The sequence below is a fragment of the Oryx dammah genome, unplaced genomic scaffold (genome assembly GCF_014754425.2).
Source record: "Oryx dammah isolate SB20612 unplaced genomic scaffold, SCBI_Odam_1.1 HiC_scaffold_27, whole genome shotgun sequence".
Taxonomy (NCBI): domain Eukaryota; kingdom Metazoa; phylum Chordata; class Mammalia; order Artiodactyla; family Bovidae; genus Oryx; species Oryx dammah.
The window spans coordinates 63120745-63191571 of record NW_024070211.1 but is presented as its reverse complement, the minus strand read 5'-3'; the positions used below and the strand labels follow the sequence as shown (position 1 = coordinate 63191571).

Below are 70827 nucleotides of genomic sequence, written 5' to 3'. Positions count from 1 at the left end.
AACAGGTCCTGGGACCTGGTGGTTGCTGGATAATGGCTTGCTCTTTTCACTCTGCTGTTGACACCAGAAGGAAACCCATGTTTTCTTCTAGGCACTCTGCTGGGTGCTGGGCAGATTATGTTCTGTCCAGTCCTCTCAAATGCCCTGTGAGTTGCACGATAATTCTTCCCCATTCACAGAACAGAAAATTCGAAGTTTTCAGAATTTAAGGGCTTCCCAAGGTCACTCAGCCAGAAAATGAGATCTAACCCTCAAGCCTGAGATCTTCTTTCTGCTGTGATTATTCTCAGGGAGGAAGGGGCATCTCATTGTAGGTCTTAGGGCTATAGTGTGTTATCTTTGCTATAATCAATCCAAAGGAATTAATCACTAACAGTAAAATCTCAGGTGCTGGTGGACAGATTGGCCTTTGACCTGGGGGTTCTTTTTCCACTGCTTGTGACCATGTCGTTCACTCTGGGTGGAAGCTGCTGCCAGTGCCCAGAATGCATCCATTTATTGAGCTTAGTTCTTTCTTGCTTAATTCTTTCTTTCTCTCTGTGTCCCAAGTGTGATCACTCGAGGTCACTCCTGCCAGCCTTAGTCCAAATCTGTTGAGGAACTTTGTGAGCAGTGAACTGCCCCTGAGTCCTGTTGCAGCTGCTCTCCAAGCCTTCATTACTGCAGCCAGCATTGCTGCATCAATGATGTGCTCCAGGACCCATGGAGAAGTGTATCTGGCACTGTGGGAGCCCATTCTTTTGTCTTCCCCTTCCAGGAGCTGCACTCCTGACATGTGGACTTAACCTGTCCTGCCCAAGCAGAGAGGCTTTTAGTGGTTGCTTCCCTCAGTAGGGAATTTCTCAGCACCCGTTCATTTGATGACACTCACCTACTGCCTTCAGTGTGCTAGCCTTGCACCGGCCATGAGGGATGCAGCCTAAGGAGATGCAGTCTTGGTACCCACAGATGGCTCCTGGCCTGGGAGGGGGAGGGAGGGCAGTTACAGGGTGATATGCTTGGGTGGGATGTTGGGGGAAGTGGGGAACCCAGAGCACCAGGAAGCCAGGAGTGGCAAGCATTTATCAGCAGGAAGGCACAGAGGCTTGTCTCTGCCCGCATGACTCCTGGCCCCAGCCTGCTGGGGTGTTGGGGGAGCTCCACAGCCTTTCTGGAGCTGCCCTTATCCTGATGAGGGGGCTTGACTCCCAGGCCCTTTTCAAAGCACATACTAATGCATTCGGAAGCTTGGTAAAAATTGGCAGCACACCCACCGCCAAGAAGACAAGATGTCTTATCTAAACTATTTGGGATTATCCATTTAGTTTTGACAGGCAGCCAGGAAAGGAAATTCCACACACCCCTTTGGCTGGCCTAGGCCAGAGTCGAAGAATTCTCACTGGAGAGGAGATCCCCTCTATACAGCTCACCCTCCACCCTGGCCTTTTCTCCTTGCTTAAACCCAGACTCCAGGGAAGCCTAACAAAGCCCCTCTCCCAACCCTGAGACCGAGTGTCTTACTCCCAGCCATAGCTCCCCTTCCAGCCCCCTGCATTTGCCCTGTGATGGGACCATCCCCGTAAAGCCATGACTTTCTGGGAGGTTCTACTCAGCTGTGCTCAGCCAAGGGTGACTTGTCTTACAAACAGGATCCACATCCCCAGAGCTGTCCCACACCTCAGCACCTTGTGCTGTGCTTAGCTGCTCAGTCGTGTCCAACTCTTTGTGACCCCATAGACTACAGCCCACCAGGCTAGTCCGTCCATAGGGATTCTCCAGGCAAGAATACTGGATTGGGTTGCCATGCCCTCCTCCAGAGGATCTTTCCAACCCAAGGATCAAACCCAGGTCTCCCACATTGCAGGCAGATTGTTTACTGACTGAGCTATCAAGGAAGCCCAAGAATACTAGAGTAGGTGGCCTATCCCTTCTCCAGGGGATCTTCCCGACCCAGGAATTGAACCCAGGTCTCCAGCGTTGTGGGCAGATTCTTTACCAGCTGAGCCACAAGGGAAGCCTAAGAATACTAGAGTGGGTAGCCTATCCCTTCTCCAGGGGATCTTCCCGACCCCGGAGTTGAACCAGGGTCTCCTGCTTTGCAGGCAGATTCTTGATCAGCTGAGCTACCATGGAAGCCCCCAGGTACCTTGTAGCAGGGAGCTAATCCAGTTGCCTCCCAAAGCACGTGGATGGAATCCATCACCTCCCTGTCCCCCACCCAGCTTAGCCTGCACAAATCAACAAGTGATCAGTTTGCTAGGGAAAAAAGCCTCCTTGATACTCCCCTCTTGTTTTTTCTGCTTTGGGGGTTTGGATGTTTGAAAGCTCTGATAACCTTCTCATCCTTCTGCTCTGACGAAAAGAAAATGTGATAAAGGGTGAGTGATTGAATTAAGCCTGGTTGTTTGTGTGGCTAGGTCTTAACCAAATCCATCTGTATGGCCTCCTTTGTAGGCGCAATTTTATAACCTAATTTCCCTACCCAAACATCGGTGTTTACTTAGCAAGAAATCTGCTCTTTGTCAGCGGAACACAGTGATTTCTTTATTATGGGTCTGCCCTGCGTAGGGAGTGACAGCTGAGAGCTGGTGCTCAGCTAGGTCTGGTGGAGCATGTGGGTCTCTACAGGGTGAGCAGAATGTCTGAAGGATTACGTGTATACACAGATGTCTGTCTGTCACAGAGCAGGGTTAGGGTTAGGCTTAGGCTTAGCTGAGGCTGGCTAGGAGGGGACCTGGCAGCAGACAGATGGAGTGGCCAAGATGAGCCCACCTAGTGACCCTGAAGACGACCACTGGACCTTTCAGCAGCCTCAGATTCTCCACGAAAGCCCTGTGGTCTCTCCACTCCCCAACCCAGAACTTCCATCCACTCAGCCAGCTTCTACCCAGCCACCTTTTTAAAAATTTGGTCTTATTACTTTGAAGACGTACAGGAAAATAGCAGAAGCATGGTTATGATGTAAAGAGTGACAATACCCATTGTTTCCCTGCCCTGCGCAAGGATGGGGAATGTGCTGGCACCCTTGGGACGCTGCATGCCCCTCCAGGGTCCTCCTTGGATCTCCGTGTCTCTTGGAGTTATCACCTTCCTGCATCTGTAACAGTTCTACATGGTGTCTGCTGTTGTTGAGTCGCGTCTGACTCTGCAACCCCATGGACTGCAGCATGCCAGGCTCCTCTGTCATTCCATATCTCCCGACGTTTGCTCAGATTCATGTCCATTGAGACCTGGTGTCTGACTCTCCTAATAATACACTGTTTGGTTTTGCTCTGTGTGCTTTATATAAATAGAATTGTTGCAGATGGATTCTTGGGAAACCTGATTTCACAGGTCACAGAATGTTCCAGAGAGTCATCCCACTGATGAGTGTGCTCTTAATTTGTGAATTCTCACTGCTCTGAAGCCATCTGGCCTGACAGGCACCTGAGCTGCATCTGTGCTTTTGCTATCTTGAACATCATTGCCGTGAATGCTCTAGCACTGATCTCTGGGGCTCAAGTACTGCCCGTTCTTTAGAATAAATATGTGTCTGAGAATGAAATTGCCAAGTCACAGGGTATTCACGTGTTAACCCTCCTAGATGTTGCCAGACTTTTTGCCGAGCCACTCCCACCAGTGAGGTTCAAGGACTCAGCCTGTTCCACATCCTTGTTCCCAGGGTGATGTCATCCACATTTTAATTTTTGCCAAAATGGCATCTCCTATGATTTGATTTTTCCATTCCTTTGTTGCTAATGAAGTTGAATACATCCTTTCATATGTTTATTTGCCAATAACGTTTCCTTCTCACGAAATGCCTGTTCAGTTCTTTTGCCCATTATTCTATGGAGTTGTCTTTTTCCTACTCATCTCACTAAGCCTTTTATATATTAAGGCTACTCATTTTGTGGTTGGTTACCTGTGCTGCAAATATCTTCTCCCAGTCTGTGCCTGGTGTCTCTGCTCCTGTAATGAAGCATCTGGGTGAAGGGACGTTCCTGTTATAACCTGGTGGAGCTTACTGACCCTTCCTTCATGAGTTTCCCCTCATGGCTCTCTCACAACCCAGCTGTCTGGTCTGAGCTTCAGCCCCTGGACTCTGCTAGCTGTTTCCCGATTTGACCCACCTTTTTTTCAAATATTCTATCACAGAACACCAGGCCTGCACCACTCACTGAGTCCTTTCCATTCCCCTGTGAGAGTTGAGGCCCAACTCAGATGCCACCTCCTACAGGAAGCCTTCTCAGATTACCCCAGAAGAGTGAATGAAACCTTTCCTTCCCACCCCTCTTTTGGCTCTAGCACCTTATGTACTGTTTGCAGGCTGCAGTGTGCACACTCCCTCCCTAATCCCAGAGGTCCCAGCATGGTGATTTTTTTTTTTTTTATTGAAGAATAGTTGATTTACAATATTGTGTTAGTTTCAAGTATAGAGCAAAGTTGTTCAGTTATATATATATATACTTTTTCAGATTATTTTACATTATATAGGTTATTACAACAGATTGAATATAGTTCCCTGTGCTATACAATAGGACTTTATTGTTTATCTGTTTTATATATAGTAGTGTGTTAATCCCAAACTCCTAATTTATCGCTCCCAGCCCTTCCCCTTTGATAACCATAAGTTTGTTTTCTAAGTCTGTGTGCCTGTTCCTATTGTATGATTTTTTAGAGTTCACATATAAGTGATGTCATATGGTATTTGTCATTGTCTGGCTTACTTCACTTAGTACAGTAGTGTTCATGTGGCTGCAGATGGCATTATTTCATCCCTTTTAATGGCTGAGTAATATTCCTCTGTGTGTGTGTGTGTGTGTGTGTGTGTGTGTACCACATCTTCTTTATCCATTCCTCTGTTGATGAACACTTAGGTTGCTTCCATGTCTTGGTTGTTGTACATAGTCCAGCATGGTGATTTTCTCAAGGCACCAAAGTGAACTTTAGGTTGGGTTGGGGGAAGGAGCTAGGGGATTGTCTTTTCCTAACAGCTTGTCATTACTGGGACCGTATGACACTCAGGCACTTGGCTTAGACCTGTGTGTAGGGGAGGGGGTTCAGAGTGGACCTAGGGAATGTCAGGGTTGACCAGACACTCCTGGTTCAGCACATATCGCTCAGGTTGACAGCCACTTGCCCTACTTCCTGGGTGAGAAGTCCTGGCTGAGTCTTCTTCCAACCCTTCCCCTTCAGTAACCATAAGTTTGTTTTCTGTCTGTGTCTATTCTGTATATAGATTCATTTGTATTTTATTTTAGAGCTGTCAGAGACCCACCCAGTGTTGTCAGAGACCCATACTCTTCAGCTGGCAGAGGCAATGTTGCGTGAGCACAGGAACAAATCAGCGACTGGCTGGCTGCTTCGGCCGAGCTCCTTTTTGCAGGTGTCCTTTTGCTGTTTTGTAGAGCCTCCCCCCTGGTGGCTCAAACACATGGGCTTGATCCCTGGGTCAGGAAGATCTCCTGGAGAAGGGAATGGCAACCCACTCCAGTATTCTTGCTTGGAAAATCTCATGGATAGAGGACCCTGGCAGGCTACAGTCCATGGGGTCACAAAGAGTTGGAAATGACTTAGCAGCTAAAACAAGAGCCTCCCCCATGTGGACAGAGTGCAGTTCAGATGCACCAGGAGGTGCCAGTTGGTCTCTGATTTAAGGAGAGGTAACTCTCCAGTGACTTTCAAGGGAACTCACTGTACCTGTCTTTATAATTGCAAACCCCCGTAGTTTATTTTGAAAAGGACTTGATTTCTGGAACTTTTGAAATCAATGTGTGAAAAAGGTGGTAAGCAAACTTGCCAAGGTACAGTTTCCATACAACAGAAATGAAAGAAAACCAGACAAGCAAGAAACAACACAAACAAAACCAATAAACAAAAGCCTTGGAGAGGAGATTGAACTCCACGCAGCAGGGCGTGATGGAACTCCATTTCTTTTTTTTTTTTTTTTTAATTCTTTTTATTTATTTATGGTTGCATCAGGTCTTCTTTGCGGCACGCAGGCTTCTCTCTAGTTGTGGCACGTGGGCTCCAGAGTGCAAGCACCTGAGATCCTGCACTGGAAGGCAGATTCTCAGCCACTGGACCACCAGGGAAGTCCCCCTGGAGCGCTCTTTCTATCTGTTCGTAGGCCAAAGGCTTGCCAGGCAGGGATGCCCGTGAGAGCAGACCTGTGCCCTCCCTGGCCCCGGGTGCTAAGAGCCCCAGTTTAGGGAAGAGCAGAGCTCAGGAGAGCAGGCCAGCTTTAGGAAATTCATTTGCCTTCTGGCACATCAGTGGGCCTGAGGTCACTTGCCTGGTGTTTCTGAGTAAGCGGGTCCTTGGCCTGGGTGGCTCGGCCACAGCAGAGGGTCCTGGCCTCCCCACTCTGAGCCCACTGATCTGCCCATGGCCCTGGGATCCTGGTGGGTGGCAGCAGCTCATCCCAAAGGCAGGACCTGTGCGTACAAGCAAGCAGTCCCCAGGGCAGGCAGGGTTGGCATGTCAGGGCTGTGTGCAGGGTGCGTTCAGCTAAGGGGAGCCAGTGACCGTGTAATCCAGGCGGCTGGCAGGAAGGCATGCTCCAGAGCCCTGTGATACAGCGGGGATGGAACACAACCATCAGACACCCTCCCCACACCCCAACCCTGGTGTAAAGGGGAGCTCCTTTTCCTGGCCTGCCTGCCACTGATGGAGTACCCACTGGGGCGAGGCTACTCCAGGAAATAGCACAGTGACTCTGCTTTCTTAAGAGCTGACAGTCTCAGAAGAAATGTGACAGTAATAATGACAGCAACTCCTGCCCCATCCCCTGGGCCTTCTCCGCACCAGCACAGTATGCTTGACACACCTTCCTAGCTCCTAGCAAGTTACCACCAACTCGTGGCTTACAACAGTAGGGATTTCTGCCCTTATGCTTCTGGAAGCTCAAGGGGAGTCCCTTCCCAGCCTCTTCTAGCCTCTGGCATGGCCAATACCCCTTGGCTTGTGGCCACTTCACTCCAGCCTCTGCCCTAGAGTTACATTGCCTCCTACTCCTCTGGGTCAGGTTTCCGCCTGCCTGGCCTCTCTTAACACTTGTGCTGGTATTTAGCATTCACCCAGATAATCCATAGGGCTTCCCTGATGGCTCGGTGGATAAAGAATCTGCCTACAATGCAGGAGACCCGGGTTCAATCCCTGGGTCAGGAAGATCCCCTTGAGGAGGAAAATGGCAACCCACTCCACTATTCTTGCTTGGAAAATCTCATGGACAGAGTAGCCTGGTGGGCTACAGTCCAAGGGGTCACAAAGGGTTGGACATGACTGAGTGACTAAGCACAGATAACCCATAATCTCATCTCAACATCCTTCAGATGTTTTTGTTTTTGTTTTCCCCCAAATACAGTAATTTCACAGGCTCTAAGATTAGAACATGGAGACATCTTTGAGAGACATCAGCTTCTCACACTTGCCTCCTCTCCACTCACTCGTATTTGTAAGAGTGCTTCTGTGATTGCTCTTTCTGGACGAAAAAGCAGATTTAGAGAGGGGCATGACTGGTTCCAGGGCCCATGGTCAAAAGTGAGGCAAGGAACCCCTGTCTTCTGCTACAATGCCTTGCTCTACGCTGGACACACTCACTATTTCCTCCATCCACCCATGTCATTCATTGTTCATTCTCTACTCCTTCATCCATTATCCGTCATCCATCCATCCATTCATTCTTTCAAAAAGCTGAGCACATGTGTGCCCCCGACTGCACAGGGCCTGCTGCTGGGGGAGTAAATGAGTGGAAGTGGGGCTGCCTGTCCATTGAGGAGACAGGTCCCATGTGAACCCATCACCGCAGGTGCCTGATGACCAGCCACAGTGGACGTGCTCAGGGTCCGGGGAAGGAACTGTCCTCCACATCCAGGGCAGGGTAGGGATGAAGAGGAAGAAGGTGTGAATGGAAAAGCAGGTGTCTGGGGCCAGCTCCCTGAGGAGGAGCAAGGCAGGGCCCAGGCCCAGAGAGGAAACCATGAGGGAACACGCAGGATTCAGGAGGGGGACACAGGCACTAGCCCATGAGGCACGTGGTGTCCTGGTGCCATGAAGGCCATCAGCCACCCCGAGAAGCAGGCTGGAGGGGAGGTGTGAAGGCCTGTAGCCCCAGGTGGCCAGACCTGTCCTTTCTCCCCCTCAGTGAGGCTCTTGGACCAGGCTAGGATAGAGTGATGCCCAGCACTGGGCCCCTGTGTTCTGCCAACTGTCACTTTGGGTGTCAGTCATGCTGTCTGTGAAATAAGACACGGAAGGTATTCCCTTCCTATTTCTGGCCCTCCTGACCTGCATGGGAAAAGGTCTGTGAATATAACTGGCAGCAGGAATGTCTCTGGGTGGCCAAGGGTCCTTCCTTCCGGCTGCTGACCCCCGCCTGTGCAAACCTGCTCTGACGGCTGGTTCTGAGTCTGGGTGAGTCAGCACCCTCAGCTCCGCATTGTTCTTCTCTCCAAACAGGCACCTTGGGTGGGGTCCAGGCCCCCAATCCCCAAATGAAGGAGCACGTTGGTTCCTGCCCAACGCCTTGGCTCAGACTGTACTAGGGGTCAGATATACCGCCCCCCACTCCTCCCATCAGCACAGACTCATTCAGCTCCACAGCCCGGCGGAAGCCAACACCCTCTAGGAACGCACCTTCTTGTGCCAGCGCCCAGGGATGGCGCCCGTCCCCAAGGGTCTAGGCGTGCTTGCTCAAGTCCAGCCAGCTTGAGCTGCGATGCACACGGACGTGCAGGGCTCCCATCACCATGCCTTCCCTTTCATCTCCCTCCAACACTGGTGCTCAGCACTTGGGGAGGGAGGGACCCAGGGCTGGATGCTGGGAGAGGCGGGCGGGGTCCTCTCCTTCACCCTCTGAGTGCCTTCCATTTGCTCATTTGTTAAATGTAAGAAAAGAGACAGTGGGCACGGGCCAACCACCTGCTTGTTGCCCAGGAATACAGCACGCAGTTGCCGTACTGAGCTCTTTCTGTCTCCCAGCTGCCCAGCCTGCTGGTGAGGGTGAGGATTGCAGACCAAGGTCCACAAGAAGTAGCAGAGCCGTAATTCAGACCCAGAGAGTCCAGACTCTGTCTACCTGTGTGACAGCTCTCCTCCGCCAGTGCCCCCATCCCCAGGGTCCAGTCAAAGCCATGTCTGTAAAGGGACATCCAACAGGACTTCTCAGGGCAGAGACAGCTGTGGGGGGTCTTACCTGCCCATGCGCTCTTGACAGCATCAGAGGACCGAGCCTGCCTTCCCAGAGTCAGAAAACGCTCGGCCACTTACAGCTCTGCAACCTCGGGCCAGGCTCCTAACTGCCCCCAACACCTACCTTGAAGAGTTTCTGAACCTGCTGCACACTGTTGGCCTCTAGCTCACGTTGACCGCGTGGTGAGCGGCACCTTTCCTGGCAGTGCCCACTTGGACTGGAGTGGCAGTGGGCCAGGTGGTCTCCACTTGCTGTTTCCCTGCTCCACTTTCACCGTTTCCTCCTTTCTTCCCGTGGCTGGTAGCCTGGCCCTGAAACCTTGTCCAGGGGCTTTGCAGGCCCCTCCCAAGGGGGAGGGAAGAAAAGAGGAAAGCGCTGATGTTGGGAGGAACCACAGGACTCCTGTCCTACAGCAGAATCAGCCCAGAGAGGCTGGGCCCCGCTGCTCATCACACACACACAGACACGCAACACACACACACACAGAGACACACAGACACAGAGAGACACACGCACACATACACTGACATGCACACATAGACACACACACAAACATTCACAGACACACATGTACACACAGACACACTCATGAGGAGGCAGGAGGTAGTTGGCCATTCCTCTTACCCAGACTCCTGCTTGTACTTTGTGCCCAGACACGGAAGGGCCAACACAGCTGCCCTCGCTGCCCAGCAGCTGTGGGCAGAATGCCTGCAGGCCAAAGAGTGTCAGGCCCGAAGAACCACAGCTCGAGTCTGCCTTGCAGGAAGCCAGGCCCCAGATCTCCCAGGCAGGGGGAGTCAGGGGAGGCTGCATTAGTCAAGGCTCGCCTTGACAAGCCTTGGCAGTTGCCTAAGACAGAAAAAGTCAGCTGGAACTGGTTGAAACAAACAAATGTATTGGCTCAGAGAACTGGAAAGGACGAGGGTACTAGCTTCTGGTGGACTTCCTCTGGTGGCTCAGTGGTAAAGAATCCTCTTGCCAATGCAGGGGACACAACTTTGATCCCTGGGTTGGGAAGATCCCCTGGAGAAGGAAATTGCAAGCTATTCCAGTATTCCTGCCTGGGAAATCCCATGAACAGAGGAGCCTGGCAGGCTACAATCCATGAGGTTCCCAAGAGAATCAGACACAATTTAGCGACTAAACACCAACAGCTAGCTTCCAGTAAAGCCAGATCCCTATCCAGGGGCTCACGTCAAGAAACTTGTTCCATGACTCTCAGCTCTGATGCTTGTGTTTCCTCAGGTCTGTTCCTGGCCTTGCCCCTCAAAGCCCTCAGCGGCTCCACACTTGTGTTCTACCTGTGGACAGAGCACACTTCTTTCCCAGAGATTTCAGTGGTGCCTGGGGAGATGGGATACTCTGATCATCTGAGCTGGGGTCTCGTGCCCCCAGCCACAGCAGAAGACAAGAAGCAGATCCAATGTAGATCCAGCCCAGAGTTCTCTGTGGACTCTGCCGCTCCCCCCAGGATATAACCTTTGCAAAAAGTTCTTACATTCCAGCCCTTCTTTGCACTTGCTTCCTTTATTTTTAATACACTTCCCCCATAAACTCCTCCTGGGTTCCTCCTCTAGAACCCAAACCAAATGTCATCTTCTCTGAGAAGCCTTCAGGCAGAGTTAGGGAATTTATTCCTCTGCTGGAATCTTTATCAAACTAGCTTGTGTTTCTGCCTCTTCCACTTGGGCTGTGAGCTCTCTGTGGGTCCCTGGTCACATAGCTAGTGCTCGGGGCAATTTTGTTGGGAGGATGCACAAGTATGGGAAGAAACAATTGATAAGATCAGGTTCTGATGAGCTCAGAGCTGGACTGAAGTAGAGAAGGTGATACATAAGGGTGGAGTCAGCTGAGCAGCCCACAGGGAGACTAACGTGGTCAGTTCAGTTGACAAAGGCCTGCAAGCATGTGAGTATGCACACATGTGTACCTACAACCTAGGAGAATGTAACGTCTTTTGAAAGTAGCTTACACACCTTGTCCCTCCTTCCACCCTCAAGGCCACTTCCGAGTCTCTGCCCAGTTGCCAGAATTCAAGGCCTGGATGGGTCATGGCTAAGACCAGGGTTGGGCTCCCACAGCCCATAGGCATGGAAGTGGAGGGAGAAAGGGAGGCTGTGGCTGGGGGATGGCCTGAAGAAGCAGCTCCAGTGTTAACCAGCAGCTGCCTTTCCTGGCACACCCAAAGGCCCTGTTCTTGGTTCCCCAGGCTGGCAGCACCACCTGCGTGGGGACTCTTAGTGGTGCTTAGGGTGGGACAAGCATCCAAGAAAGAGAAACTCTGGTCCCTGAAGGACCCGCCTTGAAAGTTGGGTGTGTTAATGTGATTTAAGGTCACTGGGAAGCCCCCTGCTCCCCCTGGTGCATTCCTAATGCTTTAAATTCTACCATTTGAAATTCATTCCTTTGGCTGTGTTTGGTCTGTTAGAATGACAATCTCTTGGAATTTTTGTGACCCTGGAAACTATCAGTCACTCACAACCCAGTGTGAGACAGAGGTTCCAGCTCCCTCCTAAGAGCTGGGTTGGATTGTGCGTAGTGATGGGATGGGAGTTGGGGGGAAGAGAGTGGAAGAGCTGGAACAAGGCAGGGGGAAGAGAAATCAAGTTCTTCTGTTCCCGGGTGCTGTCCCTTCCCTGGTCCTGCACCCACCAGAGTGCTGCTCACAAAGAACTGCAGTCATCAAGAGCACCTTCCTCTCTGCTAGGGGACCCTCTTGGATTAATCATGGTTCCAATACTTGCTCTCTTAGTGACCTTGGGTGAGGTACCTAGCCTTTCTGAGAGTGTTCTCATCTGTAAAATAGACATAAGGTGCCAACTTTGTGGATTTTTTATTGAGATTATTAAAGGAAAAACATGCATGTGACCCCCTGGCAGCTGACACCCAGTCTTCAGGGCACAGCTAAGCTGGGCTGTGCAAAGGGGATATCCAGGGAGGCTTCCCAGAAGTGTCTAGACTGTTACCTGTAGCTATGTTGTTAATGGGCCTGTTGTCTTGGGTCCTGGGAGCCTAGGTCAGCAGATGCTCCACACCCAAAGTTGGCTGGTGGCTCAGAAGGGAAGGGAAGGGACGTAATGCTTGTTTAGCTGCTCCCATGTCCCCAGTGCAAATCTTTGTGTACCACCTGGTGAGGCACCAGGGACGGGCAGCATCCTAGCCTCAGACACCCAGATGAGTGGAAGGATCGGGGTTGGCCCCGGCCTGGGTCCCCCTGGACAGCCCCCAGAACCCAGTCCTGCTCTGCATTGCCCAGACTCACGTTGGTTCTGTCTCTCCTGGGAGGCTCCGCTGGCCCAGACCCCTCTCCCAGGCCTGGCACTGGAAGCCCTCCTGTCACTGGAAGAGCAGGGGATGTTCTGTGCACCCCATCGTCAGCTCTGCGGTAAGCTGACCCGTCTCACGGCCGGCCCCTGTTGAATCTGCTTTGGGACAGGGTGGTGGTCTCTCTGAGCTTCCTGCCTTGTCACACCAAGGAGACAGGGAGACCTTGGCCCCGTTCCCCGCTGGGGCAGGAAGGACCTGAGCTGAGGGCAGCATGGTTGTGGGAGTGAGGACTTGGAGCTGGAATTGAATCCTGCCCGGGTCTCTGGCAACATGGCATGGGGGTGACTTCCGTCCCTGGGCCTGGACCCCTTGTGGGTAAAGTGCAGTTGTTGGTGCCAGAGTTTTCATGTCTCCTCCCAGAGGCCATCAGCTCCTGCTTCCTTCACAGGCTGCTGTTTTGAAGTCAGCAAGGCATCCCTGAGGGGAGGGGATGGCCTGGAAGAAACTTGAGCTCCCTATTTCCTTGGTGAAGAATGTGATGGGAAGGGGATGATGGAGGTCGCTGCGCTCCAAAGGATGGTGACAGAGGTGTGGAGACAAGAGTGCCAGCTCCTCGGTGTACAGACTTGGGCCCCACCTGCCGCCTCTGGGCCCAACCACTGAGACTGGACAGGATTCCAGTCCCGCCGAGGCAGCTCCCCAGTGGGGTGCACGTTGCCATGACAAGACCCTTTCCAGCCTCCTGCTTGGCCAGTGGGATGTTTGTCACCATGGACAGACGGGCTGCCGTGTGCCCTCCATGTGCTCCTTTAAACCCCCTGTAATCACCCCCTTGTGTGGGGTCCATGCGCCGCACAGGGTGACCTGATACAGGGAGGCCTGACCAGGCCACTTAGGGCCACCAGATTCATCAATTACAGACTGCCTTAAGCTCGATGCCAGCCAGCATCCCTGCCAGCCCTAGAACCTGCCCTACCTTGAATTGTCTGGGGGAGGACCGCAGCTCTGAGGACTCACTCACTGAAGGGGCATCACTTACTCACTCCTCTTGCAATGACACTTGGCCTCTGTGGCCGGAGCAGAGCCACCTCTGATCCCCGGACTCAGTGCAGTTTCCTCACAGGTGGTCTGGGCTCTTAGCAGTGTTAGTCGCTCAGCTGTGTCTGACTCTGTGACCCCACGGACTGTAGCTTGCCAGGCTCCTCTGTCCATGGGATTCTCCAGGCAAGAATGCTGGAATGGACTGCCATTCCCTTCTCCAGAGGATCTTCCTGAGCCAGGGATCAAACCCGGGTCTCCTGCATTGCAGGCAGGTTCTTTATCATTTGAGCTGCAAGGAAGCTCCCTGGGCTCTTAGGGCAGGTTGTGCATGAGAATGGCTGGAGGCTATGGCTGACAGCAGAGGCTCCCCTCTGCCAAGCCCAGTACCTGGCTCAGGTGTGTCACCATCGCTGGCTTTGAAAATAACGCTGAATGACTGTGGAATGTCAGCTGCCTGCCAGGCACTTGATGTAGCAGTGCCTGGGACACGCCTTGCTCCTGGATAGAGCCTGGTCACCTGGCAAGCACACCTGCCCACCTAAGAGGAGAATCATGCCTCCTTGGGGGGAACAGAGAGCTTGTGCCAGGGGGAGGGGCTTCAGAGAGGGCACTGCTGATTGGGTCCTTGGACCCGGGCCTGCAGGGAGGAGAAGAAATTGCCCTGGCAAGGTATTGGGTGCAGGTTGGCCAAGAATTGACGTGGGCAAAAGCGCTGCAACAAGGAGGCGGCTTGGCAGGTTCATTGTATCTGTATGTCCCTTGCAAGTCACATCTGCCAAAGTTCCAAAATATGCACTCCCCTCCTGGTCCAGTGGTTAAGAATCTGCCTTCCAATGCGGGGGATGAGGGTTCGCTCCTTGGTCAGGGAACGAAGATCCCACACGACAGGGGGCAGCTGAGCCCCTACACTACAACCAGAGAACCCCGCGTGCCACACAAAGAGCCAGTACACAACCTCGAAAGTGACACAGCAGAGCGTGCACCAGGCGGGTGAAAAATCTCCAAAAGTGACACAGCGGAGTACGCACACCAGGCGGGTGAAGAACCTCGAAAGTGACACAGCAGAGCGCCCACCAGGCGGGTACAGAACCTCAAAAGTGACACAGCAGAGCGCACACCAGGCGGGTGAAGAACCTCAAAAGTGACACAGTAGAGTGGGCACCAGGTGGGTGAAAAACCTCGACAGTGACTCAAAGCGCTCACCAGGCGGGTGAAGAACCCCAACAGTGACACAGCAGAGCGCACACCAGGCGGGTGAAAAACCTCGAAAGTGACACAGCAGAGCGCGCACCAGGCGGGTGAAGAACCCCAACAGTGACACAGCAGAGCGCACACCAAGTGGGTGAAGAACCTCGAAAGTGACACAGCAGAGCGCGCACCCCTAGGCAGGTGGAGTGGCCTCGGAGTGGGGAGTTTGTGTAACGCAGATGTTAAGACATCCGGACGTCACCTGTTTGGGTTCTGGTGTGTGCTCTGTCATAAGCACAGTTTTCATGCTCTGTTGCACACAATCAGTAATTAGCTCTAGTCTGCTGCAGCCACAAACAAATCATGCCTTCTCTGAAGTAACTGGTTCTCACAGTGCCTTTTCACACATCCGACATAACGGTTTTGAGGGCTTCCCTGGCATGTCTGGATTTTGCCCTCAAATGTGGTACTGATGCTGTAATAACAGCTCTCATTTGTTGACTGATAGCTGTGTCTCAGGCACTGTTTGAAGGACTTTCATCCTCAACAGCAACCCTATAAAATGGGTACTGTTGTTAACCCTATTTTGCAGATGAGAAAACTGAGCCTTGGTGAGGTTGAATTACTGAGCACAGTGTGACTGAGCTGGTGAAGGCTGAGATTCTGCTTTTTTTAAAAAAAATTTGTATTGAGATGTAGTTCATCTACAATGTTGTGTTAGTTTCAGGTGTATAGCAAAGTGACTCAGTTTTATATATATATAAGATTCTTTACCATTGTAAATTATTACAAGATACTGAGTATAGTTTCCTGTGCTATACAGTAGTTCTTTGTTGATTACCTATTTTATATGTAATTGTGTGTATATTTTAACCCCAAATTCCTAATTTATCCCTCCCCCCCAACCTTTCTCCTTTGGTCATCATAAGTTTGTTTTCTCTGTAGGTCTGTTTCTATCTTGTAAGTTTGTTCATATCATTTTTTTATATTCCACATATAAGTGATATCATATGATATTTATCTTTCTCTGTCTGACTTACTTCACTTAATATGATGCTCTCTAGGTCCATTCATGTCTCTGCAAGTGACACAACTTCATTCCTTTTTATGGCTGAATAATATTTCATTGTATATATGTACCACGTATTCTTTATCCATTCATCTGTTGATGGACATAGATTACTTCCGAGTCTTGGCTATTGTGAATAGTTCTGGTATGAACATAGAGGTGCATACGTATTTTTGAATTAGAGTTTTATCCAAGCCCAGGAGTGGGATTGCCGGATCATATGGTACTTTTATTTTTATTTTTTTAAGGAACCTCCATACTGTTCTTTAGAGTGGCTGAGGGTCTAATGCAGATTGATCTGAACCTCCTGCAATGCTGACCAGATTGATCTGAACACGTTCTTTGCACTGTGTGAAGTCACAGAGAGGTCCCTATTTTCTGAAAAATCAAAAACAAAATCTTGGTAAATTTGGTTTCCAGTGACTTGGTTGTGGTTTCCCAGCACCTCCCTGCTGTCTGATTTTTCTTTAACATGAGCAAGTTTTGGAGCAGATGACCTCAGAACACCCCTGCAGCTAACATGCTCACAGCTGCCTGGAGGCCCCTGGGGGCCAGGCCTGTCCTTTTGTCAAGTGGAGCAGGCACCTTCTGCAAGGCTGACCATGGAAATGGGCCACAGCCACGCCAGGCGCATCCCTGATTGTCAGTTGGTGTCAGAGAAGAGAGACTCAGGGAACGTCAGAAAGAGCTTCATGTACAGAGAGCTAGAATGCTATTCCAAAATGATGGCTCAGCCTTTCAAAACTCTTCCTGAATACTGGTCTTTTCCTTTCTAGCTGATTCTGTGGCTGAGCGCTTCACTTCAGGGATTGTCCCATGGAAGTCCCAAATTCTCCATCTTTCAGGGCGTCTCCTGCTTCCTCTCTTTCTCAACTCTGTTAGGAAGACAAGCCCTTTGCATCTTCCGCGTGCACGTGTGCATGCCAAGTCGCTTCAGTCGCGTCTGACGCTTTGCGACCCCGTGGACTGTAGCCCACCAGGCTCCTCTGTCCATGGGGATTCTCTAGGCAAGAATACCGGAGTGTGTTGCCATTTTCTTCTCTAGGGGATCTTTCTGACCCAGGATCAAACCCTGGTCTCCTGCATTGCAGGTGGATTCTTTAACCGACTGAGCTATGAGAGGAGCCCAAAGAATGTTGGAGTGGGTTGCTGTGCCCTCCTCCAGGGGATCTTCCCGACCCAGGGATCAAAGCCGGGGCTCCTGCATTGCAGGCAGATTCTTTACCACTGAGCCACCGGGGAAGCCCAGGTCTCTCTCCTGAATTGGCAGACTGGTTCTTTACCACTATTGCCACCTGGGAAGCCCATTTTCATGGTCTGTTTTCCACACCGGTTGGTAGGAGGCGTGCATCTGTCCATTAACGGAGACTTACTTGTTAACGCCTCCAGCCCTGTGCAGGCCGTGGGGAAGCAGTGGTGGCAGCTCGCAGGTGTGTGGCCTGCCGAGCTTGTGGCCCAGCAGATCCAGTCCCACGTATGCAGAATTTCATCACTGACATGAGACGCGTGGGTGGTCAGCCGCACCAGCCTCAAGAGCTTTCCACCTGCACTGACTGGCTCATGTGTTAATATGAGAGTTGAGACTCTATGTGAAGGGTGACCGAGGGATGTTGGTGCATAAAATAAATGTGTGGTTGCTCATTTGGTTCTGCTGCTTGACGGGGTTCCCCGTGCATCCTCCTGGGTGGGCCACGCTTTCTTATAACGCTGTCGTTTCTCTCTGCAGGCCTCCCGCCCTGAGCGGCAGCCCTGTCATCTCTGATATCTCATTGATTCGGCTTTCCCCACACCCCGCCGGCCCCGGGGAGTCCCCCTTCAACGCCCCCCACCCGTACGTGAGCCCCCACATGGACCATTACCTGCGGGCCGTGCATAGCAGCCCAACGCATCCCGCCATCTCTGCAGCCAGGGGCCTCAGCCCTGCGGATGGTGAGTAGGAAGCCCTGAGGTACAGGGTCAGAGGGGGTGATGCTAACTCTGTTGCTGTGCGTTTCTCTCCCTTGCCTATGGGTTGGCAAACAGGCTGGCCTTCTCCCTGGCACCCCTCAACAACAGGTCTTTCGATAAATGAGTGATCAGAGCCAAAAGAACCAGGGGCGCGTTGGGTTTTGCACTCATTTTGAAGAACTATTCATAAACACCCTTAGCATGCAAAATGATGTAGTAAGAATGATAAGTTCTGTTTATTGATGGAGGTCCTATCTTGGGTGAGAATTGTTTGGTTGTGAGACACCAAAGCCTGCAGAAGCTGGTATTAAACACAGTGGATCTTGTATCAGGGTGTCTTGGGGCCCCCAGAGCAGAAGGAAGGCAGAGCCAGGCTGGTGGTCTGTCTGCATCTCTTGTGGGTCAACACATGGCCTCCAAATGGACTCCAGCCTGCAACGGTGACCACCAGTGGCTTCATGTCCCTCTTGAGAGGATGTTGAGTGGCCCAGCTCAGAGTCAGATGACAAATCTGTTCAATTTATTTGAGACAGGAAAGTGCAGAGTCACAAAGAGAAACCAGACCAGGTAAATGGCTGCAGCCACAGGACTTGAAGATGGACGATCAGGATGTAGTCATTTGGAAATGGCCCTTTAGGATTGGACCCAGGGCTGGACTCTGTGTGGGTCCTCTGAGTTGCCTTGACCAAGCCTGGCTGCCCTGAAAGGTTGTACTGCCTCCATGTGGGGCTGCCGTCTCCCAGAAAGTAGACCCAAGCTCCTGCACGTCTCTCCTGGGCATGCAGACCAGGTTCTGAATGCTGCCCCACCTTGAAGTTTACATGTGGTACAGTGGGCAGGAGGTGTGTTGCCTCATGTGGAAAAGGATCCTCTGCAGACGTGGTTAGGTTGGGGATTTTGAGTCAAGAAAGATTGTCATGATGATCCACGTGGGCCTTAAATCCAATGATAAATGTCCTTACAAGGGAGACATGGGAGACGACGCAAAGATGGAGCCATGTGGCCACAAGCCAAGGAAGCTGGCAGCTTCCAGATGCTGGAAGAAGCAAGGGACAGATTTCCCCCTAAAGCCTCCAAGGTGCTGACACCTTGATTTGGGACTTCCGGCCTCGAGAGCTGTGAGAGAATCAAATCTGTTTTCATAGCAGTTAGCGTCAAGCCTGAACTAACCTGTTACCGCAGCCCGGGGAAACTAACACCCATAGTCACAGGGTGGTCCTCCCGAGGCCGGGGTCGGAGAGGGCCAGAGGGATGTCTGGAGGAGGGACGAGGAACAGAGTGCCCTCCTGGAGAGCCTGTGAGTCGGGGACCCCATGGCTGCCGACAGCAGTGTGGCCACGAAGAGCTAAGTGGTAAGACAGGACTGCCCTGGAGGCAGACTTTCTGTTGGCAGAGCCCTGGTTTTATGCCTGCGTTCCATATACCAGCCTTGTGGCACCGACCACACCCCCCTGGCCCAGCCCCAGACCCTTGAGACAGCAGAGAATGTACCAAGGAGACGTGGCTAATGAGCATGGCCCTGACCCCTACAGAGGGTGGGTCAGAGACCCTGAGGCCTCTCTGGTCCCCAGACCAAGCTCCCCAGTGAGCAGAAGTAGGCTGACAGGTTCATTCAGCAGCTGTGCCAGCTGGAAATTTCATCAGTGGTCTGAGGCCGAATCTGCCAGAATGTGTGTTGCAGAGGACAATGGGCATTCCAGGGAAGGCTTCAGGGAGGAGGTGGACAAGCAAGGGGGAAGGGAGGGCATTTGAGGCACAGACAGGGCAGGCAGAGGCCATGGGGCTGCAGGCTGGGGCTCTCCCTGGAGGACGCAGCAGGAGAAGGAGGGGAGGAAGAGCGGGAAGGATGACTTGTTTCCGTGGACTGCCTGTTTCTCTCTCCCCAGCACACGTGCATCTCCTCTAAGATCTGCCAAAGCTAATAGCAGAGAGGCTGTGAAGACAGCTCTTAGAAACTTGGGCTCTGGCTTCAACATCTTTAACTCTTAAAGTGCCAGAGTCTTCAGCTGCTAAGGGGCTTGCTGGGTGATTCTTGTGAACCTAGAGAGTGGATGCGATCCCGAAGCCCTGGGACTACACCCAGCCAGGAACGCCCAGCCCAACATTGGCTGATGCTGTCATTTTTACTAGTCATTCGACTCGTGAATATGATTGCCCCCATTTTACAGATGGAAAACTGAGCCAGCTCAGAGAGGTGGTGCCTTCTTAATTTTTCACACATGGTAAGAGCCGACTCCCAATTGGGATAGTGGAGTGGCCAAAAAATTTGTTAAGATTTTCCTCTGATGGGAAAACCCAAATGAACTTTTCAGCCAACCCAAAATTTGCTTTCCAAGCCTCCCTTTAATTAGCACCACACCCCTAAGTGCCAGGCACCTTCAGGATATGCTGAAGTTCATCCTCCCACCTCCTTCCTAAGCCTCAGGCAGAGCTGAGTGCAGGGTTGAAGGCGGACAGTCCACCCTGGTTCTACAGCTGCGGGACAGGCCGGGGGAGCTTTATCTGGCCAGGCTGGGCAAGCACTCACCCACAGTCCCGCCTTGAGTGTTAAGGTGAGTGTGGCCTGGCGCCCAGCTGTCTGGCCACCCCAGCACTTCCCATTGCATCGTCTTTCTCCTTTGGAAACTCTGGTGGGTCACGGACCCTGTCAGCCTGAAGCTTGGGGCTTCTGTGGGGCCTGGACTGGGAGGAGGAAGCAGTTGTTTATGGCTTTGAGGAAAGAGGAATGTGAGGCTGGAAGCTGTAGCCCCATCAGCAGAAACCGTCCCACCCCAGCCAGCCCCACCCAGCCGTCTGCTCAGGGCTGACCTGGGACAGCGGAGTAGGGGGACCCAGGACCCTTGGGGGTGGAGGATGGCTAGAGGGCACTAAGGGGCCTCCTCGGGCCAGGTGTGTGTTCCTCTTCTTTTTGGCCAGATTCTAACACTTTCTCTCCCTCCCACCCGCAGTGGCTCACGAGCACCTTAAGGAGCGGGGGCTCTTTGGCCTTCCCGCTGCAGGCACCAACGCCTCAGACTATTACCACCAGATGACTCTCATGGCGGGCCACCCCGCACCGTATGGGGACTTGCTGATGCAGACGGGGGGTGCGGCCAGTGCACCCCATCTCCATGACTACCTCAATCCAGTGGATGGTGAGTGCTAGGCTGGGGTTGGGGTGGGAAGCAGGGCAAGGCTGACGGTTCCCTCTGGGGATGAGGCGGGTGCTGGTGGCTCCTTTTTCCTGGAGGAGCCAGATGGAAGGGTCCGGGGTTTACCCCAAGCCCTGCCATGATTGTTTTCCATGGGGGACCAAGTGTAAACACCATGCAGAAATACATAGTGGGTCATCAAGGGCCAAGAAGTGTTGTAGGAATTGCAGACAGTCCAAAGAACAAAAAGGACTCATGTCTGCCTTCATGGAACTTATAGCATAGTGGGGAGAGACAGATAGCTCAGAAATGGGGGAAGGGGAATTCCTTAGCAGTCTTATGGGACTCTGCAAAGAGTGTGGCAAAGAGTCTGACATGCTGTGTGGCTAAAGAAAAGGAAAAAGGAAGTTGGGTAAGGAGCTTCGAGTGGATGGGGGTGCCATCTTGAATGAGGAAATCCTCACTGAGAAGATATTGGAGCAAAGAATTGAAAGAGGTGAGCTGTGCAGAAATAAGCCGAAGAGTGATACAGACAGGAGAGACAGCACATGCAAAGGGCCTGAAGCAGCATTGTGCCTGCTGGGATCAAGAAAAGCCCAGGAGGCCAGTGGACCTGTTACCCTGTGAGTGCAGGGCCCGTAGGGTATGGCCAGAGTTCTGGGGCTGGCTGTGCTGGCCGCTCACGGCTTTCACAGCAGAGTGATATGGGGCCCGTGGAGAAAGTTGCACAGAAGAGTAATGAGACCTGACTTATTCTTAAAAGGAATCCCATTCTGGCTGCTGGTCAAGAACAGATTTAGGGGCAAGGTGGAAGCAGAGGTTCCAGCTGGCAGATATTGGGAGAAGTGGTCGTTTCAGGTAGATTTTGAAGGAAGAACCACAAGATTTGTTCCTGGATGGGATGCAGAGTAAGGGAGGAAGAAAGGTGTTGAGAACATCAAGGTCTCCAGCCTGAGCAGTTGGAGGATAGAGTGGTCAGTGACTGAGCCAGGAGGCCACAGACACGTTTGTGTGGACAGATTGGGTGACCTGGGAAAATGAAGTGGGTTGGTCCTCCTTAGATGCTAAGACTCCCTCCTACCCTCTGCACTCTCACAGCTGTTTTCCCAGGGGCACCTGCACCCCGACCTTGAGCCCCTGGGGTCAAATGGAGCCCCCTGTGTGGGAGAGGGTGGAGGAGGGGTAGAACGCTAAGGACATCTCACCCCCTCCCCAGCCAGCGCTGCTCCACCTGCTGGTCTTGGAGCTTCCCCCAGAGACACCCAGGGATACAGGCCAGGCAGTGGGGCTGGAAACCACAGCAAGGCTCCTGCAGATTTGTCCTCCTCAAGCCTTTCTTCACTTCCTGATTTCAGGGAGCAGACAGGCCTGCAGGAAGACCTGCTGGGTTGCAGGCAGCCCCATAGGACCAGACAGGGCTCAGAGGGTGCTCTGCATTCCTCAGCCCCCCACCCCATCCTCTAGTCCTCTGCCCTGGGCTTCCTGTCCACCCCTGGCCAATGCAACTCCACCTTATTGGCTGGAGCAAAACCAAGCCTCTTACTTCCTAAGGCTTGGATGAGATCTCATCTCCTCCAGGAAGTCCTTCTTGATGTCCCTTCCCTCCCCTCCCTTTCTTGTTACTGACCAGGGTTCCTGGTCTCTTTAGTCAATAGAAATTGATCAGAGGCCAGACAAGAAATTCAAACAAAGCTTTACTGGGACCCCTGCTGCAGTAGGGAGTAGCGAGAACAAGTAACAGTTTCCTTTGCTCACCTACTCCCCAAGGGAGTTCCTCATGTAGGGGTGAGGGTAAAGGTGGGCCCAGGGGTCAGTCTGGAGGGGTGGCTTAGGTGGTTTGCCCACCCTTTAAGTGTTGCAGTGTGCAGGGGGCATGTACAGTACCTTGCTTTTGCTCCTAACACCTGGTTTTTGCTCCTGACCCTTAAGAAATGGCAATTGGGTGTTTGCTGTTTTTGTATCTTGTTGTCCACAATTCACTCCTACTACACGTGTGTGCAGTTTTGTTTTGTTTTGTTTTAATCCCTTATAGTGTCTTTGTATTTTGTTGCTCAAGGAGACATTTGTCCAGGTGCAAGAACTGCAGCAAAGGGTCCTAGGTCCCAGCCTGTCTCGTCCTCTCTATGACATCTCACACTTACGGGAGCCACCTCGTGTGGTCCCTGAGCCCCCAGTTCCCTGCCACTCCCCCAACAGGAGTGCTGCCAGGGAGGAGCATGGCAGTCCTCCCAACGCCAGCTCTGTGGGCATTGTTCCATGTCACCCTCGGCCTGCCCTGAAGGGAACTCACAGCACGACCGAGCAACGCAACCAGCACCTGATCCTGTGCCTTCCCCAGGATGGTGTTTCGTCCAGGATGTGAGCTTGTCCTGGATGAAACAACAGGTGAAGTGACACCTGTCAGCCCCCTGAGCACACGTTCCTCTGTGATTTTCTCTCTCCTCCCCTTAACAGCCCTACAGGTGTCTCTACAGGGAGCGGGCCGGCTCCTGGGTACTTGTTACTCATCACAATTAGACCCCAGATGACAGCAACAATACAGGGCATAAATGTTGCTGCTGTTGTCCAAACATAAGGTTCCCCAAGCGATGTCTGCCTTCCAAGGGCTCAGGGTAGGTGATGCACAGACTTGGAGAAGCCATGGCCAAGGGGTGTGGTCAGGCAGGTGTCCCCAGAGGGCAGGAGAGGCCGAGTCAGCATATGTGAGTGTGTGCTGCATGCACGCGTGCAAGCATCTAAGTGAGGTCTGCCTGTGTTCCATGACTTCACACACACTCCCTGTGTGAAGGGGCTGGAATTCCCATCCCTGCTGTAAGAAGAGCTCACTGGCCCAGGCTGCACACTGGGGATCCAGGCCCCCCTCCACTTGTCAATCCACCAGACCACCCCATGCAGCCCACCCTAGACTTGCCAAGTCTGTTGTGTCAGCTCCCCAGCCACCCGGTCCTGTACCAGCTCCCAGCACAGCCTCTCAACTCAGGCTCCCTCCACCTGATCCCCACCTCTCTGGATCATGTATCCCCTCCCTACTCCCATCACCCTCAGGGTCAAGCCCAGACTTTACAATGTGACCTGAGCAGCCTTCCCTCCAGCCTCTCTGCTCCCACCTACACACTTCGCTGCACTCCCCATGCTCTTGTGCCTTTGTGCCTGCCCCCGCAGGCTGGCCTGGCTCCATCCTGCAGGGGTCCCAGGGCTCAGGCCAGCTGGCACTTCTCCTGAGACACCACCCACACCATCTCCCCTTGGGTTCTGCACCTCCCTCTGCCCACCTGCAGGACCACCACCCCCAACCCAGGTGCACCAGCTGTACCTGGCTGGTACTTCTGTCTTTACACACCCTGCAGGTCCGGAGCATGGCTGCCAAGGAACAGGGATCTTGTGTTTGTGGGATGAGGGAGGGAGGGAGTATCAGCCACAAAAGAACCTGGGGTAGAAAGATGCCACTTAGTCGGGAAGAAGCCGTGCTGAGACCAGCAGCTGTCAGCCTGCAGGAGCCTGGACAGGAACACAGCCACTTTGTTCTGATGTGCTCAGTGTTTGACAGCGAGTGGGGCTGAGCATCTGAGGCAAGGGGTCAGGTGAGCTCAGCGGTGGGTGTGGGAGCTGCCCCAAAGAACTCGGCACACCCACTGCTGTCCTGCCTCTGCCTCTGTCTTAAGGGTGTGATGGGCTTCAGGGCGCAGAGAAGTGCATCACCACCTCCAGCCTCGGCCTGAACAGACACTGACTCATGGCAGGTGATTTTCCTGAGTCCTGATAGATTTCAGCAACAGACTGTTTCTTTGCCCTGTTTCCCATCAGTTAGGATCCAAGGAAATCAGCGTGAAGTGTACCATGATTTCCTGTATTTGTTGTTACCTACATCGTTTTTTTCAAACCAGTTTCAACCAGAACTTTGCTTCCGCTTTTCCAAGTTCTAGGCGTTTCTGTGCAGCTCCCATGTGTACGAGGATGTGTTGCTCACGTGGCCCGAGAGATTCAGGTGGTCACGGTCCAGGCCTGTGCCTGGTGGAGCCCAGACCTGTCTCGGGAGTCCCTGGCCCCCACTCCTGTTAACCGTGGGAGCCAGGAAAGCCCATCAGCTCCAGTGTTTCTGGCTGGTCCCAGCTGCACAGATCTGGGGAGAGATGCTCCCAGGACGCTCTGTCCACCCAGTGGAGGTGTGTGGTTCTTCCAATCAAGTTTCTTTGTGCTCAGACTCTCACAGAGGAAGGTGTGCCGGCCGGGGGCCAGGGCAGTGGGGCTCAGGGGACCACCTGTGAAGGGCCCCTGGGGCTCTGAGGGCCTTTGTTCACATGAGGAAGCTGCCCATACACAGGACAGTGACATGTGAGCTCCCTGTGGGTGCGGGGGCCCCTGAGAGCTTGTGGGGAGTCGGGGAGACTGTGTGTATGTGTGTTTTTCTCTCTCTTTCACACACCCACACTCATATCGCACTCATGCCTATCTGCCACTACACACACCATACCCCCACCACACACACACATACCACAAACACACATGTAAGCACACACCATACCCCTCCATACACACACACCATACCCCTCCATACACACACCCTGCACCCACACATGCTACATCCCCACTATACACACACACACACACACACACACATACACCACATATACATGCCATACCCCCACCACACACACACTCACTCACTCTCCTCATTCATTCTGAGGATACTTACTGAGCACCTACTGTATGCCAGGCATGGTGCTAGGTGCTGGGGATGCAGTATGCCAAGCCCTGCACTTGTGGTACTTACCGTCCAGTGGGGCTGTTCTGAGGAAGGTCCTTGTCGGGACAAAGAATTCCTGTCCCCAGGCCGCCCCACTTCCCCAATCTCCTTCCTCAGCTCCTTCCCTTCATGTTCCCAGAGGAGGCAAAACTATGGAGGAGAGAATTTCCAGAGGCATCAAGTGTCAAGCTAAGGCGTGGAGATCTGGTCCACCCACCTGACTGTGAGGAGGCCTGCGGAGAGGGTGTCAGGAAGGCCACCCAGGGCCACATCAGCAGAGAGTGTCCCCAGTCCACCCAGTGGCAAACCAACCACAATCTTACTTTAGCCAAGTACCATTTGCACAGTTATTTATTTAATATTATATTTTTAACAGACTTACCTTAACATAGATGTTTATTTTTTTATGAAATGAGAAACCCATTGATATCTATGGAAGAGGTCCCCATCTGTGTATCTGTCAAGCCTAAAGTGGTCTCCTAGGCTAGGGGAGATGCCACAGTCTTAGCAGTGAGGCTGGAGGTGGTGGGTACTTATTAAATGGAAAAGCCAAGCCCTCTCTCTGCCCTCCAGAGCACGGGGCCAGGCTGTGAGCAGGGCAACGGGCCTTGCCTGAGGAAGCCCCCCGCCTCTGCTGGAGCCTCCAGGTGCTCGATGAAGGACCGTTGCCCCATTCTTTAAGGAGGCTGATTTATAGCCGGAAGCTGTGGAATGATGTGCCTTTGGAAGGTAACAGATAACCAGTCAGGGAATCCAAGGTTATCATTCTGCCTAGTGGTTCTCTAGAGAGCGGGGAAGTCACTGGTTGTCACCAGGGCCTTCAGATGGAATTTTCTCATGTGATGCTGTTGAGTATCGGTGATTTAACGGCAGACTGGCAGCAGCCGCAATCCCAGCCCCTCCCACCCTCACCACATTGAGAAGATTGAAATGTTTCCGATTGAAATGTTGTCTGTTTACAGACCATATTTCCTCGGAGCTGTATATTTTATCGTCATATTGACACTAATTTGAATCGGATGTCACCTCCGTTCTGACGCCCGTTCTTTATGCTGCCTGCAGGTCCAGGGAGGTTTCAGAAACCAATTACATTGATCACACCACAGAGAGGCAGAGGAGGTGACGCAGGGACTGATAGAGACCTCGTTTGGGTGGGGAGTCTGCGCCCAGCCCGCCAACAGGAGGGAGACCAGGGGCAGGGTGCTGAGTGCAGGCTCAGGCTGGATGGTGTGTCATCTGGTAGAGCTGCAGAAACAGTCTCATGGCACAAGTGTTAGGAAGTCCCTGTCCAGGTGAGGAGCCTCAGGCCCAGAGCCCTACATTTCTTTTATCTCTATCACAGATCCAGGAAATACCCTCAATCTCACACCTCTGGGCTCCAAAACCTTGGTGCTTTTTACTCCCCCACAAGAGGGTTTGTGGACAGCTAAGTGTGGGGCAAGTTAAGGTCCTCAAGCTAGATTTCCTTAGAGCATCTCCTCAGTGAATCCAGAAGTGATCTGAGCGAGGGGCTGGGCTGTGCAGGAATGCTCCCTGAGCAGGGGTGAGAGTTCAGGAGCCCTGACACGAGGCTGCATGTGTGAGCTCAATCGCTCAGTCCTGTCCAGCTGTCTTTGCAACCCCATGGACTGTAGCCCGCCAGGCCCCTCTGTCCATGGGATTTCCCATTTCTGACACCCAGCTCAGAGCCTGTAGACAGGGACAGAAACTGGGTCTTCCTAGGTCCAGGGTCTGATTTTACATCTCCTGCTGATCCCAGCTGCCCCAGGAAAAGCCACACTCCCCCTCCCATCCCTGTAAGCACTCTAGGGTTGCCTGGGCTCACCCTGCTTAGGTGGTATCTGTCAAATCCTGCCTGGCGCTGCAGGCACCACTGTCCTCTCACTGGGATTCTGAGATCCAGGAGACGAGGCCAAGCATCCTTGCTTGCAGCCCCCACAGTGTCCAGGCCTGTGCTGGGCAAGCTGCTGTGCAAGGGTCTAATGGGTGCTTGAACTAACATGCAGATGAACAAAAGGAAGGACTAATGGATTAAACGTGGTCCAGATGCAGGTGATGGCAGGACTAGGTGGCATCTGGCGTGCGCCCAGGTGAGAGCAGGCAGGTGGCTGGTCACGCAGTGGCTGTTGGCTATCAGAACAGGGGCATCCACAGATGAATGGATGTGACGACTCCACCAATCCCAGTCATAAATCACAGGAGAAGCCACGGGAAATGAGTGCCAGGCTTTTCTTTCTATTTAGTAATTTATCAAGGGAAGAGGCACATTAATAAACATATTTCCCTTGAGGGGTGGGAATAACAGAGATGAATATCACTGTCAGATTTGGCCTGTTTCCTCTTGTTAGGGGCGCTCATGAGGGTGGGAATCCAAATATTAGTAGCAAAATCTTTTTTTAACATATTACAAAGATGTGTGTATTTCTTAATTTGTATGATATTACATCTCATCCCGCCCAAGTATTTTCCCATTTGCCACTCAGTTCATAATAGAAGTCTTTTGAAAGATTCACTTTTACATCGTGCTTAGAGTTGCCTTTAAAGTGATCATGAACAAGGAATGAACCCAGTAAATAAGAATTAAGAAGCTTAGAGGATGCCCAGATGGATGGATGAGTGTTTAGGGACAGATGTCCTCCTGTGTGGCCCAGTCATTTCTCTCTAGATCTGCTGTCTTTTTTTTTTATTATTATTATTTTAAGGCTGCCCAGGGATGCAGGATCTTAGTTCCCCAGCCAGAGATCAAACCCGTGCAGGGGAAGCACGGAGTCCTAACCACTGGCCCAACAGGGAATTCCCTAGATTTGCTGTACTTTATTCCATTATTAGCTCTAAGCTCACCTTGCTCACCAAAAGAGTCCTCCTTGCCCCTAAAGAAGCCATATTGCTGCTGCTGCTGCTAAGTCATTTCAGTCATGTCCAACTCTGTGCGACCCCATAGATGGCAGCCCACTAGGCTCCTCCATCCATGGGATTTTCCAGGCAAGAGTACTGGAATGGCGTGCCATTGCTGTCTCCAAAAGAAGCCATATTAATTCAGCTTTATTTTGGAAGCTCTACTGGGTTTGAGGCACTGTCCATGGTGCTGTCCCTGAGTTGTCAGGGCAAAACTGCTGCACTGCACCCATTGTACAGATGAGCATAGGGAGGCTCGAGAGGCTAAGTCACACACCCAGGACAGCCACTACACGTCAGTCTGTCTGTGTGCACCCATTGCTGTGGGTGTGTGTGTCTCCACCTAGGGCCCCCAAGCCCATGAAAGCTGTCCCTGGTTATCTGTCCTCACCACCTGGGCAGAAGCAGTGCGGTGATGGTTCTGGTGTCCTGCTTTTCAATCATTCTCTACTTCCCCTGGTTGTGAGACCTTGGGCAGACTTATTGTCTTACCCTTTGTAAAATGTGGCTCATAATAGTCCCTTTCCTATGGGACAGTTGTGAAGATTAAACTGCTTTATACTTTAAAATGCTTAGAAGTCACAGACACCCTTGGGCACTCAGTAAATACTGACTTTGAACCATTCTCCCTTGACACACCAGGCCTCTGTCCCACGCCCAGTGTTTAGCATCTCCACTGAGCTAACCACAGAGCCAGCTGATCCCAGTGTTGGGATTCAGTGGTGAGCAGGGAGCCCTTGTCCCTGATTTATGGAGGCAGGAGGAACAGGAGCAACCAGACATACACAAGAGGGTTCAAACTCCCTCAGAAGGGACTGGGGTGCCCTGAGATCATCCGGGGCAGGGGGGAGGGCAGCCCAACTCCAGGAGGTCAGCGACATTTTCCTGGGGAAAGTGATGACCCAGCTGAGGACAGAGTACTGCAGACAGAGGAAATAGTACATGCAAAGGCCTGTGCCAGGGACAGGAGGAGGCTGGCGAGGGAGGCAGGCGGGGGCACCACAGGGCCATTGTGTAAGCCACACTGAGGACTTGTGCCTTTTTCATAACAGCAGTGGGAGCTCTGGAAAGGTTTGGGGTGGGCAGATACAAAGATGTGATCTGGTTTGGCCGTAGTGAGGAATGTGGATTGGATGGCAGTTAGATAAGGGCCCCGGGATGCCCTAGGCAATTGGTGGGCTGGACTGGTGGAAGTCGAGAGAAAGGGGGCATGTGGAGGGTTTCAGCGGAGACTCAGCTGTGAGGGAGATGAGGAAGGGTCAGGCCGACTCCCACTCCCCAGCTCTACTGCTGTATGGGTGGTGGATGCCCACAAGGCCCAACTCTGCAGGAGTGGAGCTATGTGGGCTGAACTAGGGCTACTGCCCTGCAGATGCGGGAGGCCAGGTGGGCAACTGCTGTCAAAAAGTTCACTGTCAGAGCTGCTTCAAGTGGGGAATGGAAAGCAGTTTGTGGTGAGATCTTGCTGGCCCCGCCCCTCCCCACCTCTCTGAAGGTGGACACTGAAGACCCAGAAAAGCCACGCATCAGGGCTCCTCTGGACCTGGGTCCAAATCCTGCCCTTGAGCAAGTCTCTAACCTCCCCAAACCTCAGTTTCTTATTTGCACAGCTGGGTTTGCGTCTCGGGGGACCGTTCAGTTCATGTCTGACTCTTTGCGGCCCCATGGACTGCAGCATGCCAGGCTTCCCTGTCCATTACCAACTTCCGGGGAACACTCTTGGGGGACAGTGGTGGCTGTTAATTGCAACAGTGGGTCTGAGTGTCCTAATTGGTGGCCGTCGCTGGGTTATACATCACATCAAAATCCAGAAGCAGGCATTTATCCAAACACCACACCAAAGGGATACACACCATCTCTAGTTGCTGACGGGCCAGGATGTGTCTGTTCTTGGTCCAGAATGATTGTTCAGATGGGTGGGTGCAGCACAGCACAGCCTCCATCAGGCTGACCTTCTGTTCCTCGGATCCTTCCCACCACAAGAGAAAGGTGGTGACATGGTCTGAGTGTGTCACCTGCTGGCCTGGGTGCCAGCCATGCTCCGGGGCCCCTCTGTGAGGCAGTGTCCCCCACAGCATCTGTGGAGCACCTTCTATGTACCCACCATAGCCCTGCTTCCTAAAAGATATACAGGCCCCAGTTCTCAGAACCCAACAGAATACACAGACAAAAACAAAGATGTGCTACAAGTGCTTCATTCTTCTGGTTGAAAACAAAGTCTACAATTACATGCATGCTGCAACTGTGGAGTATTTTTGAGTACCCAGGCCATCTCAGCATCTGTCATCCCATTGCAGCCTGGTGACCCCAGTGTTGAAAGGGTTCCCATTTTATACTAAGGACATGGAGGAACATTCCAGTCTTGTACAGCTTAACAGTTTGCCCCAGGCCATGCAGCTGACTTGTACAGACATACATACAGGGTACCAGCCCTCACCCCACCCCAGGCCATTGGTCTTGGACCCAGCATCCTCATCCATAAGGGAGACAGTTAGGAGAGAAAATACCAGAATCCCCTTGCAGCCGGAGGATTCCAGGGCCTCCTCTATCCTCTCCACAGCCTCAGAGAGGTGTTTCTCCTCAGGCCCAGCAGTAAAGGGATTTCCCAGATTTGCCAGCCAAGGATAAGGGTTGGGGGAGAGCCAGGCATGGTCACGCCCCAGGGCAGAAGACAGTGGAGCAGCAGCTCAGCTGAGGCTTCTTCACTTGGTGGCTGTGGGCTTTCTAGGGGGCCACCTGGTCCTGGGGGTGGGAGTTCAGAGGGTCACAGGGTTCACTCCTGCCCCCAGCGCTCCTACAGTGCTGGTGGTGTGGCACCCTGATACGCTGACCCTGCAGCCAGGACAGCCTACGTCTTCCTGGAGCAGGGACCTACAGGGTCTGAGCAGGCAGAAGGGAGGAAGGCATCGCGAGCCCAGGCATGGGAGTGGGTTGGGCCAGGCCACGTGCGTCAGAGGCTGGGTTACAGTAGCCTCTGCTCTTGTTCACAGGCAACCCCTGCAGCCCAAATGAGCCTGAATCCCACAGGAGGGAAGAGGGTAGGCAGGGGTACAGCATGCCCCTGTGCCAGGCATGACTCACACATCACCTGATTCACGCTACAGCACAGCCATGGAGTCTGCCCTTTACAGTGAGGGAATGGGCCCAGGGAGGGCCTGGAGAAGTTGGAAACCTTGGCGGGTGGGTCGTTGTCCAGAGATGGTGTCAAAACATTTCGAGGCCTCTGTGTGTCCAGAGTGGAGAACAGGACCCTGAACGGCAGAGGAGAGGCTGTAAGCAGGAGCCTGTGGGAACAGGGAGCCCTGCTGGGGGCAGGTCTTCTCCCTCCCCACAGTTGTGTGTGTATGTACCGGGGAGGGGAGAGAGTACTCATGGGCAGTCAGTTAGCGTGTAAGTGTGTGTGTGCCTGCGTATCATACAGCTGATCATGCTGGATGAAGGAAGCTGGAGGAGAAAGATAATTCTATTTATGTAATAGACAAATACGCAAAACAGGCAACTCTAAGCCGTCTGTGAGAAGCCAGGGAGGTGGGCTGCCCCTGGGGAGGGTCGGGAAGGGGCAGAGTGGCTGCTGGGCCCTGCTTCTTGGCCTGATGCTGGCTTCTTAGGTGGGTTCCCTTTATGAGAGGCCACCAGGCAGCTCACCTACGGTTTGTACCTTGGCTGTCGTGCCTTTAAGCATTGCTGCATGCAGTCCCGGCCTCTGTGTGTCTAACAGGAGAGGCACGAACACAGCTCCTCGGCATACCAGGTGTGGACAGATCCATCCTGCTGAAGGGCAAACTGAGACTGAGAGAGGCCCATGCCCCAGAGCTCCCAGCTGGACAGGGGCAGAGCTGCAGTCCTGTCAGACCGGTCCCCTTCCCCCGAGTCCCATCCCCCGTCCCATCCCCTCTGCGAGCGCCATCATGCTGATGTGGCTTGGCTTGGATGTTCCACAGTGTCGCGTTTCTCCAGCCCCCGGGTGACACCCCGCCTGAGCCGCAAGCGAGCGCTGTCCATCTCCCCGCTCTCAGACGCCAGCCTCGACCTCCAGCGCATGATCCGGACCTCGCCCAACTCGCTGGTGGCCTACATCAACAACTCCCGCAGCAGCTCGGCCGCCAGCGGCTCCTATGGACACCTGTCGGCCGGTGCCCTCAGGTGAGCCGGGCCAAGAGCTGGGGCAGGAATGGAAGCCTGGCGGGGGCCCAGAGGGGAGGGTCTGCACAGGCCATTCCAGGAGAAAGACAAGACTTGTATTATTTTTTAATTTGTTAAAGTATAGTTGATTTGCAATGTTGTGTTAGTTTCTGCTGTACAGCAAAATGACTCAGTTAAACAGATATTCTTTTTCATATTCTTTTCCATGATGTTTTATTCCAGATATTGAATATAGTTCCCTGTGCTATCCAGTAGCACCTTATTATTTATAGGACTTGCTGTATTTGTAAGTCAGCCGACTTGGCTACTATTCCATGAATTCAAAACCAGCAGGGATGATGTTGAAATGTGCCAACATTTGGGTACATCTTCGTGAGCCTGTTTTTCACCCACCAAACAATTTCTGATGTGATTAGTTACCCTTACCGAGCCTGTTATGAAAGATTCCACCATAAAGTCAAAGGCTGACTTTCCTAATATTTCAGTGGGTATCCCTGACCAGCACTGGGGCTACTGGAAGTACGATACTGACTTGGCCTTCACATGTCTGGGCTGGCAGAGGCCTCCCTCCTGGGTCACAGCATGGCACACCCAAACCTCCTCAACAGTGCCTACCCTGTTCCCTCTGTGCAGCCCTTGGCTGTTGAGAGAACTCAGACTCCAGCCAACCTGACTGAAACCCACGTCCTTCCCATGGCCCTCCAGAAAGAGGGCAAGGGGTGCAGATAGGAATGTCAGGAGAGCTCAGCCCAAGGACCAGGACGAGGAAGGATAATGATTGCATCTGTTATCTTTTGGTGCATGGCAGAGCAAACAGAAACCAAAAAACAGTGTGGTAGTGGCTTCAAACAACAGTAGGCATTTACCATCTTGCACCGTTTCTAAAGGTTAGGAGTATGAGACTGGCTTAGCCTCAGGTCTCAGGAGGTTGCAGTCAAGTTGTCGGCCAGTGAGACTCACCTGCATCTGGGCATCTGTTTCCAGGATGGCTCACCCTCGGGGCTGTTTGCTCAAGCTTCAGTTCCTCTTCACAGGAGCCCTCCCCCCCCACCCATGCTGCTTGAGCATACTCACAGCATGGCAGCCAGCTCCCCTTCCTCCAGTCCCCGGGGGAAGTGATCCCACAGAGAGCAAGGAGGAAGCCACAGCATCTTCTATGACTTAGCCTCAGAGGGTACCATTTCTCCCTTGATAGATCTTGTTCTGTAAAGAGTGGTGGGTTCATAGGCAGGTGGCCTGGTAGAGCTCAGAAGTGCAGTAGGAGTTCAAGAAAAGAAGAGAATGTGAACAGAGGGCTCAGGGTACACCTCCTGGACGAGGGGGCATTAGAACACACTTCAGAGGTCAAAACGGGTTCAAATAGTCCAGGAGCATCAGTGATGCAGGGATGCATCGCAGGGATGCATCTCAGGCATCAGAGCAGCGAAGGGCCAGGATGTGGGGAGTGATTTGCCAGGGCAGAAGGCTGCATCCTGGGGTAGGGCCTAGTGTCTAGCACTGAAGAGGATGACTGAGACAGCAGGCAGTGGGGAGCTACAGCTGGTGCTTGAGTGAGGTAAAGTCACAGTGATGGGGAAAGGTCAACAACGTGACCATCCTGATCTCTGGGCAGGGTCCTGTCTGCCCAGGACGTGTGAGCCTCACAGAACTATGCCCCCCACCCCAGCCCAACCCCACTCCTTCACCTTGTCTGCCCTTCTCTGCAGCCCAGCCTTCACCTTCCCCCACCCCATCAACCCCGTGGCCTACCAGCAGATTCTGAGCCAGCAGAGGGGCCTGGGCTCAGCCTTCGGACACACGCCACCCCTGATCCAGCCCTCGCCCACCTTCCTGGCCCAGCAGCCAGTGGCCTTCACCTCCATCAATGCCACACCCACCCAGCTCAGTAGCAGCAGCAACTGTCTGAGTGACGCCAATCAGGTAGGTGGGTGCAGGGAGCAGGGGACCCACCAGCTACTGCTATGAACCCAGAGAAGGCTGATCATGGCCATCTCATGCCAAGAACTTGTGGAAGGACTCTGGTCATAGGTCTGGCTGGCAGGATACCTCTGGGCAGAGACCACGTGATCAAATCGGCCTTGGGCTGGATGTCCAGTCAGGAGGGCATCCACTTGACTTCACACTGCTCTGGGGCTTCACACTGCCCTCATTCCCTGTGGGCAAGTGCCCAGCCTCCGTTTTTTGGCCACCTGTCTAATAAAATTAATGAGCCTGGAGAAACTCTAGGATTCAGAGTCAGGCATCATACAGGGACTTTATACATAGAACGTAACATGGATGAAACAGATGGAGGCATGGCTAATACCATGTAGCTTAGTTTTAGAGCATGACAGCCATCTTATTTGACTTTCCCAATGGTCCTTGGACAGGCCTGGGCCCACTCACACAGTACCTGGCACACACTTGGTGCCATGAGCATTTGATGAATGAATGAGGTCCTTTTTTGCAGATGAGGAAATGTAACTAGAGTCACTGAGACAGTATGAGACAGTGAGGAGGGCACAGGCCTCGGAATCAGACAGTGTTTTGAACCCTGATTTGCCCGAAAGCTCTTTCAGCCTGAGCTGACACCCCTGCAGAATAGGGCCTGCCATCTATATTAAGTCACTGTACCTGGGTCCACCTGGATCCTGGTTAGCACCCATGATGACAGTTCTTGAGGTGAAGCACAGGCCACTCAGTTTAGGAGCAGCTCTTTTCAAGAAAGTTCTCCCCAGGGCTCCAGCCAGCCACCCAGCACCTCCCCCAGATGGTGGCTGTCAGCTTTTTCACATCCCCTGACACTTGAACTGTGGTGCTGGAGAAGACTCTTGAAAGTCCCTTGGGGAGCCAGGAGATCAAACCAGTAAATCCTAAAGGAAATCAACCCTGAATATTTATTGGAAGGACTGATGCTGAAGCTGAAGCTCCAATACTTTGGCCACCTGATGCAAAGAGCTGACTCACTGGAAGACCCTAATGGCGGGAAAGATTGAAGGCAGGAGGATAAGGGAACGACAGAGGATGAGAGAACTGGATGGCATCACCGACTCAATGGACATGAGTTTGAGCAAACTCCAGGAGATGGTATAAGACAGGGTGGCCTGGCGTGCTGCAGTCCATGGGGTCACAAAGAGTCAGACACAACTGAGCAATTGAACAACTGATACTGTAGCTCTAACCTGCTTGTCCCAAGGAACCACGCTCTTCTATCCTATTCCCTGAGTGGCCAGGCCCTATCGTTCTCAAACCCAGAGTTGCCCCTCACTCGGACGGCTGAGAAGTTGAGGCCACTGAGTCGGGTGGGAGTCCCCAGCATTTTGCAAAGAGAGGGTCTCCTGCTCTATCTGTGTGGGGTGGGGGCTACATAATGGGGAGGAGGGTGCTGATGGGCCAAGCTCTGGGCTCTCCTGGCCATGCCTGGGCCTGAGGACTGAGCTGGGGTGGGGGTGGGAATGTTTCTGAAACTGCAGTCACAAGTGTTGACATAGATGGTCTATGTGCAGAAAGTCCCAGAGGCAAAGCCTCAGGAAAACTTGGGAGGTCCTGCCTGCATGTGATGGGTCCCTCTATGCTCCCTTCTTTCAGAACAAGCAGAGCAGCGAATCGGCTGTGAGCAGCACCGTCAACCCCATCATCATTCACAAGCGCAGCAAGGTCAAAACTGAGGCCGACGGCCTGCGGCCAGCCTCCCCACTGACCCTAACACAGGTAACCTGCCAGCTGTCCTTGGGCCAGGGCCTGGCCTTGTCCCCTAGGGGCCATGACTCACTGTTGGGAATGGGTGATGGACAGCTTGCATGAATGAATGAATGACCCAGAGAGGGCACATTGTGAGTTCAAGGAGGGCTCGAGCTGTGTCCCTGCTCCCTGCACCCCATGTGCTCATCAAGCACCCACTGAACAAAAGAAGGAAGGGAGGCAAGGATGCTGGGTCTGCAGCACAAGCCCCAGGTAAACTGAGTCGCTTACAGCCCCTGAACGGCTCAGGCCTGTCCTCCCTCCCTCTCCCTGGAAATCTGTCCCCCACCTTATCCCCTGGACAGTAGGAGTCACATCCTCCCAGAGGCTCCCCCACCCCCACCCCGCCAGCTTCTGGGTCACTTTGTCTCCTGCGCTGCATGGTCAGCTTTAGAAAGGTGGCGCTTTAGAAACAGTGCCTGGTTTGGCTCTGCGCCACTGGGTTTGCACAGGGCCTGGTGTGCAGTAGCTGGGAGATAAGGTTTTCTAAGGACTCAGTGCTGAGTTGAGGGAGTGAGTGTTCCATTGTGCAAGAGGGGAGAGGGGACTGGTTCTGGTGGGAAGGAGAGGAACAGAGCCACCTGAGGCCCATAATGGGCCTCTGAGGTTCCTGAAGATCCTGCCACTTGTTCCAGCATCAGGCTGGCAGGCATGCAGCCCCAGCTCCTAGAAGGGTCAGTGTGCATACTGAGCTCCAGGGCCGCCTCCCACCCATTACTGCAGAATCAGCAGCTTTGACACTGAGCGTCCTGGGGGCCTCTGGTCCCCATCTCCCCTACATCTGCCGGACCATCCTTTATCAAACCTGTAAGCCATCAGGCATGCTCCGGGCACTTAATTTTTATGAAATATTGGGTTCTGTTATTGTCAGGCAAACACAGGAGTCGGTGACAAATTTTTCTCCCTTCACTGACGCCAAAGCATCTCCACGTAATGCATGGTCTCCACGCAGCTGGCCGTCATTGGGGGCCGTTGAAATTGATGAGGACAGCACGCATCCAAGGGAGATAAATGCACTGGAACTGCAGGGACAGGACTGCAGGGCATTGGGAGGGGCAGTGCAGGCAAGGGCGCTCAGCCCCGGGGAGCCTGCTGCCTTTCCTCACTCAATCCGGTGTCGGGGGGTGGGGTAGGGGCTGGCACACAGAGCCCTCCCTCCTGCCCAGCTTGGCTCCCACCTCATGTCCGGAAAAGACAGGCTTTTATCACCAGGAGGCTGTCACCATGTCACTCAGGGTCCTGATTCAGTGACCTGACTCCTTTGCTCCCTGACTCACTTGCAAGGTGGATGGGCTCTTTCTCTTGGCAGAACAGAACAAGTCCCTCCTGGGCTTCAGCCCTCAGACTCCTGGGCTAGGATGCCACCCCGCTGAATCTGGAGACCTGCCCCCCTTCTTCTCTGTCCTCCTCCGCTCAGGTCCACCTGGCAGCTTTTTCAACCTTTTCTGAAATAAGCAGATAAGGCAGCTTGAGGAGTAATAAGGTTATCTCCAGTTTTTCTGAAAGTGCAGAGGCATTCAGAGGTCCCGCCCATTGTTAGACATTCGGGACAGAATGTTCCTGCCCCTCCTTTTAAGGTGGGCTGAGAGCTGCTGCCTGGGGACTTACTGAACAACATGTCATCATTTTCCAAAATGCAAACATTGATTGTAAGGTGCTCTGGGAAATGACACCTAGAACCTGCCTCTTGGAGGAGCCCTTGCAGCATTTTGGAAAGCCAGTCTTGGGTGCAAGTCTGCAACAGCCATGGGAGGGTCACAGGGCTGGTTTCTGCCCCAAGAAATGCACTCAGCTTCTGGAGGGAGGCTGAGGTGGGGGCTGCAGCCTCCGATTCATTCAGTCTCTAGAGCCTGCGGGGGCTGGGGTGCCTGGCTGTGGGGAGAAGGTGTCTGGCCCCCCACTCAGCTATGAATGCCTTCCCTGGAGGCTCTTTTGAAAGACAAAACATTCCTGCCATTTTGGAAATAGTTTGCAAGTGAAACAGGTCCCCTAACATCTGCCCCTTTGCCTGGCTTTGCCCTGAGCCTGCCCTGTAGGCCAAGGGGTCCTGGGGAGGCCTCGGCCCGCTCTGGGGGTCCTCGACAGGCCTGCCTCCTAACCTGGCCATCTGTGCCTCTCCCCAGGCCCTCTCCTGGAACCACTCAGATTGTCCTGGGCTCCCTGCTTTGAGGCTGCCCCCCTCCACGAGCTCTGTTAGCATCAGCTGGGATGGGGGCGGCCCTGTGGGGTTTACTCTCAGTCTGTTGCTGCTTCTGGAGGAAAAGGCTTTGTCCTCTTTGGAAGGAGCTTTGATGCCTGTAATCAGTGGAAGATGTACCTTAGGGCCCTTTCCTTCCCCCTGAAATGGGCACATGTGGGCTCCAGCGTGGCCAAAAACATGAACCCAGACCTAGGTAACCACAAATGTGTTCTGGAGGGAACGGGCAGCCTCCACTTGAATGTTAGGGTGCCTGGCTGTGGTAGCAGCATACAAATACCCACATTTTAGGCCTGTTGCAGGGCAGTCATTGCTGGGAGAGTACTCTGGGTGCCATGTATGACCCTGGGAGGAGGGGACAGTACAAGGCTAAGGCCAGGCCAATGTGTGTGGAGTTTCCTTTTGCCTCCAAACAAGAGCCGACCCTGTTCATATACACGCTGTGAATACAAATTTCCCATCCCAGCCTGTGGGGCCCGCCCCAGCTCTCCCCGGAGGAGACCACATCCGATAAGCAAAAGTCACTGCCCTCCTGTCTCCTGTTCTCGTAGCCATGTCCACCGGACCCAGAATGTGATGGGACACCTGGGTGATGACACACCAGCATATGTGCGTGCTTGCGGGTGCACGCATGCGATGTGTATGTGAGCACCGGTGTGCCTCCACCTAGACCAGCCCATGGGTCCTTGGCACAGCCTTCACGGGGCTGACAGTGACCTTTCCCCGGGACCAGGTGGCTACAAGGCTCACGTGGGTATGCTCTGCCCCACTCCCCCAGGAGCAGCTGGCTGACCTCAAGGAGGACCTGGAGAGAGACGACTGTAAGCAGGAGGCTGAGGTGGTCATCTATGAGACCAACTGCCACTGGGAGGACTGCACCAAGGAGTACGACACCCAGGAGCAGCTGGTGCACGTAAGCCCCTGAGCACCGCACCCGGCCACACGCAGCTTCCAGGTCCTCTGCTAGAGAGAAGGGACTCCCAGAGGTGCCTGCACCACCTCCTGGGCAAGGGGGAGGCATGATTACTTACCAAAGCCTTACTTATTTCTAAAGTGGGGCTTATAAATACATATGTCATACAAGAGAGGAAGAAAAATAAGGAGAAAGTTAGAAGGAAAAGGAGCAATAAAATAAATCCCAGAATAAACTTAGTATTAAAAACCAAGTATTCTGAGCTAGAGGTCACATACACATCTCCCTATTTTTTCTTTAAGCTTCCTGGCAGTCAGTGCAAAGAGGGAAAGAGGATTAGTTAAGTCAGCCAGTGCCCACAAGATATAACAAACCTAACACTGAAATCTGAAAGAAGTTCCTCCCATGGAGGAAGGAATTGGTCATTTCCTCTTGGAGACCATGTACAGATACTCAGTGTACATGGGTGCAGTTGAATGTATACACCCATACGAGGAGTGAGCTGCTTAAAAATGCCTAGTTACTGACAGATCAGGAGACCAGAGAAGATCACGAGAACTGGGTGTGCTCTTCAGGGTCTGCCTCTAAACTCCCTACAGCAGTTGCCACTGCGGGGTAACTTGTGCAGTACAAAAGGCAGGAACAGGGGCTTAAGGCAGGAGGTGCCTGGCTTCCTACCTGACCCCACCACAGCGAGCCAAGCAGTTCTGAACAAGTGACTGCACCTCTGGGAGCCTCAGTTTTTCCCTCCTGTAAATAAAGGTGGAGCCCACCCTGCAGAGGGCTGAAGGCTGTCTATGACACCAGCATAAACACTTCGCAGAGAGCAACCCTCCAAACACAGCAATTCTCTCCTAGTTCTTCCTCCCTGTTCCCCACACCAGCCGAGTGTTCTCCTCTGCATCTAGAAAAGAACTTTGAGTCAAGAATAAGTCTCCCCCAGTCCCAACACACACACTTTTTAGTGAGTGAGTGTCTACAGAGATGAACCTGCACCAAGCTGGCAGCTCAATGGCTGGGTAGATAGATAACACATCAACACACATACATACACAAACACACACACACAGTGGCCACACCTACAGGCTATCCCACATGAGTTACCTCCTCCCCAGGTCTGTAAAATCAACATTTAAGACATTACCCCCTCCCCCTGCTTACTTTTGTCATGAGTTTGCACTCAAAGACTGTAAGGTTCTTTTGCCTTGGGGTTTTTCTCCCCAAATTCTCACCCAGGGGACTGGAGTTTCTTAGCAAACCCATTGCTGCTGATGTTGAACCTTTAAAGCAGGGTCTTATCTAAATCCCTCAGTGACTCAAAGATAACTTTTCAACCTGTGCCACCTCTTTGGGTTAAACAAGTCTTGAAGTGGAGTCTGGGCCATGGGAGCTGTGAACTTTAAGCCAATAAGATGAAGAGAGGAGAAGGAGAAGATCTGAGGTGTGGAGAGGGCCCAAGCAGAGGGGTGGAGTGAAAGTGAAAGTTGCTCAGTCGCGTCCGACTCTTGGCGACCCAGTGGACTATACAGTCCATGGAATTCTCCAGGTCAGAGTACTGGAGTGGGTAGCCATTCCCTTCTCAGAGGGATCTTCCCAACCCAGGGATCGAACCCAGGTCTCCCGCTTTGCAGGCAGATTCTTTACCATCTGAGCCACCAGGGAAGCCCAGAGGAGTAGAGGGGAGTATGTAAAAGATGCTCTAAGTCGCTTCAGTCGTGTCCGACTCTGTGCGACCCCATAGACGGCAGCCCACCAGGCTCCCCCGTCCCTGGGATTCTCCAGGCAACACTGGAGTGGGCCACCATTTTCTTCTCCAATGCATGAAAGTGAAAAGTGAAAGTGAAGTCGCTCAGTCGTGTCCTACTCTTCGAGACCCCTATGGACTGCAGCCTACCAGGCTCCTCCGTCCATGGGCCTCTCCAGGCAAGAGTACTGGAGTAGGGTGCCATCGCCTTCTCCAAAGAGCAGGGAGGGGATTCCTCGTGGAAAGGCAGACAGTCTAGATGTGGGAAGCAGGGCTCCAGCTGCAGGCTCCTACCTGGGCCCAGGGCTGTCATTGGGGCTGTAGGTAACCACCTGCGTCTGGCCCTGGAAGAAACAGGGTCCCATGAGAGGGGCAGCCTGCTCTGCCCAGCTCCATCTCTCTCTGTGCTCCCTGAGAAGACGGATGGCCCAGGCACGCACATAAGCTAGAGCCCCTAGTCAATTATTAACAATTTGTTGCTAAGTAAACCAATAAGAAAAAAATGAAAGGCATTGTCAGGAAGCATTTTGATCATTTGAAAAGCTTTCAGAATGGAAAGTGAGGCTAATATGGTAAGATTTCCCTGGAAGTTCAAAGCGCTGTAGATTTTGCTTATCTCGGTGTCGGCATTTGTATGCACAACAGTCTGGCCTGTCACCTGGGGCAGAAGGGCCCAGCGGTTTTCTGTCTCACAAGGAAAGAGGCTGCTGGTATCCAGATGCTCAGCTCTGGGCAGCCTTGTAGGTTGCAAAGATCTACAGCGGCGCTGTCCAAGAGAAAGACACTGCCAGCCCCAATGCCAGGCACACATGTAATCTTACATTAGCTAGGAGCACATTTAAAAAGAGAGAAAGGAGACAGGTAAAATCAATTGGAATCCTATAGTTTAACCCAATATATCTAAAATATTATCCTTTCTGTATGCAATCAATATAAAACAAAATTTTTGAGCTATTTCACATCCTTTTTTTTCATTGTCAGTCTGTGAAACAGGTATGTGGCTTACACTTCCAGCCCTCCCTGGTTGGGACCAGCCACCTTTCAGGGGTTCAACAGCTACAAGTGAAAAATGGCTGCAACCTAGGCCAATGCATGTCCAGAGGTGGGAGGAGGAAGTGGAAGCTGGGAGAGGCAATGGGGACCAAGAGAACAAAGAGGATGGGGATGGAAGGGGCACCGTGCCCCTCTCCTAGCTCCTCAGGGACCCAGGCTACAGGTAGGACACAGATGGGGCCTCAAGAGACTCCCTGGTGACTGTCAGAGAGAACCCCCAGTGGAGAGGACCAGTATTCTTTGTCATTCTACTGTGTGAGTGACAAATGCCAGTTACTATCCCCAGTTAAATAGGCAGCCTGAAAGATTAAGGCCAAAAAGGTCCTGAGGCCCTACCCAAGTAGCCACGTGTTCTAAGCTCAGAAGTAGTAACAGCCCTGCTCCCATGAGGACAGCAGCCTTCAGTTAAATCATCAAAGCAAATAACTGGAAACCAAATGTCTACTGAGAGCGGCTTGTTATGTTGCCTGTATCAGAAAACCTCCATGGCCCATTGCTCCCCATCATCAGAGAAACTGCCAAGTGGGGGACACAGGTGATGGGCCCAGGGCGGTGCTGGATGGGGTAGGTCTGAGGCCTACTTGTCCAGGGAAGGCTGACTGGCCGTGCACTTCCCTGCCTTGCCCAAAATGGTCCCACCTGCCCTGAGTGGCAGGGCCACTCCCCTCACCCACCAACCCCCACCCTACCACTGCAGAATCAGCTGGATGTCTTGGGCTGCCCCACCTTGCTTTCTGGGCATTTTATCCCTGGGTCAGCGCTGCACAGTGCCCAGTTCATGCTGTCACAGTCAGACTCTAGCTGTGTCCTAGGCAAGCCACTTTAACAATCTGGGCTTTTGAGAAAAGAAGACAAAGCTAACATCTCAAGGGTCACTATCAAAAAGAGAGAAGAAGATGCGTTTATGTTTCTGTTGTAATAAAAAGGTTAGCGAATTCCCTGACAGTCCAGTGGTTAGGACTTGGCAGTTTCACTGCCAGTATCCTGGGTTCAATCCCTGGTCAGGGAACTGAGACCCCACAAGCTATGGAGGCTTAAAGAAAAATGTTATTTAAAACTTTCTGGAGCCATAGGGGCAATCTTGAGAGAGGCTGCTCATGTACCCACTGTGAGCAGGTCTGCCTCAGTGCAGCTAATAAATGCCTACTGTTTGCAGCCTGGAAGCTTCATCATAACCACAAGTTTTCCATAGACTAGAGCCCAGCCCAGACTGGGATGAGCGGGGGTGGCTCTGATCGTCATGGATGGTCATTTTAATGGCTAATTAGAAAAAAGCAGCTGAGATAACTCACGAGGAGGCGTGGCCGGCATGTGGATGCTGGTCCGTGTGGTGGGTGGTCTGCACAGACCAGGTGTAGTCTGGAGGGGTGGGTGGCTGGGCTCATCCCTCTCTGTGGGCTTGTTCCTGGCAGCACATCAACAACGAGCACATCCACGGGGAGAAGAAGGAGTTTGTATGCCGCTGGCAGGCCTGCACGCGCGAGCAGAAGCCCTTCAAGGCACAGTACATGCTAGTGGTGCACATGCGCAGACACACAGGCGAGAAGCCCCACAAGTGCACGGTGAGTGGCCATGGGCTGGCCCATTGGCCAGGTTGTGTGGGTCATGTTGGACATGGCTGGCCGCGGAAAGACCCGGTGGCACAGCTTTGGGACAATGGGACAAGACTTGTCAACAGGACATCCTGTCTGGGGTCCTAGGGGCCCCTTGTTCTGTTTGCTGCCCCATTCGTTTGCTTACTCTCCCTGAGGAGTGTGTGCATCTGGGTACCAGCTGTGGAGGTGTGCTGGTGTCTCTGTGGTTATGTCTGTGTGACCAGGAGCCCCAAAGCTATGCCCCACTCAGCTGGGTGGCCCTGAGCAGAGGGCTGGCTCAGTAGCTCCCTGCAGACTGTCCTCTGCACAGAGAAGAGTTTCACTGGAGAGTCACAGATGGAGTGATGATGGTTTAAAAGTCACTTTGGCGGATTAAAAAAAAAAACCAACGTGAACACAATTATAAGACCTTTTGGACAGTCTCCCTTATGGAGTCAACAAGGTTTGTGACTATCTGGTGAGACCTTTATTTAACACACAGGAATTTCTCCCTTTCAAAGGAGCAGGCCATTTGTGTATCTTCTTTGGCGAAGTCTCTATTTTAATATTTTGTCCGTATTTAAATTATTTGTCTTTTTGTTGTTGAATTGTAGTAGTTTTACTAGACTCTAATCGGAAATATCGGAGAAGGCAATGGCTCCCCACTCCAGCACTCTTGCCTAGAAAATCCCATGGACGGAGGAGCCTGGTAGGCTGCGGTCCATGGGGTCGCTAAGAGTCGGACATGACTAAGCGACTTCACTTTCACTTTTCACTTTTCGTGCATTGGAGAAGGAAATGGCAACCCACTCCAGTGTTCTTGCCTGGAGAATCCCAGGGACGGTGGAGCTTGATGGGCTGCCGTCTATGGGGTTGCACAGAGTCGGACACGACTGAAGTGACTTAGCAGCAGCAGCAATCGGATATATGATTTACAAGTATTTTCTCCTATTCTATAGGTTTTCTTTTTATTTTCTTCATAGTTTCCTTTGAAGGATAAAAGTTTTTGATGTTCAGAGAGTTTGTTTTATTGATAATGCTTGTGCTTTTGGTATCATATCTAAGAAACTACTGCCAGATCCAGGGTCACAAAGATTTGTCCCTGTGTTCTACTGGGAGTTTTATGGTTTATAGGTATGCAGTTTTATTTATATGAACATATAAATATATACACATACATATTTTTAGTAGTGTAGCTCTTCCATTTAGGCCCTTAATCCATATTCATTTAACTTGTATATGGTGTGAGGTAAGGATCCAGCTTCATTCTTCTGCATGTTGTTACACAGTTGCCCCACTCCATTTGTTGAAGAGACTGCTCTTTCCCCATCAAAGGGCTTGGATCCTTGCTGAAACCCAATTGACCCTAAATGTGTGAGTTTCTTTCTAAATTATCAGTTCTCTTCCATTAATGGCTACATCTGTCCTTACGCCAGTACCACACATGGTCTTTTTAAATTGAAGAATGGTTGATTTACAGTGTTATGTTAATTTCTGCTGTATAGCAAAGTGACTCAGTTATACACACATACACACATATATATATATATTTTTATATTCTTTTCCATTATGATTTATCTTAGGAGATCAGATATAGTTCCCTGTGCTATACAGTTGCTTGTAAGTTTTGAAATCGAGAAGTGTCAGTCTTCCAAATTTGTCCTCCTTTTGCAAGATTATTTTTGCTTTTCTGAGTCCTTTGCAGAAGTTGTTTTCTTAAGATCCTGAGTGGTAGCAAACCATATCCCTCTGATATGAGCTGTGAGCCACAGAAACAGAAGGCACTGGAGCCAAGTGTGCGGAGTCAGATGGTCAGGAATAAAGGGGAGGATGTGAAGAATGAAACAGTTCCCGCTGGGGGTTATGTGTCATTCTGGGGCCAGTTTTCACAGCTACACTGGATGCAGTTGCAGTATCTTTAGAATGGGTAACCCTTGCAATGATCCTTCCCTCCCTCCCTTCCTGCCCCTCTCTCTGGCTCCCTCTTCCTTTCCTAAAATGTTTCTTGAGTGCCAAAAATGTTTCTCTTCGCCAGGCACTGATTCCTAGGAACACAGAAATGAATAGGACCTAGAAAGTACCTGCTCTTAGGGAGCGTGTATCCCTGTGGGAAGGCCAGATAACAAAATGATTAAGATAATTATAAATTGCATTAGGGAGTATATAGAAAAAAGGGTGTTATTATAATTAAGAAAATCAAAAAATTGCTCTAGGAGGAGATGACCCCAAAGACAGAGGGAGTGGACTGGGCCAAGGCCAGGGTGGGTGCAGACAGGAAGAAGCTTCCAGCCAGAGAGGATGGTGTGTGCAAGGTCCCTCACGTGGGAGAACTTAGTGGGGTCAAGGACTAAAAAGGAGAGAGACATGGCCTGAGCCAGGGTCAAGGTGGCCTGCTCCCTCCTCAATGTGAGGGACACTGGATTTTATTCTTGGTACATTTTAATGTATAAAAAAGTTCTAATCAGGGAGGGACATCAGGAAACTGTTGAAAATAATATTTACTGAGTTTTTAATCATATGGGAAGAGTCTCATAATGTGCTGTCGATTTTAACAAGCAGAATAAGCAACTGAATGCTCGAGATGTTCCAGTTCAGGTTTTTAAAATGTGAGAGGATGACCTGCAGAGCCCCAGAATGAGACTTGCCTGGAGGTCAGCAGTGCCTGTCCTGGGCCCTGGAAGGTTTCATTTTCCTCCTTGGACTTTGCAGTCTTTTCCAAGTTTTCGAGATGTGTGATTTACATGATCAGGAGGGAAGGGAGATGTTTAGATCTGCGCTCCTGGCTGCACCTGTAGGGCGGAGTGAACCACGGGGCTGGGGAGGCAGCAGTGGACCAGTTGGGCTCCCTGCACTGTATCTGGGACTCACTGTGTCTGCCCTCACTGACCAAACCCTTCTCTTCCCAGTTCGAGGGCTGCTCAAAGGCCTATTCCCGCCTGGAGAACCTGAAGACTCACCTGCGCTCCCACACCGGGGAGAAGCCGTATGTGTGTGAGCACGAGGGCTGCAACAAAGCCTTCTCCAATGCCTCAGACCGCGCCAAGCACCAGAACCGCACCCACTCCAATGAGGTACCCGCCTGGGGGCCCCGGCATGGCTCACCCTCACCCCAAGGCTTCTTGACACCTATAGGCCATTTGGCAGCCAGGTGTCACTCCCTGCCACCCCCGCTGTTGGAGCTCAGCACACAGCCGCAACCCCTGTCCCCACAGTCTGACAGCAGCTGATGACACACGCCAGCTACTATTGCTGCCTGGCCTGCCATGGGTGTCAACCTGCCCTCAGTGGGGCACAGAGAGGCTCTGTCTCCCCAGGTAGCCAGAGCCCCGGGCAGAGCTGAGGGAGCCCGTGGTGTGGGCTGTACCTGCCTCCCAGTCTTTCCTAGGGTCAACCACCATCACTCAGGTGGACTCAGGAAAGGATGTCTCTAAAAGTTTAGGGACATTTTGAACCCCAAAGAGACTTGCTTTGATAAGAAGTCAGAGGAATTCCCAAAGGTATCAACTCAGAGTGTCTAAGACAAGAGATAGCCTTGGAAAGGTATGTGTGTTTGCAAGTATGTATGCGCCTGTGTGGATGTGGTTGTATGTATTATGTGGGGAGGAGGTATGGATATGTATTTGTAACTATGTGTACACATGTGGGTGTTTATATACATGTTCAAGTGTGTGTGTTTAGGTGGATGTGTGTGCATACACGTGTGTACATGTCTGTGTGTATACATGCAGACAAAAGTCTATTTATATGTGGATGTCGTGCACGTGTGTGTGTGTGTGTGTGTGTGTGTGTGTGTGTAAACCCTAGGTTTTCATCCTGCTCCTGGGTGATTTGGAGCCAGTGTCTTTGCCTCTCTGAACCTGTCTTTCCTCATGAGAGAGCAGGGTGTTCAGTGTTGTCTCACTGACATACAAGGAGGTAATATACTCACTGATACTAAAAATCCCAACATGCTGATCCCTATGCCGATCACACCAGGCACTGTGTGTCCCATCCCTCCACAGGCTCTGATCCGTGTCTCCAGTTTAGGGGGTTGGGGTTGAGGGTCTCATTAACCACATGCTTACCTGCAAGAAAACGTGGCAGGCGAGGCCGGTGGGGCGAGGCTCCATCCAGGGGTGCGGCTGTGCTCCCCTGCGGAGCCTGCCTTCCTGCCCCACGCGTGACGCCTCTTCTCTTCCCAGAAACCATACATCTGCAAGATTCCAGGCTGCACCAAGCGGTACACGGACCCCAGCTCGCTCCGGAAGCACGTGAAGACGGTCCACGGCCCAGACGCTCACGTCACCAAGAAGCAGCGCAACGATGTGCACCTCCGCGCCCCCCTCCTCCGGGAGAATGGGGACAGCGAGGCCAGCGCCGAGCCCGGCCGGGCCTCCGAGGACAACACCGAGGCCAGCAGCACTAGCCAGGCCGCGGAGGACGGCCTGCACGTCAAGGCCATCAAGACAGAGCGCTCTGGGGTAAGCCAACTGGGCAGCAGGGGCCCCGTCCACGCCCCACCCCCAGGAGGCCACGCCCAGCGGCAGGAGAGCAATGCCATCTGCCGGGGGGCACCGTCTCCAGGAGGAGAAGGAAGTCCCTCCTCTCTACAGCTCAGTATCTCTCCCTTCACCACCTCTGGCCCCCACCGAACCTGCCGAGCCCAGTGGGTCCCATTGTGCTGGGCCGACCGTGGGGAACAGGATGTCTTCCCCGACCCGGCCAGTCTGCAGGGTGCCGATGGTTTCCGGTGGCTGCCTTTCCCACCGGCTTGCAGGCGCCGCAGCTGCCCCCCACCCTCTGTCCTGTCTCTGCGTCCTTGCCCTTCTGGCCTGCACCCCTTTTGTTCTAACCATCTGTTCTTTGTCTCCACCTCTTTCTCCTGACTGTACCTCCCCTAAGGATAGACGGTACTGAGGTGAGCAGAGGAGCTGGGTGGGGCTGGGGGAGGGCTGGCATGAGTAAGGGCGGCTGGGGTGCTTGTCCAGGCTCCTCAAGGGCCTGGGAAGGCAGGTTTGGTTAGGTCGACAGCAGGTGCTGCAAGTGGGGCTGTCGGAACAGGTTATAGCTGGCAGCAGGGGGCAAGTGTGCAGTCACAGGAGGAAGCCATGGGTTCCAAGCCTGCATGAGGATCAGGGCAGAGTGGAGGTGCAAATCCAGGCTGCAGAGGAGGGAAGGACAGACCTCCAGAAGGTCTTGAGTCCTGAGGTGAGGAAGGTAGGCAGTGCCATGGGCAAGTAAAAGCACTGCAGCTTCCCTGGAAAGGCCTGGAATGTGGGACCTTCAGGCCAGGGGTGAGCCAGAGATGCTTCATTCCAGGTGAGCCTTATTTGGGCTCAGATCCCAGGTCACAGTGAAGGTTGCCCACGTTCTGTGAAGTTCCGCACCATACATGTGTGCCATGAACTCTCATCCCACTTTGCCTTGACTCAGAGGGAGTGCTGGTTTGGGGAGGGCGAGGGCAAGGGCTGCATCCAGCAGCTATAACCTCTGCAGTCAAACCCTTTCTAACAACCCATCTCCAGCCTTTTGGGCAGGCAGCAGGTCACCAGGCCTTCACTCTTCCTTGCCTCCTCAAGCAGCCCATCACTGCTGGCAGGATGCTTAAGTCTCCTCTTTTTGTATTAATTTCACATGGCTGCAGCAGCCTCTGTGGGGCTCAGCTGCCAAGTGTTCACACACTGAAAGCTCTTCAAGCAGAGCTCCAGCCCAGACACTGGCTAGAAGAGCTTAGGAGCACAGCAGGGAGGCTGTGTGTGGGGAGAGGGGCTGTTGGTGGGTGCCTGATGATTACCTGGTGCCTTCTACTTGCTGGGTTGTCTCCATCTACCTATTGACTCTCTCCAGGGGGCAGCTCAGGTCCAGCTTATAGTTGGGGAAGCCGAGGTTCAGAGAAGTAATGCTTTGAAAGCTCCTCCATGCAGCGGCTTCCTTCTCGACCCCCACCCCCACCTCCCCAGGTGTGCAAGAGTGCTGTGTTGGGTGGCAGGGCCCATGGCTTCTCGCACCCTCTGAGTCTGTGCCTTCTTATCATGCCCCCTGCAGCTGTGTCAGTCCAGCCCCGGAGCCCAGTCTTCCTGCAGCAGCGAGCCCTCTCCCCTGGGCAGTGCCCCCAACAATGACAGCGGCGTGGAGATGCCGGGGACAGGGCCCGGGAGCCTGGCAGACCTGACAGCTCTGGAGGACCCACCGCCAGGGGCTGACACCTCCGCCCTGGCCGCCCCCTCTGCTGGTGGCCTACAGCTGCGCAAACACATGACCGCTATGCACCGGTTCGAGCAGCTCAAGAAGGAGAAACTCAAGTCACTGAAGGATTCCTGCTCATGGGCCGGGCCAGCTCCTCACACCCGGACCTCCAAGCTGCCTCCCCTCCCGGGAAGTGGTAAGTGGAGGCCCCAGATGTGCTGGTGGGGTGGGAGGGAACCCAGGGCAGCACAATGTGATTCACACCCACCAAACACCATGTGCTTTGGAGAAGATAGATCTTATGAGCCCATTGCACAATTTTGGAAATTGAGGTTCAGAGAGGTGAAAGTGCTTTGCCTAGATTATTGACAGAGCTGAGACTTAGCCCAGGCATGAGTGACTTCAAAGCCCATGCTCTTCCAACTGCACTGTGCTGCATCCCATAACTCCTCAAAACAGGCTAACTCAGCTCCCATCATCCTGTTCCTCATGATCCATTCACTTGTCTATCAGGCACCTGCCATAGATACCATAGCAAAGACCCTTGGCAGGACAGTGAGATATTCCAGTCCCTGTGGTGAAAAGCCATGCCACCATATGCAGGATGAGCCAAGTAGCACCAAGGACAGAGCTCAGGGTAGTGAGAGAAAGCAGGGCAGCTGGGGAAGAGCTGGGAGGACTTGCTGTAGGAGACAGCCCTGTCCTCAGCCTCGGGAAGTGTTAACCAGGCTTTGAGATGGAAGATGTCCTCACTGAGCATTTCCTGAGTGTCGACTCTGCCGAGCAGTGAGCTAGGCACAGGCACCCTGGCTTGCTGAGCCTCTAGGCTGTCCCCCAGGGACTGATGGCCCATGTGGTAGGACCGGGTTATAGAGGGGTAACACTGAGAGGCTCTTCCTTGAAGGGAGGGTTGCTGCCCCAGCTGTTGGAGGAACTGCCAGCAGATGGCCTTCAATTCCCAGCCTCCTCCAGAGGTTGCCTGGGGTGTGACAGCTGCCTCACCCAAGGCCACCCCTTCCCAGAGTGGCCCACATCCAGGAACAGATCAGGGATGTAGAGGCCGCTCAAGGCCCAGAGCTCTCCGTGAGATGAGCCACAGCTGTTGGGGGTCCAGTGTTGCAGCTGTCTTCTCCCGGCCCACTCTGCAGCCTCTCTGCCCTCCCATGCCCCTGGGTCCCAGGACGCTCTCTATAAACAGCCTTCTGGGTAAACACAGCCCCAGGGGAGCCCAGCTGGCAACACACATCCATGGATGAAGAGGGTGCAGGGAGGCTGTGTCCAGGGCCCTCCTGGGCTCTTTTCAGTAACCCAGTGTTCCCCAGCGACACAAGCCATCCCCAGCTGGAGACTGAGAATGGAGCAGAATGAGAGCAGCAGTAGATTGGGATCAAGCCTCCTAACTTCTGCTTGTGTCCTGGCAGTAAGTGCCACCATTTGCTCCCAATTGTCTCTTTCTTCCTTTTGTTGAGAAATCATTGACTGGGTGCCAGACCCTATTCCAGGGCTCTAGGCCCGGCAGGCTCAGCACCCTCCAGGCAGTGAAAGCCTCGCCTTTTGTCCCCCATTCCCAACGCTGATCCCTCTCCCACAGGCTCCGTGCTGGAAAACTTCAGCAGCGGCGGGGGCAGCGGGCCCGCGGGGCTGCTGCCCAGCCCGCGGCTGTCTGAGCTGCTCCCCGGCGAGGTGACGGTGCTGAGCCACCTGCAGGAGCGCCGGGACAGCTCCACCAGCACAGTCAGCTCCGCCTACACCGTGAGCCGCCGCTCCTCTGGCATCTCCCCCTACTTCTCTAGTCGCCGCTCCAGCGAGGCGTCGCCGCTGGGCGCCAGCCGCGCGCACCCTGCCAGCTCTGCCGATTCCTACGACCCCATCTCCACCGACGCATCGCGGCGCTCGAGTGAGGCCAGTCAGTGCGGCGGCGGCCCGGGGCTTCTCCAGCTCACGCCCGCCCAGCAGTACAGCCTGCGGGCCAAGTACGCGGCAGCCACAGGTGGACCTCCCCCAACCCCACTGCCGGGCTTGGAGCGCACGAGCCTGCGGACCCGGCTGGCGCTGCTGGATACTCCCGAGCGCACGCTGCCCGCTGCCTGCCTGCGCCCGATCGGGCCTCGGCGGGGCAGCGACGGGCCACACTACGAGCCCATGGGGCCGTTGCCTGCTTTCCCCCACGAGGCACCAGGCGGCGGGGCGCGGCGGGCCAGCGATCCCGGGAGGCGGCCTGATGCCCTGGCGGCCCCGCGGGTGCAGCGCTTCCACAGCGCCCTCGACATGACCCCAGGCACGCTACCGCCACCCTGCGGCCAGGGCAGAGGCCTCCGCCTGCAAAGCCATGCGAGCGCTGAAGGCAGCCTGGCCCGTAGCGGCTACTCGCCCCGGCCTCCCAGCATCAGCGAGAATGTGGTGATGGAAGCTTTGGCCGCGGGGGCAGACGGCACAGGCCCAGAGGTCAGCCTCGGACTGCCAGAGGACGACCTCGTGCTCCCCGATGACGTGGTGCAGTACATCAAGGCACGTACCAGTGGCACCCTGGAGGAGAGTACCCCACCGGTGTACCTCCCGGAAAGCACCTGCTTCTCTGAGAACCCTAAACTGCCCAGCCCCGGGCTGCACGGCCAACGTACCATAGCAGCTGCAGACTCAAATGTGGGCCCCTCCGCCCCGGTGCTGGGAGGCTGCCCACTGGGCTACGGGGCCCCCTCCAGCCTGAACAAGAACAGCATGCCTGTGCAGTGGAACGAAGTGAGCTCAGGCACTGTGGATGCACTGGCCAGCCAAGTGAAGCCTCTGCCCTTCCCACAGGGCAACCTAGCTGTGGTACCGCAGAAGCCAGCCTTCAGCCAGTACCCAGGATACAATCCGCAGGGCCTGCAGTCGAGCCCCGGCGGCCTAGACAACTCACAGCCACACCTACAGCCCTACAGTGGAGCCCCGTCCACACCCAGGGGAAATTATACACAGCAGCTGCGGCAGCCAGGGGCTGGCAGCCAGTGTCCCAACATGACTGCTGCAGTGAACCCCCACCCCGGCTACAGCCAAGCCCACCCCCAGCTGAGCACCATGGGTGGGACCCTGAACCAATTCCCCTCCTCTTGCAGCAACATGGCAACCAAGCCAGGCCACCTGGGGCTCCCCCAGCAAATGGAAGTTGCGCCTGACCACACCATGATGGGCAACAGCCACAGGGAGCTCGGCATGCCCAATTCCAGCCTGGCTGGGATGCCACCACCTCACCCAGCCCAGAACTACCCACAGCAGAGTCATCACCTTGTGACCACCATGAGCCAGGAGGGCTACCACCAAGGCCCCAACCTGGTGCCTTCCCACCAACCTAGTTTCATGGAGCCCCAGCAGGGCACGATGGGGGCAGCCGGATCTAGCTTTGGCCTAATGCAACCCCGGCCACCCCCAGAGCCTGGCCCTGCCGGCCGCCACCGCGGGGTACGTGCTGGGCAGCAGCTGGCCTATGCCAGGGCGACTGGCCATGCCATGGCTGCTATGTCAGCCAACCAGGAGATGGCAGAGCCTATAGCCAAGGGAACAATGGGCAGCATGTTGTCCCTACCCCCCCAGCCACCCCCGCAGGACACAGGCGGGACCCAGGACCACAGCATGCTCTACTACTATGGCCACATCCACATGTACGAGCAGAGCGGAGGCCCTGAGAACCAGGCCGGCTGCCAAGCCCTGCGGCCCCAGCCAGCACAGCCCCAGGCCTTGCCCTCGCCAGGGGTCAACCAGGTGTCCAGCACTGTGGACTCCCAGCTACTTGAGGCACCCCAGATTGATTTTGATGCCATCATGGATGACAGCGATCACTCCAGCTTGCTTTCTGGCGCCCTGAGCCCCAGCCTCCTCCACGGCCTCTCCCAGAGCTCCTCCCGCCTCACCACCCCGCGCGGCTCCCTGACTCTGCCCTCCATCCCCGCCGGTATCAGCAACATGGCTGTGGGGGACATGAGCTCCATGCTCACCAGCCTGGCTGAGGAGAGCAAGTTCTTGAACATGATGACCTAAGGCCCCGGCCCCTGGCACTGAGCAGACTTGGAGGGACCATCGCTTCCCAGGGCATGGTGCTTTTGTGTTTTACCTTTTTCCCCAAAAAGTATTAAATAGGTCTGAGGGCGTTTGGCCAGTGGCTGCTTCAGCCACAGATGCTTTAAGGGCAGGTTTATGTGCATCCCGTCTGGTCTTCCTTTAGATAATCTTTTGGAACTCTTAAAAGTCTCCACGGAAAAGGCAAGGCAGGGATACAGAACTCGTTTACACAGTGCTTCACAGCCTCTGGTGTTTATGGGACTGTTCTGTTCTGGCTTTGTCTCCTCTGTCATTTGGTAACGAGGGATAACATTGGCCCAGGGCACTCCAAGCACACATGGAAAGAGGTGAGAGGAACCATATTTGGGTTTGGATCATCCAAAAGCCATACCAGATATTCTAATCCAGGAAGATAAGTTTCTTGCTCCGATGCCTGCAAGGTAAAGGAATTCCTGGCCCATGGGAATTCTTCTGTGAAGGTTAATTGTTGAAGCCTCTGACGTCCCTTGCTGTGGAGGGGGAAATTTATTTTTTTTACCTGGATGGTTTGGAAGCACATCCTTATTATGTGTTTGGTAGAGCTGGTGTCTCTACCCTGCAAAGCCAAGTCTGTGGCTGGCTGACTGTCCAAGTATATATGGATGAATAAAGTATGAAAACATTGCCCCAAAAAGGACAGAAAACAGTGTGATACTCAGGGCAAGCCCAGAAGCTGCCCAGGCCTCTCCAGACCATGTTTACAATGTTTATGCATGTAGAATGTAGCCCTTCCTGGAAAGAACACATTTCTAAATACCTCGGGGCTGCTGGAGCTGCTGGGGGTTAGGGATGGACCAAGGTGAGCTGAAATGTGTGATGCGGGGGGCCTGGGTAAAGAGAGCACACTGGGGGCCCAGCCTCAGGCCGCCCTGGAGGTTTCCCGGTAGGAAGAGGAAGTCACATGTTTACCCAACCCTGTTTCTCCAATGCACTGTCCACCCACCTTATGGTGGAAAACTGTGGGGCTTGATGGCAGCCTCTGCCCACATCCCTCCAGGCCATGCTGTCCACTCACCAGCAGCCCCCTGACTGACCCCAGGCTACAACGTGCAGTCCTGGTATCTTCTGGTCTCCCTTCCCTCTGCCCACCTGTTCATTTCACAGACAGTAATGATATGCATGGCCTTTTGGGCAGGGGTGGGGTGGTGAAAGGGTTGATTCTTGGGACTCTTGAGGGACCATCTCTGAATTTTCCTGTTCAGAGTTGACCAAGCCCCACCTGGAAATGGAATTTGGAACTGGCGTCAGAAGACATTGTTCCCGAACCTATGGGAGGGTGAATGGATGCCTCCTCCCCACCGCACACGTTCACAAACACCCCACACCTTTCTCATGTTGGATTTCTGGCAACCGTGCTGAATCCACCTGCATCACTATGAACTTGACACTGACTATGAGCCTGGCTTCAACCAGAACGTGGCCAAAACCTCGCCCGGGCCTCTACACCCCAGAACAGCAAGTGCTTTGTCAGGGTTCAAAGACAAGGTCAAGTTCAAATGACAGCCCTGAGACCCCTCCAAGGGTCTGTGCTCTGCGTGGTGCATGTTCTTTCCCTGGGCTAGGATTTCACTGGCCATTCCCTGTTTGTATATAATCTGTACAGAAGACGGCATCCCTGAAAATACTGTAGGTGCATCATCTGGTCAGATTTATATCTCCAAAACATTTTTAGCTTTTTCTACATGCTATGAATTGAGATGACATACTCAACTTGTAAATAAGTCGTTTTTTGTACATTAAAAAAAAGTAATTTTTTCATAATTTATTTGGTCTATCTGCTTCTTCCTTGACATTAGTTAATGAAAACCTGGGCAGTAAATTCAGTGCATTTGAACAGAAATGAGGCTGTATTTTTTTTCTCAGCAGCATCAAAATTGACTGTTCCACCTTCACCAGGAAATGTTTAACGCTGGGGCATTTACTGGCTGTTTGTCTGTTGTCTCAGGGTGGGGGAGAGAAGGGGGTGAGCAGGATTTGACGTTGTAGAGGGAATATCTTGCTGTTCTTCCAGCCAGGTGGTTGGAACATCTAAGTTGGTTTGCTGACTGTGAGATGCAGCGATGGTCTCAAGCCCTCCTCATGTCAGAAGCCCCTCTTGGCCAGGCAGTTGGATGAGCACACTTGAGTTGTGGGAGGCAGGGAGAGGAAGACAGGCAGCCCCCTGTCCTCTGGTGCCAAAGCAGAGTCAGGCAGGCTGATGAAGCCCTGGATACCCAGCAGCTGGCCACGGGCAAAGGAGCCCATGGGGAGCAGCCACATGCAGGGACTCTGAGCCCTCGGGAGTGGGCCTGGCAGGTGTACAGGGTTACCCAGGTCTGGCGATCCAGCAAGCTGCCATTGAAGCGATTGAGCTACAGCCGTGTGTTTCAGGGGGACCAGTAAGGGGAACCAATGGGGCGTGGGATGAATTCTGGAACTGGGCGGGGGGGGAGAACCCAGGATGGGGTTGAAAGAAGTAGATGGCACCTTCTATAGAGCCAGTTAAACTGGCCTCTGGGATCCCAGCCCAGGCCCCTTAACGCCTTCTGCTCTAGGAGGGAAACCTTGGCACCCAGCTCGGAGAGTTCCCGAAGCCGCCTGAAAGACACTCAGCTGAAAGCTGGTTCTGAGGGATGTCACGGATGCTCAGAAAAATAGCAAGTATAGGAAACCCCTGAGTGGAAGGGAAGTCAGCAGGTTTCCTTTCTGGGGGTGTCCCAGAGTCTTCCCTATGTGTTAGAGAACCATTGCATCTCTGACCGTATCCTCACTGTGGAAAGACTACAGCCGATCCCCGCCCCAGGAATTTAGCGGATTGTACCCTCGGGAGGAGGAACAGAGCACACCCGGCTGAGCCCTTTCCTCTGCTCCCAAAGCCCACCATCTTCAGCCTCTCATCTCTTCTACATCATATGCTGAGTCCCTGGAGGCAGCTGTGCCCTGCTTTGGGGTCAGGGAGAGGCCAGGATTCAGTGCTGCCTGAGACTGGAGGGGCTACAGCATTAAGAAGTCCACTGAGGCCATTTAACTCAGCCACATGCTCTGTGTCACTTAACTTTAGCCACAATCATGCTGCATGACCATACCCACGAAGCCTTAGCACCCGGGAACAGCATCTATTTCACTCATAAATCTGGCTTCACTGACGGTTGGCTGATCCCCGTTGCGGCTATGCAGCTCAGCTGGGAGCAGCTCATCCAGCCGGCTGGGCAGGGGCAGCTTGGAACTGCTCCACGTGATCCTCATCTTCCTCCCTGGTCAGGACGCTGGCCTGGGCATTGCCTTCTCGTAGCGATGGCAGGAGCATGGGAGAGCAAGCAGAAAAATGTGAGTCCTTCTCAAGCCTCTGCTCAGAACCAGGGCACCATCACATTCACCTCATTCTGGCAAAAGCAAGTCATGTGGCAAACCCGTCTCAGGGATGGGGAGTGTCCTTCCATAGGAATAAGAGGGATAGAGTGACTATTTCTCAGGAATAGTACAGTCATCCCCAGTCTGCCCTCACACACTCAGATCCCTCCCACGTGTAGAATAGACTCAGCCAAGACCACCCAGAGGCCTCTCCAGTCAATCGTCAGGCTCAGAGTCTGGATCATGTGGTCTCCATCTGCTCTAACCGAAAAACGGAGCTTCTCTGTGCCCCAGGCACATGTACACGCTCAGCACACAGTGGCCCAGGCTCAAAATCACTGCGGGCTCTGCTCCTGTCTCAGCCGCTGGTCCACGGCCTCTGAAGTCGTGCTGGGCAAACCTCACCAGTGATCTTACCCTGGGGTGGAAAGTCTATCTACTATTCTTCGGCATCCATGTTGGGGTGTTCTTTGTTTTTCCATCAACATTTCCACTTCTAAAGAGGACATTGAAAAGTGTGCCCTCTTGAGGAGCAGAGTAACTCTTCAACCTCTTCCTTCCTGAAGAGGGTTGAGAGCTTGAGGTACTTTTTGTGTCAAGCACGCTCAGTATACTCCATGGTTACAGTACATTTGCCCATTCAACTCCCTCAAACATGGTGGGTTTTGATATTTGATTCCAGTCTCCTCTGTGCACCAAAGCTACACCCATAATTCCTTTATCAATGGGCATCTCTACACTGATTACTGACACCCCACATCAGTCTACGCACCTCATTGTCACTGAAGGGCTATTCAAGAGTCACCTTATTCCTTTCAAGGACCATAAGGTCAAGGACACACCCCAGAGTTCATCTTTGCCCTGAGGCCATGTCTCACAGGCACTGCCCTAGACTCTTTGCGGTGGACCAGAGCTTCATTTGAACATCTTTGAGAGCCCAAAGAGATAAGGGATAAGTGATCATTTTATTTTCTAAATTCTGCTTTACGCTGGCTGTTTCCTTTCTGAACTCATCTTTTACTTGTGGTTCCTTATCATTTACCGCTCAAAGGAGATGCTGTTTATAATATTCTGCCTAGAAACCAGCCTGCCAAATTCCACAAATTCACGAGAACATTTCCTCCCTCCCAGAAGACCATAGGCAATCCTTTTACTGACTGTTTCTTCACCACACCATCCAAGTCACTATTTTCCTTGCCATGTTTCCAACCTCCTCTAAGTGTCCTCACTGCCCTGTACCAAACCGATACTCCATATTTGAGAACTTGTGCGAACAGCCCCCCATTCCGGGTACCAATTTCTGAAGAAGCATGGTAACACTGTCTGATAAGCACAGAAGTCCTGAAACACAAAACACCCAGCAATTATTTAGCTTGGTAGTCTGCGAGTCAGCTGAGACGGGTGCCTCAGATGGCAGCTCAGCTTTGCCCCTGGGCCTTCTCCCCTGGGCCCAGAGCATTGCTTGGATATGGCGATGGCACAAGTTCCAAAGGGCACATGAACACAGAAGAGGTCTCTTATGACCTAGGCTAGGAGCAGAAGGCAGGTCACATGACTGAGCCCCAAATCAATGGAATCCGGGAATGCATGCCTCCTGCAGAATTATCACAGATCAGTATCTGAACAATTATCCAGCCTACCACATCAGACCACCCTGGATCATGTTAATAATAAGACTGAACTGGACCTCCATCTCTCTCCTGAGTCTGTATCTCAGTTGGCTCTAAATCCAAAAGGGGAGCAGAGTGGAGTCATTCATTGTTGCCCTGTAACCAGTGAGGTGCCAAAACCAGCTTCTGATCCTATGATGTACTTTTCTTTCCAACCAATAACGTTTGTTTATGGTTAAGGAAAATGTATGGAAGCTTTTCCCAAGGGGCACTATTGGTAAAGAACCTGCCTGCCGAGGATTGGAAGATGTGTATTCAATCCCTGGGTCAGGTAGATCCCCTGGAGGAAGGCATGGCAACCGACTCCAGTATTCTTGCCTGGAGAATCCCATGGACAGAGGAACCTGGCGTGCTGCCTTCCATGAGGCTGCAAGGAGTTGAACACAACTTAGCGACTGAACAACGACAAACTGACATCAAGTCAGGTCCTCACTTTTTCCTCTCTCCAAAATGCCAGGTTCAAAACTGAAAGTTATAGAATGATTGGTACTAAAATGATGTGAAGATGGTTTATTATATCGGCTTGATATTTTTAACCCAGTTTTGCAAGTAATTTTTAAAAATCTGATAACCTCATTTCACAAGCAGATGAAATTTGCAGTGAGTTGCCTCAGATTTTTTTTTTTTCACTTCCCTTTGCTTGTTAAAATATAAATCTGAAAAGCAGGCTCAGAGCAATTCACACAAATACTTTTGGGGCAATTTACGACTATCCCACTGGTCAGTAAAACTATCCATGTCCCGAACATTTACAGTGATCACTTGACACCAGCCGTGTTGGGAGAATTTACACCATGGAAACCAGCAAACACTGTTAATCAGGGCTTCCTGCCCTCAACCCCAGAGAGCTGGTCGTTAAACATTTACCAGTGTACCTGGCAGCATACTGAAATCCTGTGAGTTGCCAATAGCCCGATGCACCTAGAGATCTTTTCTAAGGTTCTAAGTCCACAAAACCTATTTCGGGGAAAACTTGTGAGTCCAGGGTGCCATGACTATCTTGGTCATCTAATTTAGTGGTCCTCTAGCAAGCTGGCTCCCCCAGCACTAATAACACAGGCATAGCCCATATGTGGAGAAGCCAATGGCACCCCACTGCAGTACTCTTGCCTGGAAACCCCTGGACGGAGGAGCCTGGAAGGCTGCAGTCCATGGGGTTGCTGAGGGTCAGACACAGCTAAGCGACTTCACTTTCACTTTTCACTTTCATGCATTGGAGAAGGAAATGGCAACCCACTCCAGTGTTCTTGCCTGGAGAATCCCAGGGACGGGGGAGCCTGGTGGGCTGCCGTCTATGGGGTCGCACAGAGTTGGACACAACTGAAGTGACTTAGCAGCAGCAGCAGCAGCCCATATGTACTCTCCAGTCCTTCCCTTCTTTCTGGCCCTGGTGGTCTGTGAGTTCTTTGAAGGATGAGCTGTGTCTGACTCAGCCCATGAGAAGCCATAAGTGGTTTTGATGATTTCTGCTGAGTTTAGTTCCAAATCCGGTGGCTCTAGAAAGCTTCATAGAGGAAGATGTGAACCAAACTTTGACAAATGGATAGAAACTGGACCTTGTGAGTAGCCCATTCAGGATTTATCTTAAATGAGGCTTCAAAGAGATGAAGCTATAGAAATAGTGAAGTTGTCATTAAGAGGTAATGGGGTTTGCTTTTTAAATAGATTGGGGTGGGGAAGAAGGAAGAAAAAGAAGAGGAACTCTGGCAGCTGGAGGCTGAACAGAGACCAAAGGCCTTGGGCCATGGTCTCACAGTAAAAGAAATGAGACTATCTTGTGACTGTGACCTCAGGGTCTCTGATGGGCCCTTCCAACTTCAAAATTGCACTCCACTGGCCTGCTTTGGTTCCAGAAAACTTATTACTGAAGCATATTTCCTCTGAGTGCAGGCACTGAAGTCCGCTGAAAAAGACGGTCCAGTGATGGAGGGATGCATGGAGAAGCCTGCAGCAACATATAAGGCCTCATCAACAGCTTCCTGAGCCACCTGGGAATCTCCTGCAACCGGGTAGCTGTGAAAGACTCGCTACATGGTTGTAAACTGACTTTCTTCCTTGGAGGTCCAGAAACATCCTCTGAATTCAGAGGTCATCCGAGGTTCCTGAAAGGTGATCAGTCTTCACTGTCTTCTTGATCTCCTCCTTCTTCTCCTCTCCTCTCCTCTTACTTCCTCTTCTCCTTCTCTTTCCCTTCATCCCCTCCTCCTCCTCTTTATTCTTCTCCTTCTTCCTCTTCATCTTCCTCTTTCTCTTCTCTTCCCTTCTTCCTTCCTTTTTCCTCCCTCCCTTCCTCCCTCTGCTCCTTTCTCTTCCACTCTTCAGCTGGTGAAAATGAGCAAAAACAAGTGTGCAAGCCCGACATGTGATTGGATCACTACAGGTAGAGTGATGTGTGTGATGACATCACACTTAGGAAGGTGTGATGGGCTTGTATTATGGTGCAGGGAGCTGCTAAGTCACTTCAGTCGTGTCTGACTCTGTGCGACCCCATAGACGGCAGCCCAACAGGCTCCCCCATCCCTGAGATTCTCCAGGCAAGAACACTGGAGTGGGTTGCCATTTCCTTCTCCAATGCATGAAAGTGAAAAGTGAAAGGGAAGTTACTCAGTCGTGTCCGACTCTTAGTGACCCCATGGACTGCAGCCCACCAGGCTCCTCCATCCATGGGATTTTCCAGGCAAGAGTACTGGAGTGGGGTGCCATTGCCTTCTCCAATGGTGCAGGGAGGGGGCCATAAAATCAGCATAGTTTGAATGAGAAATAAGACCTGATCCAGGTTTTGAAGATGAATAGGAAGTTGTCTGAGGGGATTGGAAACGTCTCATCAGAAACCATGGAGGCCAGAAGTAAGTGAAATATTTTTAAAATGTTGAAAGAAAAGAACTGTCAATGCAGAACTCTGTATCCATGAAAATATCTTTCGGGGATGAAAGTAATACTCTCAGATGAAGGAAAAAGAAGAGAAATTCATTGTCAGCAGGTCCGCTCTAAAGGTAGAAAGGAAATGATATAAAAAGAAAATGGAGCATCAGGAAGGAGGGAAAAGGAAGAGAAACGGTATCTGGATAAACACAGTAGGACATTCTTCCCTCCTGAGTTCTTTAAAATAAACAGTAAGTCCCCTACATACAAACTTTCAAGTTGCAGACTTTCAAAGATGAAAACCTGCTTTTGCATGTCCAATTACTGACGATAATTTCATGTATCTGGCGTGTGTTGTCATATGCGTGTATCCTACAAGTGGTTGTGCTTTTGTGTACTTTAGTGTACAGTAGTGTATAGAGGACAGCAGTACAGAATCTTTATTTCAAGCCCAAGATGTCCAGAAACGCCAAGCAATAACCACTGAAACGAAAGTGGAAATAATTGAGAGAGTGGAGCGAGGTGAAAAGGTGGTAGATGTCGCTCATTCTTATGACATGAATTGTTCAACAGTCAGCACAGGTCTAAAGAACAAGGACAAGATCATGGGACGTGTAAGTCTTCTGTGCCGATGATGTTGGCAATAATATCAAAGAAACCTAGAAAAGTGATGGAGAAGATGGAGAAACTTCTCAGCGTGTGGATGCAGGATCAACATCAGAGTTGAGTGCCACTCAGCTTAATACTGATTCAAAAGAAAGCTAAAAGCCTTTATGAAGACTTGAAGAAGAGATATGGCAATGACTCAGAGGGTGAAAATCTTAATGCCAGCCATGGTTGGATTCATTGGTTCCATTGGTTCAAGACTAGAACCGAACTTCACAACATAAATGTCAGTGTCGAGGCAGTGAGTGCAGATACGGTAGCTGCTGGGAAATTTCCTGAAACAAATTACTGATGAAGTTGTGTATTTATCTGGGTAGATTTTGAATGTGGGTGAGAGGGGACTGTACTGGAAGAGGATGCCAGACCAATGTTACATCAGTAAGTAGGAAAGTTGGAATCAGGCTATAAAGCACCAAAAGATAGACTAACTCTGTTGTATGGTGGCAATGCTTCCGGCAATATGAAGCTTAAGCCTCTCTTAGTTTATCATTCAGAGAACCCAAGAGTCCTTGAAAACATAGCCAAGGGCTCGCTTCCTGTTGTGTGGAAGAGTGACCCCAAAGCCTGGGTTACACAGGTCATTTTCCAGGACTAGTTTTTCCACCACTTTATCCGGGAGGTAGAGAAAACATAGCTTGGAGAAGGATGTCCTATTTAAAATTCTTTTACTGCTCGACAGTACTCTGGGCCACCCCTCATGTATGGATGACCTTCATCGTAAAGTCAAAGTAATGTATCACTACATTGCTTACCCAACGTATGGACCAGGAAGTTATAGCAACTTTCAGAAAATATTGTTTATGTCACACTTTTGGTCAAGCTGTAAAGGTGAGTGATGAATCAAGAACAACTTTACAACAATTTTGGAAAGACTATAACATCTACAAGGCCATAAAAAATAGTGACTTTGCTTGGTGTGAGTTTACAATTGCTACAATGAATGGGGTTTGGAAGAACCTATATCTGCAGTTTTTTCATAATTTTCATGGATTTGAGGACGTGGATGAGGAATCGAAAGATATCATCAGCAACTTACTGATCCTCAGTGAGTAGCTGAAGCTAGATCTGGAAGAGGACCACTTTATTGGACTCTTTGCTGTGCAACACAAGGAGCTTAGTAATGAAGACCTGATGGAACCGGAGGCCCAGAGAAAGGATGAAGAGAGACAAGAGGAAGAAGTAACTGAAGAACTAAAGAGATTCACAGTGCAGGAAATGGCAAGGGGGTCTTCTTTATGTGAGGAGGCAATGTCAGGTTTTGAGATAGATGACCCGAATGTAGCTTGTAGCAATCCAGTGCTACCATGTTATATGATGAGAAAAAAGAACTACTACACAGACATCACTGGATCATGGTTTTAAAGGGTAAATAAAGTTAAATCCAGCAATATACCAGAGGCTGCGCCATCACATCAAGCACAAGTGAAATTGCATCTTGCCCTCCGTCTCCTATTGCTGACATTTCTTCCTCTTTACCATCTCCCACTCTCTCTTCCTCTGCCAGTCAGTAACTCTTCTTGCCTGTTCACTTGATGCCAGCCCCTGTATGCCAGCTGTTGGTACTGTACTATACTGTACTATTGTACTTTTCAAGGTACTGTACTGTAAGATTAAAATGTTTTTGTTTTGTGTGTTTGTTGGTTTCTTATGCATTATTTGTGTAAAAAGTATTATAAACCTATTATAACACAGTACTATACAGCTAACTGTGTTCATTGGGTACCTAGGCTAACTTTGTTGGACTTATAAACAAACTGGACTTAAAAATATGATCTCAATGAAACTCATTTATATGTAGTGGATTTACTGTGTTTAACAGCTGAAGCAGTGAGGGCTTTCAAAGTATGTATGTGGGCTTCCCCTGTGGCTCAGCAGTTAAGAATATGCCTGCAAGGTAGGAGATTCAGGAGACATGGGTTTGATCCCTGGGTCAGGCAGATCCCCTGGAGGAGGAAATGGCAACCCACTACAGTATTCTTGCCTGGAAAATTCCAAGGACAGAGGGGCCCTGTGGACTACAGTCCATAGGATCACAAAGGGTCAGACACGACTGAGGAACTGAGCACACAGCACATGTAGTAAGACAAATGTGTCTTGAAGAAGGAAGTGGTTAAGGGACTTACGGGGCTAGATAACAGCATTCCACTTGAAGTGGTAAAGTACTGAGCGTCAGGAAACAAAGTTCAGCGTGTGTATTGTACAATCGATAAACAAACAAACTATACAAAGTGATGTGTGCAGAAACGCCATAAAGAAATTGAAATGAAATCCTCAGAAGGGCCCAATAGCCCAAAGGAAGGCAGGAAAGACAAAACAAAGACAACAAAACATAAAATGGTAGAACTGAGTCCAAACATATCAATAATTACATAAAATGAAAGGGGCCTAAAAGCATCAATTAAAAGACAGAGGATAAAGTTGGAGCACTCATCCCACCAGATTTTAAGACTTACCTATAAAGCTGCTGTGGATAAGATAGTGTGATATCGGTAACAGAAACAAGCAGATCAATCGACCGGACAGAGCCAGAGTCTGCAAAATACAACCCAAAGAGAAAAGCTGCCCTGAGAACTGTTTCGTATGAACTGTGAGCTAAGAATAGTTTTTATATTTTTTAATCAATGACTTTTTACTGGAGTATAGTTTCTTTACAATGGTGGGTTCGTTTCTACTGCACAGCGAAATGAATCAGTCTTACATACACAAGTATCTCCTCTGTTTTTGGACTTCCTTCCCATTTAAGTCACCGCAGAGCATTGGGTAGAGTTCCCTGTGCTATACAGAAGGTCCTCATTAGCTATCTGTTTTATACATATTATCACATATTATCAATAGTGTATATATGTCAACCCCGATCTCCCAATTCCTCCCACCCATGCTTTTTCCCCTTGGTATCCATATATTTGTTCTCAAATCTGTGTCTCTAATTCTGCTTTGCAAATAAGTCCATCTGTATCATTTTTCTAGATTCCACATATATACATTAATATATGATTATTTGTTTTTCTTTTTCTATCTTACTACTCTCTGTATGACAGTCTCTAGGTCCTTCCACATCTCTATAAATGACCCAATTTCATTCCTTTTTATGGTTGAATAATATTCCATTGTATATATGTACCATATTATCTTTATCCATTCATCTGTCAGTGGACATTTGGTTGCTTCCATGTCCTGGCTATTGTACATAGTGCTGCTATGAACACTGGGGTGCATGCATCTTTTTGAATTATAGTTTTATCCAGATATAAGCCCAGGAGTGGAATTGCTGAATCATATGGTATAACTCTATTTTTAGTTTTTTAAGGAACTTCCATACTGCTTTCCATGGTGGCTGTATCAATTTATATTCCCACCAACAGTGTAAGAGGGTACCCTTCACTACAGTAATCAAGACAGTATAGTACTGGCACAGTTTTTACATTTGTAAAGGGTTGGGTTTATTTAAGGATATGAGACAGACACTATATGGCCAACAAATCATAAAATATTTACCATGCGGCCCTTCACAGAAAATATTCAGCCAATCCCTGGAACAGAGGGTACAGAAATAAACCCACACAAATAGGATCAATTGATTTTTGACAAAGAAGTAAAGACAGTTCAATGGAGAAATTGTAATCTTTTCAACCAGTGGTATTGAAACTACTGAATATCCATAGACCAAAAAAAATAAAAAACCTTCATCTAAACCTCATAAAAAATTACTTTAAAATACAGTATATAAATACAAAATTCAAAAATCATAAAGCTTTTAGGAAAAAGATCTTTGACACCTGAGTTTAGGCAAAGAATTCTTATACACACGATCAAAAACATGACTCATAAAAGAGAAAACTGAGTAACTGGGCATTATCAACATGAAAAATGTGTTTCAGCAAGAGATCCCGTTAAGAGAATGAAAGACAAGCCACAGATTCGGGGAAAATGTTTGTTTTTTCTTTTTTCTGTCACATCCTAAGAGCACCAGAAACACTACAGCGGCAAGGGCACGCGTGCTAAGACGTGCATGGTGAAAACTGGGTCCAGCTTGGCAGGATGTACAAAGCCACACCAAGAACCCAAGCATCTGGTGATCAGAGGCAACCAGGGAGGGATGATGTTAGAGACGGACGATGGTGGGGCACCCGAGGACTACTTAGGAGGTGAAATCCAGAAGACTTGGTGGAGGGTTCCATGTGAGTAGTGACAGATGGAGGCTTTAGAAGCTGTCCAGTTACTGACCTACCTGCCCTGAGAGATGAAGTGCAAGGGCCAGTGTGATGGGTGGAGACAGTGTGGGCAGGGCAGAGTGGGGGCACTAGGAGTTCAGATTTGTACATGTTGAGTAAGTGTGCTTTGCAGACATCCCAGAGAGAGCCCTAAGAGGTGTTAGGATGGATGAGTCTGGAACTCAGAGTAAAGTAGGGGCTGTGATGCTGGCTTGTGAGTCAATCACATGTAGAAGGCTGAGGTTACCTGGGTTAACATGGAGCTTCAGAGGGTAGGGTGCCAGGAAAGGAGTCTTAAGAAACCCCAGCAATCAAGGGTCAGAACCAAGAGGCTGTGGCTGCCAGAGAGTCTAGAAGGGACAGCAAGAGATGGTGAAGAGCCAGAGCTGGCGGGTTTGGGCAGGGGTCCCCAGGACATAGGCTGGGAAGGAACCTCTCCAGGAAGGGGCATGGCAACCGTGGCCAGTGCTCCTGATTGCCACTAGACTGGGCAGCCTTGTGGTCATCCCTGGCTGTTGCATTTCTCTCATATCCTGAAATCCTTTCGGCTCCAACTTCAGAGAATATCCAGAATCTGTTCACTTTTCACCGTGATGCCCCAGGACCCCATGCGGTACTGGACTCGCCTAGTACCCAGGCAGTTGTGAGACACTTGGCAGCGCAGCTCCACCGTGGGGGAATGTTTCACCGTGAAATGACTGGATCAGGGCTCTCCCTGCGCCCGCTGGGAGAGCTGGTTGACCAGCACTCCACTGCTGTATCCTCACGTTATTCCAAGCTTCCTTGCTGGTGCACCTGTTCCCACCCTTGTCTCCTATGGCCTAGTCTCATCCTCCAGTTGAATCATTCTTCGAGATCATGTCACTTCTCCCAAGCACTGACCCTGAGCCCCTCATCCACCCCACCCAAGTGCTACAGCCCACAAGGCTCTCCAGGACCTCACTGTCTCCCCTACCTCGATCACTCTCCTTCTCCCACCCTGGCCTCCTTGCTGCCCATGTACACTCCCAACACACTGTGCCTTGGGGGCTTTCCACTTGCTGTTCCAGCTGCCAGGAATGTCCTTACCCTGATACATGCAGAACTCACACTTTCAGGTCTTTGCTGCCCTGACCACCCTATTTAAAAGTATACACTCCCTCTACCCCTACATTCCTGTTGCATTTTTTCCCTGTAACACAAATGAGCATCAAGCTCAAGGTATAACTTACACTTGCTGAGTGACTTCACTGGCTCCAGGAGCAGGAGCTGTGTGGATGTGTGAGCCGGGCAAGAAGAGGGAGATGAGAAGGTAGGGAGAGAAGGAAGTGATGGGAGACAACTCTTTCAAGAAGGGTGCCAGCTAGCGGCTTCCCTGGCAATTCAATGTTTAAGACTCTGCATTTCCAAGGCAGGGGTCCTGGGTTTGAGCCCTGGTTAGAGAACTAAGATCCCATGTGCTGCACAGGGCAGCCTAAAAATATAAATTAATTAAAATAAAATTAAAACAAAAAAGAAAGGTGCCAGCTAAAGGGAAAGGGAAAGAGAGAGTAAGAACTGGAGAGGGTCTGTATGTGACTTTTTATGGGAGATTTAAGTGTGTTGGAGAGCTGCTGAGAGGGAGAGGCCACTAGACAAGAGGGAGTGGAACCAACCGGAGCACACGGTGGGGATTAAACCCTGGTGGCTGCTGGGAGGGAGAACTGGCTGCAGATAGCAGGATCAAGAGGGAAGGAAACAGGAGAGAGCAGATGGAGGTGGGCATGGAGGCTTGGCCCTGGGAAGAGAAAGGAGCTCCTATTCTTCCTCTTGGCTTCCCTGGTGGCTCACAGTAAAAAATCCACCTGCAATGCAGGAGACCAGGGTTCGATCCTGGGTCGGGAAGATCCCCTGGAGAAGGAAATGGCAACCCTCTCTAGTATTCTTGCCTGGAGAATCCCCCATGGACAGAGGAGTCTGGTGGGCAACAGTCTATGGGGTCGCAAAGAGTCGGACATGATTAAAGTGACTTATCACAGCCTGGCATTCTTCCCCTTGATGCAGGAGTTGAGGTGGTCTGCTGGGAGACCAGTGGTCACAGGCTTAAGAACCAAAGAGAAGGTTTAGGATCGTTAGCCACTGGAGAGTGAGTTGAGGAGAATCACCAATTGATGGAACCACCTGCTCTGGGTAGGGGATCTTGTTCTAGCAGGGCTGTGCTGTTCAGGGGTCTCAAGAGAGCAAGCTGTGGTCACCCACACTGGCATAGCTGGGAAGCTCTAATGATGAGGTGGGTGGGGACAGGGCTGTGTGGCAGCAGCAAGCACTATGGAAATGTGCCCCTAGCCACACGTCATGGGCCGTTGAGGCCAAAGAGCCAAAAGCGTCACTTCCCTCCTACTTAGGCATTTGGATTCCAGTGCCAAATTGGGCTTTGGGGACAGAGCCTTGTTCAGGGAACTGTCTCTCCTTGGAAGAAATTGCCCTGGGGCCGGGAGGAATGATGTCTAACTGTGACACTTTACAAGGTGGCGGGGAGAGGGGGGACCCATTAGGCCCGCTGCCACGGTCCCAGCAGTGCAGCCAGCTGCCCGAGCGCAAGGTAATCCCCCCTGTCCTTTATGGCCTCAGCTCGGTGGGAGTGACACCGGGCCCTGCTTTACGAGCTGCCAGCGCCGCTTCTATGAGCAGACCCGCTGTCAATAAAGGCTGTGTTTTATATTACGGGCAGGACGATTTATGGGCCGCCCAGCACTCGGCAGACAGCCATTTGGCCAGGGAAGAAAATGACCTAACACTTCAGATATTTGAAAACCAGAAAACAGGGTGTGTGTATGTGTGTGTGTGTGTGTGGCACGTGGAGCTACATCTGTGTCTGCTGACTTACCAGGTATTGGAAAACAGGAACAGCTTCATGGAAGATGTTGGCTATAAAAATGAAATGAAATGACACATTTCCCTCTGGATGGGGCCTTTGCATCACACACTGACCATGAGGTTCTGGGGGAGAGAGGCAGGTAACCAGATGGTGGTTGCCTGTATGCTCAGTCATGTCCAACTCTTACAACCGCATGGACTGTAGGCTCTTCTGTCCATGGGATCATTCAGGCAAGAATACTGGAGTGGATTGCCATTTCCTACTCCAGGGGATCTTCCTGACCCAGGGATCAAACCCACATCTCTTGTGTCTTCTGCATTGGCAGGCAGATTCTTTACCAACTGTGCCACCTGGGAAGCCCCAGCCAGTAGGTGGTTGGTTCCTGCCAAATCCACTGACTTTCAGCATGGCATATGAGAAAGTCTCCATGGGAGCATTTGCCCTATTTTATTGAAATATCTGAATAGATATCTGAATAGATCCGTCTTCCCAAAAGACTGCAAGCTCTTTGAAAGCAAGCCCGAGTCTCATTAGACTTTGCATTTTGGTTTTTTTAGTTGTTTCTGGCCTGGAGCAGGGATTCAATCAAGGATTGTTGAATTCATGTGTAAGTGGGACTTGTCTGCCTGGGCGCCGAAGTGATCTGCTGAGAGCCAGCATCCCCATTAGACTGTGAGCCTCTTGCCAGCAGGTACCCTGTCTGGGTCAGCTCAGGCCCTGACACATAAGTGAAAGTGAAAGTCACTCAGTCATGTCTGACTCTCTAAAACCCCATGGTCTATACAGTCCATGGAATTCTCCAGGCCAGAATACTGCAGTGGGTAGCCTTTCCCTTCTCCAGGGGATCTTCCCAACCCAGGGATTGAACTGGTGTCTCCTACATTGCAGGTGGATTCTTTACCAACTGAACCATGAGGGAAGCCCTCATAAGAATGAGGGAATATGAGGGAAGCCCTCATGACACATAAGAAGCACCCAGAAATGTTACTGCACTGGGATGGGCTGAACAAACCTGTGGGTCACATGACTATCCATCCACTTAAACGGATTTGCAACTGGTGGAGCCCCATTTCAGATTTTGCTGGAAACAAAAGTAGGAGGATGGCTTCGGGGCCGTTCCTTCTTTGTCTTTTGGCTGCCCCTTTCTCCTCCACTGACCTCTGAGTGCTGGAGGGCCCCACGCTCAGTCTGCATCCCTTCCCTCTGTTTTCTCTCCCCAGCTGTGCTCACACAATG

The 70827-nt window shown here is 51.9% G+C and overlaps 1 protein-coding gene across 1 annotated transcript; it reads left to right on the top strand.

Annotated features, from left to right (window-relative positions):
• Positions 1 to 17447: 17447 nt before the first annotated feature.
• Positions 17448 to 55781, top strand: GLI2 (GLI family zinc finger 2). Its single transcript, XM_040228945.1, has 11 exons — positions 17448 to 17645; positions 20612 to 20797; positions 32375 to 32576; positions 34283 to 34496; positions 36144 to 36266; positions 39272 to 39406; positions 43616 to 43765; positions 46684 to 46848; positions 47959 to 48237; positions 49802 to 50138; positions 51534 to 55781. Exons 1-11 carry the CDS (start codon positions 17564 to 17566, stop codon positions 53954 to 53956), a joined length of 4296 nt encoding a protein of 1431 aa, XP_040084879.1. The 5' UTR covers positions 17448 to 17563; the 3' UTR covers positions 53957 to 55781.
• Positions 55782 to 70827: the final 15046 nt, after the last annotated feature.

What these genes read in the sequence shown, in the direction of transcription:
- GLI2 (XM_040228945.1), top strand. Translation starts at nt 17,564, where the DNA reads ATGGACCATTACCTGCGGGCCGTGCATAGCAGCCCAACGCATCCCGCC. An exon ending in CCCCACTGACCCTAACACAG is followed by an intron (nt 36,267 to 39,271) that starts GTAACCTGCCAG and finishes CCACTCCCCCAG; the next exon opens with GAGCAGCTGGCTGACCTCAA. An exon ending in GCCTCCCCTCCCGGGAAGTG is followed by an intron (nt 50,139 to 51,533) that starts GTAAGTGGAGGC and finishes CCTCTCCCACAG; the next exon opens with GCTCCGTGCTGGAAAACTTC.